Source organism: Canis aureus, chromosome 2 (genome assembly GCF_053574225.1).
Source record: "Canis aureus isolate CA01 chromosome 2, VMU_Caureus_v.1.0, whole genome shotgun sequence".
Lineage (NCBI taxonomy): Eukaryota > Metazoa > Chordata > Mammalia > Carnivora > Canidae > Canis > Canis aureus.
In genome coordinates this window covers 10,509,132-10,581,220 of record NC_135612.1, presented here as the reverse complement: position 1 = coordinate 10,581,220, position 72,089 = coordinate 10,509,132, and the positions used below count along the sequence as shown (strand labels likewise).

The 72,089-nt window shown below is 34.0% G+C and overlaps 1 pseudogene; it reads right to left on the bottom strand.

Annotated features, from left to right (window-relative positions):
• Positions 1 to 42,318: 42,318 nt before the first annotated feature.
• Positions 42,319 to 44,854, bottom strand: LOC144291620 (myotilin pseudogene; annotated as a pseudogene).
• Between the last annotated feature and the right edge of the window lie 27,235 nt (positions 44,855 to 72,089).

Genomic DNA, 72,089 nt, shown 5'->3' with positions numbered 1-72,089 from the left:
TATTCAAATTCTCAGTGGTAATTACTACACCTTTCTGCAATTTCTCTCCAGGCCCCTTATTGCCTTAGTTTTCCATCACACCTTTGCTCCTTTTGTCTCCTGTACTAGAGCCTCTCCTTTCCAGTTTCTAATTGTTGCTGCGCCTTTTTTCTCTGTTCTCAGTAACTTCTCTCTTTACATTTTCTCCTGGGTGATCTCATACATTCCTCTAAGTCTAAATACCAGCCATACCTTGGTAACTTTTTATTTTTATTCAGTTCTGATTGCTCTCCTGAAATCTTGAACCATATATCCAAGTACCTGCTAGACGCCTCCATCTAAATGCCTCATAAGTATCCAAAGAGTATGTGGACAGAGCTAAAATACACATTTCTACCTCCAAATCCGTGATTCCCTACATGACACCTCCACTTATCCAGATGCCTAACCAAAAAACTTTGTGGCATCCTTGAATGATCTTTGTCTCATATCAATGCATCAGTAGATTCTCTTGCTTTTCAGTCACAAGTTCTAGTCAATACCCTTTATACTGATATAACCAAATTACCTCCTTGTTCCCACTCAGTTTTCCTAGCTGTAATCTCCATCTTCACAGACTTTGAATGACTTCTTGGATATGTCAATCACTTTTGCGATGAACTTTTCCAAAAATTTTCTGTAGCACATAGGAAAATATATGACAATCTTATAATAGCTACCTCACCATATGAACTCGTACCCAAAGACACCCCCTGGATTCTTACTTTTATTTCCCTTATTCTTGTCATTTCAGTCAAGACTGCATTCCTTACAATTCTACAATTCTTTGCACCAAACAAATGCCTGTTTCAGAGTTTCGAGCTTGCTCTTTCTTCTACTCTTCTCTCAGACATTGGTATGGCACCAATTCACATTTTATTCAAATGTCTGCTAAAATGTCATCTCCCTGACCTAACTTATTTAAATATACCTGGCTCATATTTCATTCTATGTTCATTATTTGCTTTCTTTTACTTCCTATTGCCTATCACTGATATACTATATGATATATGATATGATATTCTTATTTGTTCATTGTCTTTGTACTCCTTCCAAAATGTAATCTTCGTCAGGGAAGAGACATTGCCAAAACTCACTACTTTTGTTGTACTTAGCATAAAGTGAGTCCTAAAAAAAAGATATTAAACAAAGGAATAATTACTTGATATGGTACCATGATGGAAGAGTGTTAGTTCCATAATATGAAAATGGTGCTAATATTTATCTTCAGGGTTTACAGTTGCAATATATTATAGTGTACCTGTTCCAAAGTAATTGAAGTTAAAAATATGTGTACATATGTATATCTACATAAATGATTATATATATTTGAATTTAGAAATATATATATAGTATAGGTATATATTAGACATATAGATGGAATTGTAATTATATTTTATGTAATATATAAATATTATTGTAATAATAAATATGATTTCCAGTTATATTTTATACAATATATTTTAACTTTATATTTTATATATAATTATTTTATATTATTCAATTAAACTAATATTCAAAATAGAAAATAGTTTTAAAATATGTCTTTAAAATATATTAAAATATTACTAATACTAAATATTTTGGAGAATAAAAAATGGCAGACCTGATATTTTTCTTATTTTAATCCTATCAAGAGTATACCACAAGTCACATTAAGATGTCAAAATAATGATAATCAAATCAGATATGACAAAAGTCAGCAAAAGTATTTTAAATCAAAGTAGTGACAATTTGAAATAATTATTTCAACCCACTATCATTAATAAATCATTTTATCCTAATAATATATTGTGCTTTGAGATATGTCCTAGTGGTTAGCAACTTGAATATGAAGCCAGATGTCTGACATTTATTTCAGTTTTACTGAAATTATTTCATTTATTTCAGTAATACTTGAAGAAATACAATTCCTATACAAATATTTTACAAATTTCCCTAAATTTAACAATATTTGAAAACTTCATACTTAAAAACTACATATTTGAAAACCCTTTGTCATTTATAACCTAGTAACCACATACCATTGAGCAAATATTTTCCATTCAAACTATACAAAAAGGGATAAAATGATATACAGAAACAATATGGGAATAAACTAAAGTGCATTACTCTCCTAGCAAATATTGAGACATAAAAGTGACAAACATCAGGAAAATGATGGAAATTTCTAGAGTCTATTTTAAAAGTAAAATAACTCCAAAACTATATTTTTTTAGGAATTGCTAGAAGAATAATAATTCCTAAAGGATATATAGTCAACGATACATTATTTAAAAAAAAAAGAATAATTGGCTGCTTCATGAAAAAACTAGAAAAATATAATCACTGATATACTAGTTGATTTGATTGGCATTATAATGACTCAGTGATAAATTTGTTGAATTTGTACTTCCAGTCATTCAGTAAATGATTCAGAAGTAAAATAATGCTTCTAAGACATTGTCAGTATTCTCAATATATTATACATTTTCATCAAGGTGATTCTATATACTCAGGCATTTAAAATGGAATACAGGGGCACCTGAGTGGCTCAGTGGGTTTAGTGTCTGACTCTTGTTTTAAGCTCAGGTCATGATCTCAGGGTCATGGGATCGAGCCCTACATCTGGCTCTGTGTTCAGCTTGGAGCCTCCTGGAAATTCTCTCACTCTCTCTCTCATTCTCTCTCCCCCTCCCCCTGTTCTCTCTCTGTAATGTAAATAAATGAAATCTTTTAAAAAATGGAATATAATTGTGAAAATACTTTCCGTGAAATGAGGACAGACCACAAAATAGTTGCACTGCACACCTGTCTGTTCAGTATTCCATTCAAAACAGTTATTTGAAATTGCTGACCTAGTTTGTGATGCAAAGTAACAGTCAGTAAATGGTGCCAGGCATCTACTTAAGGGGAAAAAATAATACACATATAATTAGTCTATACCATGAAATAAAAATCACTGTTCTAAAAATGAGTGGAATTATTTTGGATGAAAATTGTACCATGGTAAGAACATTTAAAAATGAGTAGTTGAAAGTATTTTCAGCATCATGTAATTATTACAAGACATAAGACCTTCCACATCCTTGGCAGTGCTGGGTATGGTCAGTCAGTCTTCAAATTTTACCTGCTCTAATATATACGTGGTAGTATCTCATTGTGGAATTAACTTACATGACCACAATGACTAATGATGGTGAACATCTCCACATGTGTTTACTTGCTATCTGTAATAGTGAAGTGACTGCTCAATTTCTTTGCTTTTTAAATTAAATTATTTCCTTATTGACTTTTGAGAATTATTTATAAACTCTGGCTATAATTCCTTTAACGGAAATAAGACTCGCAAAACAATTTATGGAGAATCAACATCTTAATGAGTTTTCTGACCCATGAACCAAAGTATGTATTTCCATTTATTTAGACATTATTTTATTCATTAATTTCTCCTAGCGGCGTATATAGTTTTTACTATTTGGGTTTTACATATATTTTGTCAGATTTATCTCTATTTCACATTTTGATGCTAATACAAGTGTTAAAATGTTGCCATTTACAAAAATCTCAAAACTGAAAACTAAAAAAGAAATCTAACAAAGGATATGGGACATCCTTATGGGAAACCATAAAACTTTTTAAAGAATTTCATAAAATAGGGTCATGGATCCAAAAAGGCTAGTAAAAAAAAAAAAAAAAAAAAAAAAAAAAAAAAAAAAAAAAGTCTACTAAAACCTCAAGTCAAAATTGTGAGGTCAGTGCTGTCCTGAGACTCAGAAAGGAGGTTATTAAGATCTTCTTGGGAAGCCCAGCCCTTGCTCTCCCATCTCAGTCTATGAATAGTACTGCTGCAGCAGCAGCTCTGTGGGAAGGCCTTGGACTTTGTTCCTGGTAGAAAGTCTCAGCAAGCAGAGGATTGGCCACGATGGGGAGCTGTTCTATCCTAAATTTGTGCAAGGGCACAAAGCATCACTGCTGGTTGTTGAGTGCAGCTGTGGCTCTAGATCCTTCTCCATGGTCCTTAGTTTTCAAAATCTGATGAATTCATTGTATTTTTCTCATTTCTTCCTTCAAAACAAATACTTTCAGAGATGTTTTGGCATAAACTTACACATTATCAGAATCCAGTCCAACTCAAAAAATTTTCATATAATAAAGAACGCCAAAAAATAAACATTCATGAAGTTCCAATACCTAAAGCCGTCATCTCTATCCAAACTAACCTACAGATTCAATGAAAACAAATAAAATATTAGCGAGTACTGGTGTAGGTCTGTGTGTGTGTGTGTGTGTGCGCGCACGCGCGCACGTAACTAAAACTTCAAAAACATAATCTAAAATGTTATGGAGAAATAAGATTAAGGAATAATCAAGGCATCAGAGAGAACAATATGTGAAAACAAGGCAATTTGTGTAAAATTAATATGAACTATAATAATTTAGAACGTACAATGTTAGAATAAGAATAGATTAAGGATCAATAGAACTTAATGGGAACTTTCTGGCACAACTAACATTGTGGTTTGATGGACAAAGTTTTGAATATTTAATGAATAACTCACAGACATTTAGGAAAAATTGGAAGCCAAACACATACACACACAAAAATCCTTTCCAGCATTACCCAACTTATATGAGGAAGACAAAAATGTAAAACTCTGAAAACATCTATTCTTTGAAGCACACAATCAAGCCAGTGGAATGGCAAGATGAAAATGAGGAAGGTCCTTGTAATACTCTCAATGGATTTGTATTCTTCAAAATAAGGATGGCCACAAACACTAATAGTAGTACGAAAATACATAAAGGATTCAATAGAAAAAAGTAAATGTCTTAAAAACTTGCTGCATAGAAGAGAAACTATAAGTGACTAAGTGAAAGAATATGCTCAGCCTGACAACCAGAAAAGTCACACATAAAAAAAAAAATCTTAAGATATCATTTCATACCCACCACTTGTTAGAAATTTAGAACATGATCATGTTAATTGTTGGTAAGGGTTTGGAATAAACTGGACCTATAGGTTGATATTACTGCATCACCAAAATAAGTCATCTTTTACTTTGTCATCCTCTGTTTATAAGAAGTAGATATTGTTAGTTTCCTGAATATAAGTTGCCTTTTACTCTGTTAGCTTTACAGAATTCTTTTTTCTTTTCTTTTCTTTCCTTTCTTTTTTTCTTTTCTTTTCTTTTCTTTTCTTTTTCTTTCTTTTCTTTTCTTTTTCTTTTCTCTTTTCTTTTTAAGGCATTTAAGCTGCATGAAAATGATGGGCCTAGGTAATGTATTTTTTTAACCCGCCTGAGGTACTCTGAATTTTATTATATTTTATATTTTTTGTCGGTTCATTATATTTGGAACAATTTATCCAATATTACTTCACATATTCCTCCCTTCTTGGTCTCTTTCTTCTTCTGGAACTCTACCTGCATGTGGTATTTTCTTCTTGTTGCTACATCTGTTTAGTTATGGTTATCACTCCCTTTGTTTCTATGCTTCAGTTTCTGACCTTTCCTTCCATTCAATGGCCAGGACACAAAAAATGCTGTGTCCTGTGTGCTGTTAAGTGTGCCTGATGAATTCTTCAACTCAGATATTGTCTTTTTCAAAGTTCTAGAATTTCCCTTTGGTTTGGTGAGTTTAGTCAATGTAGTCAGAAATTGAGCTATGTTTTGGTTCTGCTGTTACATTCACCCTCACTGCACCACAGGTTTCATATTTTTCTTACATCACCTTGAGCTTGGGACATGGGCTGGTCCTCTGGGAGAATTTTCCATGTCTGTCTCCGATCAACAAGACTTCCCTTTATACTTGTGCTTCAGAGAGGTCTCTCTCCATGCTCTTACCCCAACCCCAGAGAAATTACTGGGGTTGTTACTCAGTTATTGCCAGCCTGGCTGCAGTGGGCTAAGAGGCAGGGCATACTCTATTGTGGTTCATCTCAGGTGTGGAGAGGCACTGCATTCTTGGCTTTCAAAGGGGATGTTCTAGTCATCTGACTCTTCTCCAAGTAAGTAGGCATCTTTAATGACTGGGAATTACGACATTTTCCTTCTTTTCCCCCACGATAGACAGATAAGAGTAGTACTATTTCCAGCTTTATATATCCCTCTGTTGGTTACTATTTTATTTTCATCACAGGTTCACATTTTCTTATGTCATTACATACATTTTAATTTTTGATAGGCTCAACTTTTTTATAAATGTGAAATAAAAATTGAGCTGCTTAATATGTGTGTCTTACTCTGTTTTGGTTTTCCCATTTAAGCTTATCCTTCCTCATGCAGAGGGTTAGGACAAAGCTAATCACAAATTGAGCTGGATTAGGTTGAAGATTTATTTAATTTCAATTCAATTCTGAATTGAATTCCATCAGGGTCCTTGTGCCTAACTTCTGATAACTCCGCAATGGCTCTGTTTTCCACGCTATTCCCACAGATGCTTACTTCGCAAATTCTTATGGGTTATAACTGTCTGGTCAAGAAATTTAAGTTTATGCTTGGGCTCTTCCAGGTTCCAAACAGCCATACCAGCCCAAGCTTTCATTAAAATTTTTGCTTGCTTCTTCTCCTCTCAGAGAATTCTCTCCTATGGCATGCCTCCTCCTTTATCCTTGCTTAACTTGTAGCCCCCTTTCTCACTTATGAAAGACTCTCTTTTGAAATGTGTTCTTTAGACATTGTTACATTCAATATACTCAGATGGCTTTAAAGCAAAGTGTTTTGTTTATTTATCCACTGATTTCTAGTTGTATGGGGAGCACCATCTCACATCCTAGCTGGAACTGGATATATCAAACACCTGTCTTTAATTTTATAAAATAGACCTCAAAATTTTCTATTTTAATGGTCCCATTCTAACTAAGAGGGCTCCTGTCTATATGCAGAGTTGAGGTTTCCCCTTTATTGTCAAGGAAATAGATCTCCTATTATGCAAAAGTCAACACATTGATCAACCAACATGACTCTCTTGTCACATTAACATCATTTCCCATTAAGAATCACGAATGGTTGGTTGGTTGGTAGGAACACCTGTCATGGCAAAACACATAATGACTGCAACTTCTATGTTAGAAATTCCTTTATCTCCTGTTATGGAGGGCTTGTTTGTTTGTTTTTTTGAGTAAGGTACATTCTCCAGTGCTGATGGAATTCATATTTTGCTAAGTTAAGTCACTAAAATCACTTTCTAATTTAACATTTTCCAAAGGATTTTGGATAATTTAATATGAATATGTCAAAAGAAAATCAAGTTATTTTTGCTTTTGCATTCTTGTGGAACAGCAGTCATCCAATCATTTTCCAACTCTCTTTGTTAAATAAGATTTAATTCTTCAACTATGCCCATAAAATATAAAGATGACTTTGTATTTGACTGTCCGTTATAAAAGCATCAAATTAAAGACAACTGCTGTAACATCTGAGTAAAATTAGAGATCTGTGGATATTATGTTTAATCTTGGATTTTTGCCAAATTTCACTTGGTTCCCACCAGATCACTTCAATAACCTACATTAACAAAATACTGTTTTATAGTATGTGATTTGTTCTGATAAGAAGCATACTAAATTACTGATTTCTCTTTAAATATATTAATTTTCATAACAGAGAATATTTTAATACTTTTAACAAGTTAATTTTTAAATGTTTTCTAAATGGTTTTAAATTCATTATAAATATCCATTTTTATAAAAAATGGATGTTTTATCCATTTTAATTTCTGATTTTAATCAGCAACCCTGTAGGCTTTCATAACCCTTCAAAATATATTTGTACATATTTATTTTCCATTTTTAGTGAAAGAATCTTTAAAAGAAAGTACTTTGTTAGTCCATTAGTATAGACCAACCATCTTTAAATATCTGAGAAGATATATCATCAGTCAACTGAACATGTTGATATGAAACATAATTGTTTCTGCTTTAAAATATATGAATAAGCGATTAAAATGTTTAATAGTCATCTGAATGTTTGACATAATCATAGAAGATTATCTTACTCAGTCCCTATTAATATTTTAAATAGCCATGTAAATCTATACAAGCTGTAATCCTTCAGGTTAAGGCAAAAAAGAATATTGGTTATAAAACAAAAGTAATTTATACTTTTAAAAAAGTCCATATTATATCAATATTTTGCTGCCTTTCAAAATGTATTTGGCTCCTTCATTTTTTATACAGTTTCTAATAACTTAAAACTCCCCTATAAATAATACTAATTCTTTCCTTGTCCATATTAATAATTTTCTATGAAATGAAAGCTAAATACTTCAGGTTCAGAAGAAATAGCGGATAGTAAAAGATGATAGTAATGGGCAAAATGAAATTATTACAGTCACCTTTTGCTATAACATTCCAAACTTTAGAACCAGTCATGTATAAGGCTGTTTATATGAGAATTTCTTACAAATTTGTTTTTTTAATAGATGAAAGTTTAATTTCCTGCATTATATACCTATCAGTATTGTAATGATTCACCAACAATGGAAAAATAAAGAGAAACAGAGAGAGAGAGCTAAGATATATATATACATTCCACTAAACTAGAGAAACCTGCTCTAAGAGATAACTTAGACTCTGAATGATGAAGTCGTTAGGGGAAGGAGATGCTATCGTGTGCTAAAAACCAAAACCCACAACCAGTCTCTTGTTCAAATTAGGCTTGGGAGAGCGTCTTTGAGCTTGGTTTTCTGATGTTACCAGGAAGTCAGAAACTGCAAACTCTATTTTTCTACTGTCTTCAACCAGTTTCCAAGAAATCGCTTCTGTACTTTCTTCTTCTAAGGCTCTGGCCATTGTTATCTTTCAATTTCTCATACTCACCTGGAAAATGCATATTTTCATACTGTAGATTTCATTTAAAATAAGCCCAAAGAGTACTTCGCTACATATTTTCCTCTTTTTGTTATCTGCTATAAAAAATAATAGATTATACAGAAAGGACAAAATCAAAGCTTTATCATATTTAGTAATATACTGCAAATGTGAATGAATATATAAGTGGCTTAACAATGCTAGAGTGACACAATGCTGGGATTAGTTTACTATGTGAAGAGTTGAATATTCAAAGAAATGTGATTAGTTGTAAAACCCAAAGGGGAAAAAGATTACTGCTATAACTGATACACAAGTTCAGTAAAGTCTTAGGATATAAAATCATATATACAGAAATCTGCTGCATTTCTGTACACCAATAATAAAGTGGCAGAAAGAGAAATTAAGGAATCATTTCCATTTACAACAGCACCATTAACAGTGAGAGACCTAGCAATATAAGCCTAACCAAGGGTGCAAAAGACCTGTACTCTCAAAACTATAAAACACTAGTGAAAGAAACTGAAGATGACAAAAAAGAAAGGGAAAGAAATTTCATGCTCAGGGATTAGAAGATCAAACATTGTCAAAATGTCCAGACAACCCAAAGCAACTACACTTTAAATGTAATCCCTATAAAAATACCACCAGAAGTTTTCACAGAGCTAGAACAAACAATCCTCAAAAAAGCATGGAACCGCAAAAGATCCCGAGTAGCCAAGGCAACTTGGGGTGGGGGGAGGAGAAGTTGGAAGCATCACAAGTACAGACTTCACGTTATATTATAAAGCTGTAGTAATCAAAACAGTATGATACTGGCACAAAAAATAGATGCACAGAGCAATGTAACAGAATAGGAAAACCAGAAATAAACCCAAAACTGCATGGTCAATCAATCTTTGACAAAGCAGGAAAGAACATTCAATAGGAAAGAGACAGTCTCTTCAACAAATGGTGTTGAGAAAACTGGACAGCAACATGCCAAAAAATGAAACTGGACCACTTTCTTACACCACACACAAAAATAAATTCAAAATGGATTTAAGACCTAAGTGGAGACATAAAACCACTAAAATTCTAGAGGAGAACACAGGCAGTAACCTCTTTAACATCAGCTGTGCAAGTTCTTACTAGGTATGTCTCTTAAGGCAAAGGAAACAAACAAAAATAAACCGCTGGACGTCATCAACATGAAAAGCTTCTGCACAATGAAGGAAACAATCAACAAAACCAAAAGGCAATCTCTTGAATTGGAGGAGATATTTGCGAATGACATATCCAATAGAAGGTTAGTTTACAAAATCTATAGAGACCTTCTAAAACTCAACGTCCCCCCAAAAATGAAAATCAAATAAAAAATAGGCAGAAGACATGAATAGACATTCTTCCAAAGACATCCAGATGGCCAACAGATACACAAAAAGATGCTCAACATCACTCATCATCAGGAAACTACAAATCAAAACCACAATGAGATAACATCTCACACCTGTGACAATGGCTAAAATCAACAACACAAAAAACCACAGGTGTTGACAAAGATGTGGAGAAAGGGGGACGCTTCTGAAAATGCAAACTGGTGCAGTCACTCTGGAAAATAGTATGGAAGTTCCTCAAAAAAATTGAAAACTGAACTACCCTACAATCTAGCAATTGCACTCCTAGGTATTTACCTAAAGGATACAAAAATACTAATTCAAAGGATACATGCACCCGGATGTATACAGAAGAATCATCTATAATAGCCATACTATGGAAATGGCCCAAGTGTTCATTGATTGATGAATGGATAAAGAGTGGTATATATATATACAATGGAGTATTACTCAGCATAAAAATAAATGATATTTTACCATTTGTAATGATGTGGATGGAGCTAGAGAGTACTATGCTAAGTGAAATCAGTCAGAGAAAGTCAGATATCATATAATTTCACTCATATGTGGAATTTAAGAAACAAAACAAATGAGCATAGAAGGAAAGAAAAGAGAGAGAGACAAACCAAGAAACAGACTTAACTCTAGGGAACAAACCAATGATGGAGGGGGAGAGGAGGGATGGGTTAAATAGGTAATGGGGATTAAGACGACACTCCTGATGAGCACCAGGCATTGTATGGAAGTGTTGAATCACTAAATTGTACACCTGAAACTAATATTACACTGTATATTAACTAACTGGAATTTAAATAAAAACTTAAAAAATGGATCTACTCTATTACCCACCAACTTTTCATCTGGGTGTATTTACTCAGTAGAAATACATGTTTATAAAGATATAAGAATACTCATGTTATCATTATTCATAACAAAAAAATGAAAACAAAAGAAACAATAAGAGAATGGTTAAAAAATGATATAATCAAAGAATACTGGTCAATGAGAAATGAATTATTGATACAACAGTAAACTCAAAGAACATTACATTAAGAATATAAAAAACACTATATTAAGGAGAAAACAGTCAAATAGATAAGGAAGGTATACACTATAATCCATTTAAATGAAAGGCAAAAACAGACAAATCTAATCAATAATACTAAAAATCACTTAGAAGTTAGATCTTGGGAAGTAAGGTTGAGACAAAATTGCCTAGAAAGTGAAAAATTCTGGGGCAATAAACATATTCTCTTCCTCGAATTAGTGGTATTTACTGAGAAATATAAATTGTCATATTCCTAGTTGCTTATAAGCACATGTAGTATTTCCTAAGCATAAATAATCTCATCTAAGCTCTATTTAAATACTGTACTTAAAATTGTCAGTTTAGATAGTGTTTATTATATAATGCTTTAGCTTTGTGGATAAAATGTAATACATACATAATTATTATTATTATAAATACTACAGAAAATTTGCTGATTATACTTAAAATGTATCCCGCTGCAATCATTTCTTTTTGCAACAGAAGTACTGATGTGTGTTTTCAAGAGAATTTCCCACTTTAGAAAATTACAAAAATATCATGAAAGGAGGAAAAAAAATGTTATCTATTAAGAGGTTTTCTTCCAAAAGTGGTAAAAAGGGATTCTTTCTGTTAGGTAGGATGTGCATCGCTGGAATAGTCTCTGTAGTACAATTCTAACACATTCCAATCAGGAAGAAGATACACTCTGAGAAGGAATTGGCAGTGTATACCCTCTAGCACTTGGACGCTGAGGTTGTGAAAACTTTTCTGATGAGGACTGAAAAATTGATAAACTTTTTAAAAGAACCCTAGAATTTGGAGCACAGTTACCTTGGGAGATTCGATTAGAAAATTTGGAGAGCAACGAGTGATTCATTTACATACACAAGTGTTGGTGAATGTAGAACTCTCAAAACATCAAGTACTCAGTATCTATTCTATTTTTTTTTTCAAATAAGACAAGGAGTGACACTTAATGCTACTGAAGTTGTAGCCATAAGCAGAAAATAAATAAATAGGATGAGAAAAAGTAGTAGTTTCCTTGGGCCATATGTTTTTCTTTTGCTGAAACATAAATGTTGACTAACCCAGGATGACTTTGCAGAAAGTGCAATGCTAGTCTACCAGTTGAAACCCTCTCACATGAGGAATATTATCCTATCTTAATCATGAATGCTAAGATTTTCAAAAATTCAATTACTTCATTTTATATATGTTACACTTTAGGGTATGTTAAGCATTGTTTATGTTAAATATTAATGTGAAAGTTAAGCTCATGGTATTTGTTGGGGGTTTGTGTCTCCAAAAAAGAATTGAAGTCCTCAACTCTGGTACGTATGAATGTGATGTCATTTGGAAATAGAGTCCTTGTTGATCCAATAAAAGTAAGATGAAGTCATACTGGATTAGGATGGGTCCTCATGGCTGATGTCAAAACGACAGAAAATGTACAAGAAGGAGAGCTCTGTGAAGCCAGAAGCAGACCTTGGAGCGATGGTCCTATAATCCAAGGAACATCAATGATAGCCTACAACATCCCGAAGCTAGGATGAAGCAAAGAAAGATTCTTCCCTAGAACCATCAGAGGGAGCACTGGCCCTAATGACACCTTAATTTCAGACAGCCCCTGGGACAGTGAGAGAATAATTTCCATTGCTTTAAACCACCCAATTTGTGGTAATTTGTTTTGGAAGACCTAGGGGAAAAAAAATATAGTAAGCTTCTTTAAAAAAAAAAAAATATTATCTAAAGAAGTAAGCAGGAATGATCTATGTCTTTGCATGAAAAAATTCATTTCTTGAATTTTGTTTTTTTTTCTCAACTTTGCTTATCTTTAGCCATTTTGTGAAACGATTTCTAAAAATATATTAGTATCATTAAAATAAAATTTGAGTGAGTTTCAATTTTATTTATACTTTGAAAGTATAAAGAGGAAATTAATGATTTCTAACAATGTGATAAAATTTGCTATCACATCTGTGATTTAAAAGTATAATACTTGGATAAATGCTTCTGAGCAATAAAGTCTCATATGTCTATTTTCTGTCACATTTACTCTTCTCAGAGTAGTAATTTTTATGTCAAAGGTCAATAGCCATTTGTTGTAAGATAAAGTTTGTTCTGTGTTATTTTGGATGAATTGCACAAAATTTAGTTAGCTTCTCAGAATGTGGCTATAAAAATATTAATTTAATTGAATTAAAGGCCTTCATGAAGAGAGTGAAATAGTTAATTAGTTCTCTGTATACAAATTATCACCTATTCTTTATAAAAAATAACTGTTATTTTACTAAATACAATTATCTAGTTCCTTACAATATTAGTAGATTATCAAGAAGGGCAAATCAATCAAGATTATTTCTATAATGAAGGCCTTGAAAAAATTATGCCTAAATTCAGGAATAAATGCTTATTAACATGCTTTTTGGGCCCTGTATTTAACAGGGTTGAACAAAGTAAATTATTGTTGATGAGTTAATCCCAAAATGATCTAGTAAACTGCCACAAGAAGTGTAGCCACAGCTAGTGGCTCTGAGTCCGGCACACCATCTATGACCTCTAAACTGGGACTAATGGAAAATCAATGAGCAGAGGCAATGTCCACTAGCGTATCTTCTATACAAAGGACCCAAAACTTTCACAACTTGCATTGGCAGTGCTGAGATTTAATCTGAATAAAAATCAGAAATTGTGACAAGTTAATTAGTTCCTTGCAATTTATTTATTGAACTATTCTTCGTGTTTGTAGTGAAATGATAGTAATAGGATGATTTACTTTATTTTAACAAACCGCTTAGGCATATCAATATTTTCTCAACATCCTTATCCATGTGTTTTCCTATTTTACAAACTATTCTTGCACATGAATTACTAAACAGAAAACAATTTCTCAACCACTGACTACTAAAAATAAGAAACAGTAATTAAAATAGTTGACCTTAAAAAATAAATAAAATAAAATTGTTGACCTTATGAAATTCATCAAACATATTATACAACTATGTGACATTTTAATTATCATTCTCATATATTGAAATGATGTGTTTAAGTTCCTACGTGTTTATCTTTATTATTCATATTACTTTATAATTGCAAATATTAGGAAAACTTTAATTACCATAAAATGAAAATAACAAAGATTATCAAAATTACATGGCTTATAATAATTATGGTAAAAAATTATGGATCTTATACACATTGCAGAATTTGTGTTCTAGTTATACATAGTAATCAAAAATACAAAAACAATTCAGTTTTTATTCTAGGAATATATTATTTTGGTACCCATTCAGAATTCAATACTAAATAATTTCTAGTAGAATAATTAAAACATGGTCAGTAGCAGCCTTTCCAACTTCTCAGATTTAAAAATATATAGAAATATGATTTAAAAATAATCACATTTAAAACGTATCCAAAAAAATAAAAAAATAAAAAATAAAACGTATCCATAAAATGTCTGTAATTTAAATAGATGGATATGAGTTATATATGTATAACAGGCTGCCAATTAATACATTAAAAAGATAAATGGATATAATCAGACTACACATTTAATATAATTTGCTAATATATTTAAAAAGCCTATTTAAAATTGCAAAAAAATGTTAGAACTTCTTTAAAAGAAGATTCTGATTTTAAAGAAGTTCTTTCCTATTTAAAATACCTTAAAATATCCTCACAATCCACTTGAGCTTCTTTAAGAGACAGTTCTACATTTTAGATGTCAGTGTAAGAAGCTGATGAAATAATATTTTGCTCAACCTGACATGTGCAATTTGAATTAATCAATGGCTACACCTTATAAATTACTGTTGGTGAAGCACAGTGAAAAGAAAATTGGTCTACAAATATCTATTTAACTACTCAGGTAGTAAATACCTGCTGTCATCTATCTATTTCTCAAGTGTGCTGGCTGCAAGTATCTTGCCTGAGATTCAAGACAGCTCTGTAGCTCATTTCAGAAAGCAGTGAACCCAAAAATCCGCCTCAGAAAATTCTGAATATAGCCCAACTCGATTATAGAATATTCGGGTCTGTAAAACTTCATTCATTAACTCCTATGTTTCATCTAAAACATATTTTGATAGAATTAAATAAGCTAAAACAAACAAAAACAAACAAAACAACCAGTTATCTTCTCTTTTTGCACCAATTTGCCATATAACTTAATTTGATCTCCAGTGAGTCAGATAATATTCCTCTCTTAATCTTCCCTTAGCAATTACAATAACAGAGCTTGCCAATATCACCAAAGGAAGTGAACCAATAAATTGAATTGCTTCCACAATAGTTTACTCTTAAAGTAATATCTATTATGTTACTACTTGGAAACTGTTATCAAAAACAGCATAAGCTGCAGAAGTTTCATTTTTCAGATAAAGGACTGTACTTAAAAACCAGATGTCTTTAGCTTTTTGCTCATGAATCCTTATATCTACTCATTCCCACTAGGACCTTTGCAACTCCTAATTTCTCTGCCTGCAGTAATATTCTCTAAATGGTTTCAGGGCTGGATTTTCCTTGGTCTTCGTGTCTGAGCTCAGGTGTTATCTCCTCCCAGGTGTTTCCCTTGATTTAAACTAGTACAAAAATTATCTCCTTGTTGCATGTATTCACTTTCTCCTCCCCTCCCCCAACCCAACTCATATAAACTCTGTGGAAGCAGGAATTATTTTGAGATTTTTTTTTAGAGCAGTTTTAGGTTCACAATGAAATTGGGGAAAGGGCATAAAGATTCCCCATACATCTGACACCACACACGCATAGTCCACTCCACGAGGAACATCTCCATGAGAGTGGTACAATTATTAGGATCTATGACCTGCCTTCGCAAAAAAACAGAATCACCCAAAGCCCATAGTCTACACTACAGTTCCCTGTTGGTGTTGTACATTCTATGTCTGGATGAACATGCCATGACATGCATCCATTGTTATGGTAACATATAGAATACTTCCCTGCCCTAAAAACCCTCTGGATATCCACCACTCCCTTCTCACAATCTCTGGTGACCACTGATTGTTTAACTGACTCTACAAATTTTATCTTTTCCAGAATGTCATATAGTTGGAATCATAAAGCATGCAGCCTTTTCAGACTGGCTTAATTCACTTTGAAACATGTATTTAAGGCTCCTCTGTGTCTTTTCTTTACCTATGAACTGATTTTTTTTTTTTTTTCTGAATAATAGTCATGTGTACTTAACAGTTCTTCCATCATTTTCCATGGGTTGATAGCTCATTTCCTTCTGGTGAATAGTGTTTCATAGTCTGGATGTACTAGTTTGTTCATTTACCTACTGAAGGACATCTCGGTTGTTTCCAAGGTTTGGCAATTATGAATAAAGCTGAGATAAACATCTGCAGATTTTCCAGGTGACATAACTTTTCAACAGGGTTTTTTTTTAATTAATTCAAATCAATTTAATTCCAGTATAGTTAACATACAGAGTTGTATTAGTTTCAAGTGTACAAAATAGTGATTTACCTGGGTTTTGGATAAATGCCTAGGAGCAAGACTGTTGGATCTTTATGTTTAGTTTTGTATGAAATTGCCAAACTATCTTCCAAAGTGGTTGTACCATTTTGCATTCCCAAATGACAGTGAATGAGTTTCTGTTGCTCTACACCTTCGCTAGTATTTAGTGTAGTCAGTATCTTGCAATTTTGCCATTCTAATAGGAATGTAGTGGTATCTCATTGTTTTAACTTACCTTTATCTAATAACATGTAATATTGAACATCTTCTCAGACGTTTATATACTACCCATGTATATTCTTTGGTGAGGAGTCTTTACTTTTTTAAGTGGGTTGTTCATTTTCTTATTGTCGAGTTTTAAGAGATTTTTTTATACTTGGAATAATAGTCTTTTGTCAGAATTGTTTTTTGCAATATCTTCTTCTAGTCTATGACTTTTCATTCTCTTGAAGGTGTCTTTCATACAACGAAAGTTCTGAATTTTAATGAAGTCCAATTTATCCATTACTTCATCACGGATCTTGTGTTTACAATTATATCTGATCCTAATCCACTCTCTCCTAAATGGATTCCTTTATCTCCTATCTATCTGTCACTTCTGAAACCTAATAAACCTTTTATTAAAGTTTTTATTTCTTCTTTCCTTTTTCCTTTATTTTCTTCTTACCAAGTTTTTCTTCAAAGGTCTTTATTTAAATTCTAGTTAGTTAACATACAGTGTGATGTTACTTTCAGGTGTGCAAATAGTGATTCAACATTTCCATACAACACCTGGTGCTAGTCACTAGTGCTCTCCTTAATCCCAATCACCTATTTAACCTATCCCCTCACCCACCTCCATTGTAGTAACCATCAGTTTGTTCCCAAGGACCAGGTAAAGGATGAGTTACTGAAAAACTTCAGAACAATTTTAGAGTTTCCCATTATACAAGCAATAGTTACATGTTGTGTTAAATGTATCTATTTTATCAGCTTTATTGAGGTCTACATTTACACAAAACATGCATTTTAAGTGTATACAATTTGTTAGGTGTGAACACGTGCATACACCCCAAATCCATAACCACAATCACGGTAATAGACTTACCCATCACCGCCAAAAATTTCCTCTTGCCCTTTTGTGCTTGTTTTTTTGTTTGCCTGCTTGTTTTGTGGTGAGAACACTTGACTTGAGACCTATCCTCGTAACAAAAATTTTAAAGGTACAATACAGTATTATTAACTACAGATGCCAAGAGATAACTGCACTCCCATGTATACTGCAGCATTATTCACAATAATCAAGTTGTGGAAACAACTTAAACGTCCATTGCGAATGAATGGATAAAGAAAATGTCATATATACATTCAATAAGGTATCATTCAGTCTTAAAAAAAAGAGGAGATCTTGCCTTACATAACAACATGGATAAGCCTGAAGAACATTATGCTATGTGAAATAAGCCAACTAACAGGACAAATATTGCATGAACCCACTTAGATGAGGCATCTAAAGTAGTCAAACTCATAGAAGCACAGAATAGAATGATAGTTGCCAGAGATTAAGGGTAGGGGAAATGAATTTTTCAAAGGGTGTAATATTTTAGTTATGCAAGATATCTATTCAAAATGTACATATTTGAGGCGGCCTTAGAAATTAGTTTGTTAACAATTTATCCTTTCTCTAACAAAGCAACTATGTGACTTCTTTTATTCTTGGTTCACAAAATCCCTGGGTACAATCCATTTGAGGATACATTCTTTAATCACAGTTATTATTTAATGTTTACAGAATTACATAGGGCAGTAGAAATGGAGACATGCTTTGTGGATGGACAAGCATAAAATGTACTAAAGGAACTTAATCACTTTATTTTATTTCTTTTTGAACTATATTCCTTAGTAATAATAAAAGGTGAGTCTGCACAAACAGGTAGGAAAATTGATTACAAAACTTCAAGGACTTCTGTTTTATAAAAACATGTTTCATATGGTGTTCTATCCCTCCCCTAAGAGTCCTTTAAGCCTGGAGGCATGAGCAATGCCCTAAATAAAATGGAATGATTTGTAATAAGGAAACTGGAGGAGATTTACAAATTTTTGGCTAGCAGACCCTAAAACCTGAGACAACTGTATATGGTTGTATGACATTAAGGTGCCTAAAACCTGAGACAACTGTATATGGTAGTATGACATTATGGTGGGAGGTGAGGGAGAGTAAGTTCTTAAAGGTAGAATTCTAAGCTGTTAATTAAATGATTTCTGCAGGATTTTTACTTTGTTATGGATGTGAGTCACAGTTCAATGTAATGGGAAGATGCATCCTCTAACATCAAATCAATTAAATCCATACTAAACAATCCTACACTGAAGTTCTTCCAAAATTCTTGTGCAGTCCTCCATAATTCCTATCTTCTTTATCTCTGGGTATAACATTTACTTCTAATAATTGCATTCCTTATCTTTGAAATGAGGCAACTTTGGGGGATAAGGTTATAGTGTAAAACATATTAATAACCCTCCTAGGATCCAGAAGCATTTTAGTGCATATCAAGCCTTGAAAATGTCCTAGGATATAATTATACCATTATGTTCACATTTTGAGTTATATTCCATTGCTTAATAATTATTTGTTTTTTTAAATGGCCTTTTCATATCACAGGTTGTTCACTACTTTGCATTATAGCCCCTATTTATAAAATGCAATGAAAGTAGAAGAGTTACTAATTAACTTACAGACAGATGTTAATTGACCTTAGTTATTTAACTTGTAACCTCTACACATATTTGCCTTGTGAACCTACCCAATCAGGTATTTCCACAGCTTCTTGAATAACTGACACTTTGAAACAGATCAGTAATGCAACATGATGAGGGTTACATACATACCATGGCTCCACTGTTTGTTTCCCCACATTTATATCTTAAACCCTTGAAGAAAAGCTCTAACTTGATGGAACAAAATTTTTCTGTGCTTCCACAGCATAAATCACTTTTAATTTTCTTCCTCATTCAAGAATTGATGAAATTTCAATTATTTTTCCTGCTTTATTGTTTTCAGATAGAATGATAGTTCTCGAAACCGAAATTTTATTTACACTTTTATCCTTATTGTTACTTAAGGAGTGTCAGCTCTCCATCCCGGTATGAGGATGAAAATGCTCCCGGACATGTGCAATTTCTTGGAAGCCAATTTAGAATACAAGAGAAGAGGCTGACATATGTTCATGAGAAGCTGCTTTGAGTTAACAAACCAGATGGCATTCCTAAGAGGCAATATCTTCGGAAATAACTCCTCCAAGAACTCAGGTAGACCATCTAGAGACATACACACCAATCCAAAGTGGTTGGGAAAGCAGGGTCTGTGGGTATGAAACCAAAGAGATAAAAACTAAACATTGATTTCAAACAAAATATCCAAAGAAGGATTAATAAAAGGGTCTGGACCTCAAAGAGGTCAAAATGGTCTGGGCTATCTCCTTCCATTCTTCCTTCCTCCTTTCCTTACTTTCTGCACTTCTCGTTTGAAGTCTATCAAATAGCATTATCTGTATTGTGATCTATTTAATGTTTATATAATGACATGCAAACCTAAGCACACATGCAGAATTGGGCCTCACTCAGAGATACTGTCAAAAGTCTGACCCGTAGGATCTGTTAGATTGAGAAGCTAGGCAGCCCAAAATGACCCCCTAGAATTCCCCTGTGATCAGCACTAGTGGATGCTAGTAGTCAGTCCCTGGAGACACTTCATTTTAGGTTTGCAGCTATTCTCTAGAGGATAGCTCTACTTTGAGGTGTGTTGGGAAAACTCAATATGTAAGGTAGATATATTGAATTCTGACAAAAATTATTTTTATTGTGCGTGTAAAAACATTCATGCTTTATCATAAGCATAAATCCACATGAATCTACAGTATACATAAACATGAATTTTTGAAAAAAATATTATTTCCATGGATATGCTTTTGCATGAAAATCAAAAGAGTAGTTGTTAATTATATTCCAAAAATAATTCTAGAAGTGCTGATAATCAGAGACCAGCATGTAGGCGGGTAAACACGGCCTTTTTACAATGTGGATATGGGTCTTTGAAATAGAGGAATTATATTGGGTGATACTCCTGGGAACCATGGTCATGGAAATTTTAGAGGCATTGTTGACAGCCTATTAATTAGCAAAAGTTTATAACAGGACAGCCAGAGAAGAGCTAGCCCTCTCTGAGAAAAATCCATAAACTTTCCTTCCCTAGTAAGTATTAAGGCATAGCTAACAGTTTCTACAAATGTTCTCTTTTTACAGGTGTTATAAATAGTATGTTTTCATTTACAAAGTATTTTTCAACTACAGTATAAATGGCTTTTGCACTAGAACTAGGTTTTATATTCTCTTCATTTATTTTCTCTCCTTTTCTAGGGGTTGTAAATTCTTTGGTTTTCTCGATTAAGTGCATTTTCTCTTTTTAAAAAAACAAAGCCAAATCAATATTCACATGAATAAAAGCTGATTTATTAGAATAATGGATTTGAAACCAAAACAAATGGAATGCTGCTGCTGTAAAAGGGTTTTCCCTTAACAATCAAAATAAGAAAATTGAATATTTAAGCTTTCATTTCTACAGTCAGTTTGAATGTTAATTGCTTGAAGAGCTACAAATTTGCTCTTTATAAACCTTACCCCATTGCTGAAAATCACATTGCCAACCATTATGTATTTTTTTTTCTTGTTAGGGAAAAAAAAAGTTTTCCCTCTACAGTCAAAGATGCATCAAGTAATTTCTAATTGGAAATCACCTGCCATGATGATTGTGAATGAGGGTTCATTAGAGACCAGGTCGTGTTCATAGGAAGCCATTATACAATCATACTGTTATGACCAGTGCAGGGCTTTTAATATTTATTTCTAGAGTTGTGATTCAGAGATAATTTGGAAAATTAAATGAACTATAAGAGTACAGTTAGGAAAAGAAACAATGCCAAAATTACTGAAACCTAGATAGTGTGTCTAATAGTGTAAGCCCTGATTTAGGCATCACTGCTCAGAAAAAAAAAAAATATCATGAGCCTTTTTTTAAAGAAGAACAATTAAGTGCTGAATTTATCATCCAGAGGTCTCTTTGCTAATTAATAAGTTGTTACTATTTCATATATCTTGCTACCATCAGCTGAGCAGGCTAGTAAAATTATGATGATAAAAGCATTTTAACAACCAAAGGCATAAGAATTACGTTAGTCTGAAATCATGAAGACAGGTAGCACAACTTAAAGGCAAGGTGCAGCAAAATTATTTCTTTCTATTTCTTTGGGTCGCACTGGTTAAAGATGAAAATGGCAGAAGTCTTATTTGGTACACTTAAATGGTTGGACAAAATTATCGTAATTGTATAACCACAGGCATAATCTATAATTACTTTAATAATCTACTCCTTAAACACCAGTTTTATAGGTTGCCAATCAATGGTCTCTGACCTAGATACTCTCTGAGTCTTATTTTGCTTAAACTCCTGGGTGGCTTTTTAAACAGATAACTTATAATTAAAGAAATATTTTTAAAATTTCAATTTTTAAATTTTTCTCGACAAATTAAAGTCAACACCCAAATCTCCGTGTGTGAGAAGATTAATAAGTGTTTCATCCTTTAGACAGGACACTTGCTCTTCTGGTTTCTACAGTCTACATCTATCAGTTCCTACTGTTCATTGGCATGTATCATTTTTCTTGTGCTAATTTTTTTTTGAGGTTTTTTAAAATATATGTAACAGAAGAGCATAGATGTTGTATTAGTTTCCAAGGGCTGCTATAACAAAGTACAACAAATTGGGTAGCTTAACAGAGAAATGCATTGCTTCACAATTCTGAAAGCTAGAAGTCTAAATCAAGGTATTGGAGGGGCCATGTTCCTCTAACACCTATGAAGGAATCTCTCCTTGCTTCTGGTGGGTGGCGATTTTTGACATTCCTCAGTTTGTAGCTACATAACTCCAACCTTTGTTATATAATGTTCTCCCTATGTGACTCTCCTTACACGGCCATCATCTTACAAGGACACTAGCCATATTGGATTAGGGCCCCATCCTACTCCCATATGAACTAATCTTAACTAATTATATCTGCAACTGTCTTATTTCAAAATAAGGGCATATTCTGAGGTATTCTGGGTTTGGACTTCTCCAATCTTTTTTGGGGGAGGCACACAATTCAAGAGACTGCCCTTTGGCCTCCCAAAATTCATATCTTCTCCACGTGCAAAATATATTCACCCAATCCCAACATTCCCAAAAGTCCTAACCCAAACCGACATCAGCTCTAAAGTTTTATCTAAATATCATCTAAATCAGGTATGGGTGAGATGTATTGTATGCTCCTATGCTTCATCCCAGGGCAAAATCCCATTCCATCTGTGAACATGTGAAACCAGAAAACAAGTTATCTCCATATAATAGACATTTCCATTCCAAAAGGGAGAAATTAGAAGGAAAAGGGGTGGGGTACAGATCACTGGTCTAAAGCAAGTTGGCAACAGGGCAGGGTCTATTCTATTAGGTTGTAAGGCTGAAGAATAATTATCTGTGGCTGGATTCTCCCTTCTTTGGGCCTTCAGGGGTGGCCTTGCCCCTTGCCCTGGGCAGCAGCTCATCTTTTAGAACCAAGAAGGATCTATCAACCCAGGCCTCTGTGTAGGTGACTCTGCCTTGGGTTTTATTCCTCCTGCATTTCATCCCATCTCTGTTCTTTCAGTCCAGGCTGGCAGTGTTTCTGCTGGCACAAAATTCTAAAGATTTTTTGTCAACATCCTGCAGAATTTATGGGATTCCAAGCCATCTGACAAGAGAGACTTCCACAGGTCTTTCCTAGATAACCACAGCTCTATCACTGGCTCCTGCTGAAATGGTTGATTGGATCCATACATCACGTACCTAATCCCTTTAGGACACTGCTGCTTAGCCACACTCTGCACTATTTCCAGAGCACATTATCTGGAAAGGCTGAGAATTTCCCAAATTATCAAAGGCTGGTTTATTTTTGCTTAGCAGTTCCTTCTTCAATATCTCTTTCTTCTTGCATTTTATCTCTTGAGGCAAGAAAAATCCAGGTTGTGTCTTCAAAATTTTGCCTGGAAAGTCCCCAGCTAAATATCCAAGTCCACTTCTTACAGATTTTCTGCCACTTTATAAAACAAGGAATCACTTTTCCTCCAGTTTCCAAGAACACCTTCTTCATTTTTATATAATCCTTCAGCAGAATCACCCGTAACATCTATATTTCTACCAACAGTCTCTTCAAGGTAATGTAGGCTTCTTTCTATCACATAACTAAAAATTATTCTAGCCTCTGCCTGTGGCCCAATCACAAACCACTTCCACATTTTTATGTATTTCTTACAGCAGCACTACTCTTGTTGATACCATAATCTCTATTATTTGTTTTGTTTTGTTTTTGTTTTAGGTATACTGTAACAAAATACCACAAGCTGGGTGGCTTAAAACAACAGAAATGTATTGTTACATGGTTCTGGAAGCTAGAAGTCCAAAATCAAGGTGTTGGATTAGGGATCTACTCTACTCCAGTATGACCACATCTCAACTAATTACACCTTCAATGATTCTATATCCAAATAAAGGTATTCTAAGGTATGAGGTGTTTGGGACATTCCTCTGAGTGGAGAGCACAATTCAACGGATAAGTTTCTTACCCATACCTTTATTAAAAGTGAAAAAATAGACTGAGAGGGCTGCTTGATTTTTCTAGAATCCTGACCACTTCTCACATATAAATTTCTTGCTGGTACCTTTAAGAATTTGGTACAGTGGCTTGCAACCATTTTATTACAGAATACAGATAGAGATAGATATTAATCTCCAACCTTGCATATGGACATATTAATTTATATTCCAAAAGTAATTTGCATAATTAAATAATAATGCAAATGTTATATTCACTATACAATATAAGATTGGCTAAGATGCTCCAAAGAATGCAATGAGTTTGAGAAAAATTTATGAGTTTGAGAAACTTATCTCCATATAATAGTTTGAGATGGTCAAAGCAGTGAAAGCAGTGTATGTAGTAGGACAAACTTGCAAACTGAAGCATCATGTTCAGAAACCATATCAATATTTAAATTTCAATCTTTTCCCAACTTAAGTATTTCCCTGTAGCCCATTTGACTTCCATTCTGGGACAGTTTGAGAAAAATTTATGATCTTCAGATAAAATAAGACTTTCTTCAATTAATAAAAACTGAGTGTAAGAATATGTGATAATAAGGAAAATAAACCCATCCATCCATATATAAATAAATAAATCAGTATAAACCCACACATTAAAATGCTATTTAAAATTCTTAGTGCTATTTATTAGAAGATTAAGTTTCTTTGGGGCACCTGAGTGGCTCAGTAGATTAAGTGGCCACCTCTTGATTTTGGCTCAGGTCATGATCTCAGGGTTATGAGATCTAGCCCCATGTCTAGCTCAGCAGGGAGTCTGCTTCAGATTCTCTCTCCCTCTGCCCCTCCCCTCACTCACTTGTTCTCTCTCACTAAAATAAATATTTCTTTAAAAACAAAAAACAAAACCTGATGGTTCTCTTTAAAATTAATATAAAATATCTAAATTACCAAAGCATAAATACCTAAATAACCATTTAATAGATATGGAGATGATTTGTACATGAAATGAAGCATGATATAAATGGTACTTGCTTTTAAATTTAATATATGGTAAAAATTGAGGATAACTATTTGCCACCATGGTACCAGGGACAGTGAAAACAATAAATTCTATTCTATAAACAATTTAACTTGTGGAAGTTTAATCTTCTTTAAATATAATTATAATGAGCTTTCTCAGAATCATTTAATTTTCTCCCCAGTCTTCTTTCTCTTGCTGTGATTATTATTACTATATTACAAAAGTTGTGTTAGTTTTCCTCATGATCCAACAGAATGATGGTCAATAAATGTCCAGAATGATATTCCTTTTGAGCCCCTTGTTATTATACCTAGCACTGTCCAAGAATGGAAGTAAAATGGGCTACAGGGAAATATTTAAGTTGGGAAAAGATTGAAATTTAAAGATTGATATGGTTTCTGAACATGATGCTTCTGTTTGCAAGTTTGTCCTACTATACACCCTGCTTTCACTGCTTTGACCATCACAGACTGCTTTTTTGTTTGTTTGTTTTTACATGAACTTCTGGGAAGTCCTCATTTATCCACATTGAAATCGGGCTTGTTTTCTCACAATTTACAAAGGGATCGTTATATGCAATATTATCGTATCCAATGCCAGCACTCAACCATTATATAGACCCAAGTAATAAATAATTTAATATACATGTGGGGTTTTTTCCCCCATCTTCCCAGGCTGTCCCTATTATGGACTCTTAATCCTTCATCCTAGATGTGGAGACCAGCTTTCATGACTCATTTTATACACCAGCCTCAGGTTGCTGTGCTATACGGTCCTCAGTACTTAACATCCTCTTGCAATCCTGCCATGATGTGTTATTCTTCAGAACCATTTTCATTGATCCTAAAAGCATCTCTGCTCTCTGAACAGCTTCATCAGATTAAAATGTTAACATTATGTCCTACTGAAATGTCAGAAACCCCCTCCATTTTTTTTATAAGCTGCCTGTTTCTCTAATGAAACATATTTATGAAGTGCTGCCTGACATACTAAGACCGACAATTTTAGAGGAAAAATCAGAAGCATATCTCGGTTTTGAAACTTAGAAAGTTTGATGTGTCCTCTGCAAGAAAATGAAAGCATAATTACAACTCTTAAATTAAATCTCAAAATGACTATATAAATCACAACAAATAGCACACTGCAGAAAATTACAAACATTGCTAGATTACAAAAATCCAGAAAACTATATTTTTACCAAATAACTGTCTTATTACTTCTATAATATTTCTTTTTTTACATTTTGATTTATTATTACTGATCATCTCGTCAAATGAAAACAATCTTGTAAGATCATTGTCAATGTAGAAAGAAAAAATAAATTCCAGTCTTTCTTCTTCTAACATAGTTGATAGACTTTTTAAAATTATTATTTAGAAAAGCTTATATTGGTTTCAAACTCATTATTGGAAATATCATATAAATTCTAAGTTTGTTCCAATTTTGTCAAAATCTCTGTTGAGCTTCTCTCATGTATAAACTAAGATTTCAGGACATTTTTTTTTGCTTTTGGTTTTTTAAACAATGCCTAGTCTTAAATATCTTTTGAAGTAACCACTACTTGTTGGTTAAATCCTTGTTTTTAATTTTTTGGTTTGTTTTATAGTTATAATTTTTAATATTTTGTTATTCAGCTAGAAATTCAAATGAATCTGTAAACTTGTAATTGAGTGAGTCATTTTAGGCAGAAGCAAGAATATAATAAAGGCACAGTCAAGCAGAGGCAAAGAATGAGGTGGAGTAGAGGGCATGGATGGGACTTAAGTGGGCAAGAGTGGAAAATATAGGTAGAGACAGATAAGGAGATGGGTCAGAATGACAAATTTTAGAAGTGACTAGGGATCAACCAGAATGCCCTAAAATAAGACCTGAGGCAGATGATATTATATATCATTAAGGTCGTTATCATTTATATCAGTTTAAGATTTAATCTTAGTGCTGTCCTTGTTAGCTTATGAAAACTTAGCAATGACTGAAGTAACCACAGAAGTACTTGCAATCTCTCCCTCCCTCTCTATCTCTGTTTCTGTCTCTCTCTCATACATACACACCAAACCTAGCTTGTATCCCCAATTTAATATTTCTTTAATTGGGTTCCCAAGACTATAGTTACTCAAAGGAATCTGTCAAAACAAAAATTGCACCAGGAAAAGCTAAACAGGATAGGAAGATTTTATTCAAGGCTATTGCAATAAATGAGAGAGAATAAAATGCAATTTGAATTCAGTGCTATTGAAACAAAAGGTGGAGGAGCTTTTAAGAGTTGAGATGGGAAGACTCATACGCCATCTGTGCTTGGTAACTGGTCATATTCAAAGACAAAGTGATTTTTTTTTCATATCTTCATGACAAGAGGTAGTTTTACAACTTACAGCAAGATGCCCATCAAAATTAGGCTCCTACCTATAAAATTGGGCTCCAATTCTACAAAGATCAGGGGATAGGTGTGCTATCTTCCTTGATGATCTCATTTTATAAAGAACTGGACCCCATGCCCTTGAGAAAAAATATTCCTGGGTTTTAAATTTTATTTATTTATTTATGATAGTCACAGAGAGAGAAAGAGAGGCAGAGACACAGGCAGAAGGAGAAGCAGGCTCCATGCACCGGGAGCCCGACGTGGGATTCGATCCCGGGTCTCCAGGATCGCGCCCTGGGCCAAAGGCTATTCCTGGGTTTTAAAACTGGCAAGAGGCGTTTAAAGAGATTTGCTTTAAAAAAAAAAAAAAAAGGAAGAGAAAAAATTTACAATTACAGATGTTATGAAGCATACCCATAGGGAAAGGGAGTTCAATGCCTCGAGCCAGGAAGAAGCCTGTCTGTTTAGTCAAGCTCAGGAGAAGTTTGAGGCCATCTTGGTCACACCCAACATTAGGAGAATTGGGAGAGAGGAGTCCGAGCAGAATAAGAGTGGACTGAACCATAGTTAAAATATTTTTGTAGAAGCATTGCCATGAGAACACACTGCTGGGGCCACCTGAGTGCATTTGAAGGGACCTGATAACTGAAGGGCACTGATGTTCATGTTTCTTTCACACCCAATATATCTACCTCTGTGAAAGTACATAGGGCACTGAATTAGGCAGAGCCAAGTACAAATCACAGCTCTGTCATTTCTAAAATATTCTCTTGAACAAATTGCTTGTTCTCTTTATCAATCATGCTTTACAATACACCAAGAGCAATTTGTGAAAATTTGGCTTCCTAAATGGTTCTTAATTATTCTCTTTTATATTTGCAGCCACCATGCTGGTCCAGAACATCACGATCTTTCATTTACAACAACATTGATACCACTGAGTCACTGTGCTTCTGCTGCCCTCACAGGGTCCCCTCATCACAACTATAGTGACCTTTAAAAGACTTAAAGTCTGTCACTTGCCTGTTTCTACTTCAAAGAAATTCCCATTTCACTTCTAAATAAATCCACACTCTATCCCATAACCTACAACGGCCTAAAAGACTTGTCTCCTTTCTTTAGTATATTTCAGAAATTCTGACCTGTTTTCATGCCTTGAGCATGTTAAATATTGTCTAGTCTGGGCATGTTCACAGAATGATTGGCTGTAAAAACAGCATTTTCTTCATTTTTAGTCATTATCAGTATGATGGAGAGAAATACTTAAACTTACATTATTAATGACATTAAATAACTTGATCATCTTGAATTCTTCTTAACATGCATTTTTCAACTACATTTTGTTTATTATTTCAACTGTGCACAATGATCTTACAAGGCTTTTGTATAAGTTTATGTAATATTTTTATATATATTGCAAATGTATTTCCCAAGTTTTCATTTTGTTTTTATTCATTATTTAAAATATTCCCCCCCCCCATTTTAAAAGTTCTATGTTGTTAATGCCATCAAGTTTTCCTATAGAGTTTCCAGCACATTCTTTTTTAACCATCATTGCATTTAGGTGGGTAGAAATAGTGAGACTTATGTTCTCTGATAGTTGTCCTATTTTTCTTAGTGAAATAATAAGCAAAGTTATTAGCTGAAAGTTAGGGTGGAAACAATCAGTGTTTTGAGGAAAAATGATAAGGCTAGGGGAAGAGATAATGGAAACACCAGGTTTCCATTCCATTTCTCTTACCCAAGGGTTTGAGGGATGTGGGGAAACCAAGCAGTAACAAAAACAGTTGACATAAGGAGGCCAGGAAAAAAACAAACAAACAAACAAACAAGCAAACAAAAACCAATGTCTATGTTTAGGGAAGAGTCAAAACTCTTATGAGTTTTAGTTATCTATAAAAGTTCATGACATCCAGAAGGCACAGGGTTATTAAGTTTGCCAAAGGACAATTTGACACTTAGGCATTTATATAACAAATATTTATTGTGTTCCTTCTAGATTCTAATGCTCCTCTAGGCTCTTATGATATAACAGCAAACAAAAGAGATTTCTGGTCTTAGGGAACTTAGATTAATGATCATGAATTTTAAATGAGACAACTGTGATTTTCACCAGCCATGTTCTGTTGGGCAGTTTCATTCACTAAGTAGAGGGAAGAGAAGGTAACTAGAGTTGAGATTTTGCAGATATTGATATGAGATGAAACAAAGGTAAGGACATTGATGTTAAACTGAAAAAAAATGTTTTAAATCATGAGCCTTGGAGTTTTAGTTGGTATGGAATGCAGTGAAGACATCAGATTTGTGAAGGACAATAAAAATTGGCAGTATTAATGAAAGGTAGATCTTGATGGAAGTCAAAAGATTGCTTAAATCAGAGCAGTAGAGGAACTAGGCTAGAATAAAGAGGTTGGAGAATAGGATTCTTGAATATGAACTTACTGGAGTAGCAATAATTGATCATGATAATGTGAATAACAGTAATTCTTGATTCTTTTGTAAACTGTAACAAATTAAAGCAGATCCCAAAACTCCAGTGTGAGTCCTGAGCTTCTGTACTTTTTAAGTGATACCAGATAATTCAATTTTACATCAAGAGTAGAAAACCTGCCCTGTGGGAATGGATGGCTAAAGTAACATGGAAGTTGAAAACATTTCAGGAAGGGAGAAACCAGAGAAAGAATCAGATACATACATACCAGGACTTTAAAATCATCAAGACTCACAACATGACTAGTGTTGAAGAGAGCAACAGTGATCTAGCTCGAAAGAAGGGTAAGTGATCCTGAAGTGCATGGTAAATTTATAACTAATGACATGCGATTCAAAGTTGGATGGCTTTGGTATGTTTTCAAGAGAGGAGAGATAGAGTATGGCTTTGAGCCATCATGAAAAATTAAGAGGTCTCTTACCCAAGGGTTTGAGGGATGTGGGGGAAACAAAGCAGTAACAAAAACAGTTGACATAAGGAGGCCAGAAGGAAAAACAAAACAAAACAAAACAAAACTATGTTTAGGGAAGAGCCAAAACTCTTACGAGTTTTAGTTATCTACAAAGGTTCATGACATCCAGAAGGCACAGGGTTATTAAGTTCTAGAAGTTCGACATCACACGGGTCAGGATTTGAAAACAAGTAGAAAGCCAGATGTGGGGCTTGATCCTGAGATCCTGACCTGAGCTGAAATCAAAAGTCAGATGTGTTTATTGGGCACCTGAGTGACTCAGTCAACTGAGCGTCTGCCTTTTGGCTCAGGTCATGATCCTGTTGTCCCAAGTTCAAGCCCCACAGAGGGCTCCTAGCTCAGCAGGGAGTCTGCTTCTCCTTCTGACCCTCCCCCTTCTCATGCTCTCTCTCTCTCACTCACTCTATGTCTCTCAAATAAATAAATAAAATCTTAAAAGAAAAAGAGTTGGATGCATTTAACCAACTGAGCCACTCTGGGGCCCTGATTTTATTTTGTTTCTAAATAATACACACTCTACCAAAAGATCTGATTATTATATTAAAGCTTAAAAAATTAAATTTAATTTAAAAGTGATTACTACAAACAAATTACATGGAGATTTAGGTAGCCATTGCCCCAATTTTATATTTTTAAACTTTTTCCCTGAGCCGTAACCTTTCAGGCAAGGAATCTAAAGGTCTCCGTGCTTGCCTTCAGCCCTGATAGAGACTTCAGTCTCCCCAAAAGGGATATTCTTTCCAACTCCTCTGTGAGGAATGCAGCCTTTGTTCTCAGCATTAAACAATAACTCTTAACATATTAAGCTCTCCTCTGTACTGTACACTGTCCTGCTCAGTCATGAAGGGATGTGAGCTTTAGAATCTTGAAGACTTGGCTTTAAATCCTGCCTCCGTTGCTGTCTAGCACTGACCATAGGCAAAGACTATGATCTCAGATCTTCAGTTTCTTTGTGTATAAAAGTGGGTTACTGTGGTCCTTACCAAATGTGGGGGTTACGAAAAGGGGAGAAGCCACATGGTATTATCTATTGATTAGAATTTCTACTCTTCTCAGCTGTCTCTGCCCATGCACTCTTGTAATGTAGATGTTTATTATCATCCCAGAGATTAGATAATATCTTAATATAGAATTAGCAGATAGTAATCATTTCATATTATCTGTTATTAGTTGTTGTAGGAGTAATAAGATGACATAAATATTGTCGTTTAAAATACTCTTCATGGGGCACCTGGGTGGCTCAGTTGGTTAAGCATCCGACTCTTGATATGGGCTAGGTCATTATCTCAGGGTCATGGGATCAAGTCCCCATGTCTGGCTCCATGCTCAGATGGGATTCTGTTCCAAATTCTCTTTCTCCCTCTCCCCCTGTCCTTCCCTCCCCCTCTAAAAAATAAATAAATCTTCAAAAAACTAAAATAGTCTTCACAGTTTATGACTATAGGTAGAGAAAGACAGATTCCCCCAAAACCTCAGCACAAAAGGATTCCAGATCTCCCTCTCAGAGGTCTGAAACTTGCGGGATTCACCCCCATTCATCTCCAGGTCTGCATTTGCAATGTAATGCTCCTTCTGTCATTTGTAGCACTGCCACTTTGGTGTTTCTTTGTCCTATATCCATCATTTTTTTTTAAGATTTTTATTTATTTATTCATGAGAGACAGAGAGAGACAGAGAGAGACAGAGAGAGAGAGGCAGAGACACAGGCAGAGGGAGAAGCAGGCTCCATGCAGGGAGCCCGATGTGGGACTCTATCCTGGGTCTCCAGGATCATGACCTGGGCCGAAGGCAGGAGCTAAACCGCTGAGCCACCCAAGGATCCCCTATATCCATCACTCTTAATAAAGAAGAAATTAGAAAACAAATGCCACATGAGAAAATGATAGCTGCATTTTATTGTAGAGAATGCAGTCAATGAAAGCCAAATCCAGAGCATTTCTAGTTTACCCAAAGTAAGATAGAAGGTGTGGCCTACATTGAGGTCCCATTAAGTGCATACAAATTAGTCAGTGGGAGGGAGTGTCCACACTGTCTTGGCCTTGGGACTGGGCATTGTATATTTGTTATACATTTTAATCCCAGAGGAAGACTCTGGTGTCCTTTAAACAAATAATAGAGATAATGAGATTCATACAGGTCAAGACTTTGGAGGACAAAGAATGCACAACAGCAGCACCCTAACCAGTCTTCCCTGACTCCACTGATGAAATTCTTCTGTACCAATCTGCAAATTCTCTGAAAATGGTAACTGACAGTTTTCTTTAGATGGAAGAACTTTCCATTCAAAAGTTGGAAACTTTCAGGGCAAAGGAGGGTATGCAATATATTTCCCATTGCAATGCATGAAGTATATATTACACTTTATAAAAAATGGTAAAAGAAATCACTTTTAAGTCATAATTATGAGGGTTTTATTTTAATGGGAAATACCAAATTTATTATTTTCCTTAAATATAAATGTTTGTATTTACTTTCAATGAAGTAAATGTGCCATTTTTGTAAGTCAAAAGTTATCAAATACTGGCAGGTGTATACCATTCAATCAAAAATAGGTGTGAGAAAAAATTTTAAACTTGTTCATTTGACAGATTTTACTTCTTTATTTTTGTTTTGGGGTTTTTTATGATGGACATTTTAAAATATTTTCAAAATAAATAATATTCTGGATTCATCACTTGCCAATACCTGTCATGTGATATACTTGAAAATGTGAATATATTCCTTTAGGAAATAGAAAATGAGATATGATTTTTCATAAAGTTTAATTAAAACATTACCTTTTCTATCCTAAAGGATTTTGTCTTTATATGTACATGCATGTGCCTTTGCTATGTCAGTGCAGGATTTAAGGGAAATTAGCAGAAGTGAAATAATATTTAGGAAAAAGAATCAGGAATGTTCAAATACGGCTTGTTAGTACTTACAGAAGATGAGATGGAAAGTGTTTATGAGTGCTTGTTGATAAAAAACATTATTTTAACTCCATTAAGATAGTCTTTTTTCCTCAAGCTGCTTCAATGTCTTAAAATACATCCCATATTAGAAGAAAAAAATGGAGAAAGTTATCAGTATTATTCTAAAAATTAAAACATATAATAGATATGATTGCTAAAATTTAGGATGTGAATAAAAATGGCTGCACTTGCAAGTTTATCAAGCAAAATGTCATAAGCCAAAAATATGATTCTGCCATAAAGGCGATGAAACACGTAAGGGCTCTACAGTATAATTAAATTATTTTTGTTAGTAGTGGTATTATCAATATTACTGTTATATTCCAGGCAGTAGTGCACGAGGGATAATGATACCAATGTTTATTTTTAATTAAAAGACAGTGTAGAAAATTCTGCCCCAATTTATTGTGTCTCTTACATCTGGGAAAATCTCAAGTGAGGAACATACTCTGTGGCACTTTATCCCTTCAATTGATCATGTCGTCTGGCAGCAGAAAATGTTTAATTATCCTCAAACTTGATCTCCCGTACCTGCTGGAGAGAACACTGTGCTCAGAGCTGGGGAAGAAGTCAGACATGTAAACAATCTATTTGCATTAGCTCTTCTTCATCTAATGTGTAATTTAAGGCTTGCAGCTTCTCTCTTAAAATACTATTGACTTTCTTCAGGGGCTGGAGATGGCAGCGCCATCTTCCCCCACAGTCTCCACTTAACTATGGATTTTCAAATGTAGCAAGGCAGAAACTAGGTGAATTCATTCACAGCTTCAGAATATCCAAACAACAATATTCAGATATTTGACCTAGATATTTGAAGAGGTTAGATACAAAAAAAAAAAAAAAAAAAAAAATCCCACTGATTTGTAAATATAGTGTTTTTTTTTGTTGTTTTTTTTTTTTTTTAATTTGAGGGCACAATTCAGCTTTAGGATCAATCAGAATCATTTTACTTATTACTTACAGTAAGTGGATAAAATTAAGTCTTAAGAATTAAAATGTATTTCTTAAATTTTATATTCACAAGAAGGTAAGTTGTTCATCCAGCAGCTTTTCATTCTGGAGCTCTACACACAGCAGACCGTGTAGACACTTTTGCTTCTTTGGAGCCTCCCCTCCAGTATCTCAGGGACCCTCACTGACAGTAAATTACAAAAGCACATTTCACAAGAGCCATTAATAAAAATGAATAGTGACATGTTAAATTTGAGCCAGCAACTTAATGATGCTATAAGTGGGATATAAAATGGAGGAGGGGAGGTCATTTATACACTTTAGAACAAGTAAGATAAACCCTGGTGTTTATCTGAAGGGTTTATTATGAGAATTGCTAGAAAATTCTTTTAAAATGGAAATTAATATGATGATGTTAGTATGAGATTTCCATTCATCTTTAACTGATAGTCATGAGACCCACCTAATCAATAGAAGCAGTTTCAAAAAAGGCTCATATAATTATAAACATAGGAGCCAAAGTTGAATCATAATTTGGTTGAATAATAAAATATTTCAGGATTGATTCAACTAAAGCATGTTACACTCCAGAAGTAGAATATAAATAATCTACAAATCTCTACTCCACAAATGTAGAGAATATTTTTTAGATTTTATATGGATGAATACAAGTATAATCATCAGCTAAATGAATAACTCATTGTACTAAATGGTAAATAAAAAAACATTGTGCAAAGGAAGATAACCCATCCATCCTCCCATTGTTGTATATTTCAAATTTTCAAATCTTTATTATAGAATATAGTCATTCGAGTACTCAAAAGCAATGTATTATCTACTCTGCACTCTATACACACGCACGCACACACACACACACACACACGTATATGTATATATATGTATATATACACTCCAGGAGCTCACTGTCCCTAAGGGTGATAGATAAGCAAGCCAAATATTATGATATTTCAAGATAAGTAGCTTAGCTATATTATGCTATCAAACCACAGAGACTGATCATCAAACTCAGCCTGGGAGAAGAATGATTTTAGGAGTTTATACTAAAACTGAGCCAGGTCAGAAAAATAAGAGTAAGCTCTAAAATTGAAAGAAAAGAATCTCTTAAAAGAGAGCAGCATACATATTACACTTGGTCAAATTTTATATCTTCTTTAATAGGCAACTAAAATCAGGAATTTTTTTTCTATTCCAGTTTTGCATCTCTGATTTTGTGAAATATTTTCACATAGTTGGTGTTCAATCAAATTATTAAATTAATAAAATAAAATAAATAAATCCATCTGATCAGTCACTGAATATGTATATATATATACACACACACACACACACACACACACACAAACCTGAAGATATATACTTAATAAGAAATATTCCAAATGAAAATCAGAAAGGTCAGAAGAGATTGAAGACAAAAAATAAAGGAAAGGGAAAGTAATATGCTAAATAAAACTGACTTATGATAAGACATGTTGACACCTCAAAAACAGCAGTTTGGAGATACGTTGAAGATCACTGGAGTTGAAATAAGAGGAGAGAGAAAGAGAAATAAAATCACAATAAAGGACTAAGCTGGAAGGACTATGTGCTATATTTCTGCTATTGATGAAAATCCTGTGATAGCATTACATCAATGTTGGGCAATTTGAACAGATACAGAAAGATATGGTGAGTCTCAGATGCAAGTTAGACTATTTTAATTAGCATACAAGAAAACTAACTGTGGGGGTGCCTGGGTGGCTCAGGTTCATTAAGCATCAGACTCTTGATTTTGACTCAGGCCATGATTTCAGGGTCCTGAAATAGAGCCCCACAAATGACATTGCACTCAGCACAGAATCTGCTTGGGATTTCTCTCCCTTTTCGTCAGCCCCTCCCCCTGCTCTAAATAAATAAATCTTGAAAAAAAGAGAGAAAATTAACTGTTAACCTGAAATGTGCCATGAGCTACCCATCTAAAAAGCAGAAACATAAAGAATTCATCTGACTGCAGGTTGGGATCAATGCTATAACAGAAGAAAATGACAGAGAAAATATATGGACTCCTCAGCTCTCTTTCATTTCTGAGCATTCTGTCCAAAGAATAGCTGCAAAGGAGATAACAAGTGGCATTTGGTGGAGCTTGTGTGTTAAAGAAGAACAGATGCTCTTCAGAAAAAAAAAGACACATGGATTTAAATACTTTGGCTTGAGTTAGGGCGCCTGGGAGGCTCAGTCGGTTATGTGTCTGCTTTTGGTTCAGGTCATGGTCTCAGGGTCCTAGGATCAAGCTTCACTTCAAGCCCAGGTCGAACACAGCCCCACTTCAAGCCCCAGGGTCCACCCTGGTCCAGGCTGCCTGGTCATCAAGGAGTCTGCCTCTCCCCCTCCCCTTGCCCTTCCCCCCACTTGTGCATTCTCTCTCTCTAATAAATAAATGAAACATTTTAAAAAATACTTTGATTTGAGCAAATTATATTTTCACATTAATATGATGAAGAGATAAGATGCCTGAACTTATGGCAGTGAACAAACAGGACAACAGAGAATGAGAGCAAAAAAAAGAAGACTGGAAATGAAGACGATCCTGATTAAAACAAATTGTGTTCTCCAAAATACAAATTTTGAGATTCCCATTATCCTTGAGAATTCTGTAATGGATAATTTAAAATAGTCCTCTGTTTTAAGAGGGTTGCAAATATGAAGGAAAGCCAACTTTGTTTTATCTGGAGGTGGTCATACTAAACTAATTTATTTTTTTCTTTTTTTTTAATTTTTATTTATTTATGATAGTCACAGAGAGAGAGAGAGAGGCAGAGACATAGGCAGAGGGAGAAGCAGGCTCCATGCACTGGGAGCCCGACGTGGGATTCGATCCCGGGTCTCCAGGATTGCACCCAGGGCCAAAGGCAGGCGCCAAACCGCTGCGCCACCCAGGGATCCCTAATTTATTTAATTCCTTTGCCCATTCATTTCCCTGCTTGGCAATGTTTACTGAAAGCTTTCTATATGCTGGCAGGAGTAAGGATTAAGAATTCTCAAAAAAAAAAAAAATGATTCATGGGAAGCATCACATTTGTGTTCAATCAATCAACCATAAGCATAAACACTTTCTAGTCTTAGGGGTGGAGGGGAATTTTAAAAAATGTTGACTACATATATTGTTCAAAAAAGGCCACTCTTTATTTAAAAAATTCAAAGTACTCTTCATTTTAGAGATAGTTGAGGTAGTTGTTTGAAATTAGCCTGGAGAACAGAAAGAAATCTTCAGAGGAAGCATGACAACCCTACACAGGTGGTGGTGGGTTGTCACGTGCAGAAGAGAGTAAAAGCAAGATCTAGGAACCAAGTGGCGAAAAGTTTATTTGATTCATTTAGAATGAGAACAGTACATAATCCTCTATTAAACAATCCATGCACAAGCTAGAGACTACTTATTGATGATTTCTTAGTGAGAGCATAATGGTCAATTTTAAATGACACTTCATGTTATTTTTAAACCTAGAATTATAATATTCTGTTAAAGTTTTATAGTCCTTTCATAGTCTCGTGTTTAAAAAGTTGTTTGGAGTGAACACTGGCAATAAGTAGACTCATTTAAAAGTCTTTTTATAGAAAATTAATTCAGATTTATATAATTTTGAAAAGATATAATCAAGACACCATATAATTGTCTATGATTTTCAAAATGGTTTATTCTTAGAACAAAGACTGGTTGTTCATATTTCCTATAGGACAATGGGTTCACATAATATGAAGAATATTCTGCTGGAACAGACAGACTAATAGACTCCTATTATTTTTAAGTGTTGGCTAGGCTTCAGACAGAGGCTGTGAAACTCTCATCACAGGAGACCTTTTATGATAGCACAGTATCTCTTGGAAGTTTTAGAGATTCACCTCATCATCCTTGTTTCAGATGGTGTATAATATGATACCGGCATGGGTTCTTCCCTTAGTTGTCCACAATTTCCTCTTGTGTGTTATAATAGTTTCAGTCTCCTACTGCTGTTGGAATAGCTTCTCCATTGGTAAGTAACATGTCGCACAATTTAATTTTATCATAGTGATTAGTGCTTTATTGGTCTTTTTTGTAAACAAATAAAGTCACTAACTTTTATCCTTTTGAAGTTAGTTCTAAATGCTGGATTATTTCAAGAAATTAAATATCTATATATTTATTTTAAGTATTTTCTGATACACATCCTATGCTACTTTCAAGTGCTATTATTGAATATTATGAGTAGTGTTCTCAAGAATATAAGAGATAATCCCTTCTTATTGTCAAATATAAACATATAATGAAACATTTCTCTCTAATTAACACTATCTTTAGCAAATCAAGCTGAAATCATTTAGAACTATGTTTTTTTTGAAAACCATAAAATATATTTTGCTATTTCTCATTCTATTAAATGCACTATTGACTACAACATTTTTTTTTCAGGTTGCCTTTTATGAAGTAGAAACATGTTTTAATCCAGTTGGAAGTATTGAGATCAGTCCAGGAGGGATATGGCAGCTTTATAATACAAACTTTTATCTTGCTACTCAAGTATCCTTAACTACAAGAACTGCAAACCCAAACCAGCTGATTTTATCTTCTTTAAAATGATTTCTTGACCTCTAACAACTCCAGCTTACATCCTATTAGCAATGATGCATCATGGGCCACCTCTAGTTGTAAGAAGAGTTGGGAGGTCAGGAAGCTGATCTAGACACATTGCTGCCCCCACCAGTAAATGGGTTAATGTTAACAAAAAAGAAGAAAATAAACATCATAAATGCAAAAAATTGGCAAAAATAGAGGGACTCAAAACTCCAAGGAAAACAAGAGTAGGTGAGTTGGTGTCTTGAGAGATAGGCTAGGAGAAAGTGCACCCTTAGAGAAAAGCTGTCTCCTATTAAATGCTCGTAGCCATTGTAGCAATGGCTCTCTAATTCATACCATGCTTCTCTAAGGCACGGTAGTTCAAATACTAGTTGAGCTATTATTATGGTTCAAAAACCTTTGGGAAATTTCCTTGAAGAATGTTCATTGCTTCGGGTACTGTCCAGCTCGTAAAGGAAAGAAATACATGGAAAAAGAATAATGACAAAATACCTGTGCCCTTAACAAGTTAAGCCTGAAACAAGTGATGAAAAAACATACACAAATAATGACAGCATAGCGATAGAAGTACAAATAGAAGTATCTATAATATTCTATTGTGATAAACACAGTTTGTTCTCACTGGAATGTGGAAAGCTCACATAAAATAAGGTCATATAGGATCAAAGAGTGTAAAACAAATTTTAAAGGGTCAAGGTTTTGCAGAATGTAATTGGCAGAAGCCATTCATTTTTCTAACAGATGTATGTAGACATGGTTTTATGAACTTTTTAAAAGAAACTTCAAGAGGGTAATTTCAAAAAATAGATTATATGTTCAGTGTTCACTGATCCATTAAATTGCATAGTATCCTATGTGCCACAACTAGTTTGTCATAATTATAATTTGAAGATATTTCTGAAAAAGCATATAATAATACCACAGTCCTAAAAATGACAACCCCATGGAGAAGATTATAGCAGAAGGCTAGCAGATGATTCAGGGGTTGTGAACTTGGTTAATCGAGTAAGTCAACTTTCATATTGAAAACCATATAACACTGAATGATATCAGATGGGCATATGAACTCTCTGGCTTCCTTTTCACCTTTTCACTATTCCACCATTGTATGCCCTACATCCCAAATTGACATCCCTGAAATCAAATCCCATCATTAATGCATTCAAGTATTAATACACAGAAAGCAACAGAACAAAATTCTTCACAGTGTTGTGTGATTGGAATCAACTTCAACTATTACTTTGTCAGTTTTATTACCGAAAGACTTTTTAGGTATTGCCATCCGCATAGTAAGTTAAACAGAAATTAGTGACTACAATTACCATTCCAGAACTATCCTTACATTTGTTTATCCATCTCAAATACAAAAAAAGGAGAGTAAAAGAAAGGTTTTGAAAGGAATCAAAAATAATAAATTAACATACCTAATATTTTCCCTAACGTGACATAAAAGCCAATTATCACATGATTTTTAACCACATGTACTGGATTTCTTTTTCTCAAATAATGCTCTTAGAGACCAACTACATAAGGAAGTAATAGCTATAGTGAGCAAAAAATAAAGTAACATTGGTTAAGCTTTTATTTTACCACATCCTTTGAAAGACTTGAGAAAAATTGAGCTAACCACCAATACATTTGAAATGTATATACAACAAAATGTTTAGTTAAAATAAGGAAATAGGATTTCTGAGAATGGTGAATGTATTTTCACTTTAGTAGTAATAACTTATTAGTAAATTGATTTATTCAGAACTATAATAGTAATAACTTATTAGTAAATTGATTTATTAAGAGCTTTTATTCACAATTTTTACAACTATGGTGCACTTGAAAATAAAATGGTGCAAATATTGTATTGAGGTGAAATCCTATTGTCATCTGCATTAGATACTCCCATTTTCTTAGATATTTTTGAGAGTTCATAAGACTTAAGAAGAGCTATGCATTTTTAAGCCCCATTTTATGTTATAAAATGGAGGAGAAACTCAACAACAACAACAACAAAAAAGATGCCTAGATCACAACCTGAGCCAAAGGCAGACACTCAACCACTGAGCCACCCAGGTGCCCCAGCAAGGTTTTTTGGATAGAATCAAATAAGATAATAAACATAAATCATTATAATGCCTGATCTATTAAATATTAAAATGTTATTCACCTCTTCTGGCAGCTGAAATCTAAGTAGGTATGTTTGTTATGCATCATTTTGAATTAGTAATTAGAAATTAAGTAAAAGCATATACATTGATTTCAACAAATCAAGTATATATCATCCTTTGCAAAAAGGAAAAAGCTAGAATCTTAATATGAATACTCTAAAAAAATCAGCAAATCTAAGACTCAGATGATGCCTTGATGACTGTGTAATTACACCTTTTCTATTCCTAGGCTTCACTCTTAATTTTCTGAACTTGAAGGTTACCACAATTAATACAGTTCTCTAAAAAAAAAAATCTTGTTAAAAAATAAATCTAATGGAAAATAAAGTAGTAGGAAAATTAGGAATTTGAAAGGAGTCAAAAGATTGAGAGGAAAGAAAAATTAATCATAATTACCTTCTGGTTGCTTTTCCTTAAAAAATCACTTAAATAATACCTATTTTGGCATGAGAAAAAATGTGTTTTAAATATTCAAAATTTTATTCTTTTGACATAAAACTATGGAACACTGATAATTTCTACTATTTTAGTAAGTATAAGAGAAAACAGGTTAAGCAGTATTTAGAAAGCAGTACCAATAAACCTTATTGCAAGCATTAGATGTGTTTAAAAAGTTTGTATTAACTCATAACCTGCAATTGTCAGATGTATATTACTTAAAGCTTAAAATTCAACATTTTAGATAGTATTCTCTATTATAAACTCAGATTTTCTGTAGGCTTCACATACTGTATAAGCAGCTAGAATATTTAAGAGTTAAGGGATAAATAATATACATCTATATCTATACATATATATTATATGCATGTGTATAACATATAAGTATAAACTACATATATATTATCAGTTATATTACCTAATAAAGCCATATTCTGTTAATAGAGATATGGATTTATTTCAAAAATTTAATCAAATATATTTAATAGTATGGCTGTTGTGTTTTCAATATTGATAGTTATTCAAGCTTTTCATTTTCACATAGTCCAGACTGACCTTCCAGATGCTAAAAGTCTCCATCTGGGTTAAAGGTTTGTATCTAAATTTTTCCTGTTGAACGCTAAATATTTACTGAAAATTGGTTGAACACGTAACAGTTTAGGAATTGGAAGAGTTTGGTTTGGATTAGATGTAACATCTAATCTGTTACGTGTGGTGACTCATTAACTTAGCTTTATTAACTACAAACACCAGAACCTTTCTTGTTGACATCTTTCATCAGTAAAAGAATTAGTCTATAGTTATCATGCTATAAGCTTCTTTAATCGGTATTGAATTGCACCATTTTATTATTTCTTTTCTAGAAAAGCTTTGGTGGAGGTACTACTGAGATCTGATATTCTAGTTTCACCAAGTCTCCCTCAAAGTTTTTGTTTTGTTGTCTAAAGATAAACACTGGCACTCTTTTCTTTTTACAAGGATGCTCAGCAGCACAGTGCACGTAGCTTCTGTTTTGCTCATGGCAACACATGCAAAAACCCTGCATCTGAAGCTGTCTCCACTTCAAAGATGAATGAGTGAAAATTTGTCAGATATCATCATTTTGTGAAAGTTGTCTAATTAACTGGGCTTCTACTTACACAGCATGACATATAAAGGGCTGGTTATCGCTCACTATGAAGTTTATACTGCAGAATCTGTCTTCCAGTTCAATCAACATTTTCTCTGTCACTTGAATGGGATGTGGTGTGACCATTCACATCTCCCTTTGAAAATGATCTACTTCATACTTGTAATGTCGGAACGTACAGTGGGGCATGTTCAGAACTGTGCATTGGTAAATATTGTACCTCTCTGTAATTTTGAGCTCGAAACACAGCCTCTACATTTTGCAATCCTAGCAATCTGCAACCCATCTTCTCCTCAGATGTTAGCCATTGATTTCCATTATGATGAAGGCTGTCCTCACCTTTCAGCTCTCTTTCCAGTGCTTGACATTAAGCTTCTTTTTGGATACTTGTATTTCATGGTTGGGACTCCCTAATATGCAGTTTGATGTGCAATTTACAGTTTGGGATGGTTTAACATTTATAAGTTGGCCACCTTAGGGTTGACAATAATTGGAGTCCACAGTGGAAGGGATTTACTGCTGCTGTAATCAGACTGTGATAGCAATATGGAGCCTAGGGAGCTTGCTGAGGACTGGTTATAGGTGGTTATAACCCTTTGGCTCTGGTTGGAAACCAAAAGTTGCTGGAGAGAAGCAGGAAAAGCAGAAGGGGACATGGTAATGTGAGAATTCACTGTTGAAGGGTCAGAGCATCTTTGCTCTGTGCATGAGTTAGACTGGATCATGGAAGACTGGTCTGGCTAAAAGAGCTGGAGGTTTCAACAAAACATTTTTTTTTAATTTTTATTTATTTATGATAGTCACAGAGAGAGAGAGAGAGAGAGAGAGAGAGGCAGAGACACAGGCAGAGGGATAAGCAGGCTCCATGCACCAGGAGCCCGATGTGGGATTCGATCCCGGGTCGCCGGGATCCGCCAAACCGCTGCGCCACCCAGGGATCCCCCAAAACATGTTTTTATATGCATTACATTTCCTGCAAAATCCAATATCAATTTTTAAAAAATTAAAGCAAAATTAGTAAAAAGAAGAACAATGATCTTTCAGATAAGGCTTGGACTCGAGTGCTTACCGGGCTTATTGTTAAAGTGTAATTTAAAAGGGGCGGGGGGGGGGGGCAGCCTGGGTGGCTCAGCGGTTTAGCGCCACCTTCATGTTCCCACGTGGGGCTCCCTGTGTGGAGCCTGCTTCTCCCCCTGCCTGTGTCTCTGCCTCTCTCTGTGTGTGTCTTTCATGAATAAATAAAATTTTAAAAAATGTAATTTAAAATAATGACTTGAGTATGTAGAAATGCCCCATAAAATCTCATAGATTCTTTGCTTTGCAAATGGGCTATAATTTGGAGGTTATAGTAGTTTCCAATTTATTTGAGTTTGTAAATATCATGATGGACGTTTTAATTTATAAGTGCTTAAGGCCTCCTTGAAATATGTTTATTTTAAAACCATTCCGATTATTTATTTTGTCATATGCTGATAGGTGAAAGCAGATCAATGATAGGAGGTAGAGAGCAGTAGTCAGAAGAAGTTAATTTAAACCAAAAGTTTTGTTTTTAAGTCTCTTGTTTCAAAAAAGTTTTAGTTGCGGTGTGTGTGTGTGTGTGTGTGTGTGTGTGTGAGAGAGAGAGAGATGAATGAAAGAGTAATGTAGTGAGGAAAAAATATAACGAGTTTTGGAATCAGAAGACCTAATTAGACCAAACTGGAACACCTAATTGAATGCCTTTAGGCATGTTAAGCTTTGTAGACTTTGATTTCATTTTTTAAATGCTAGAATGCATACCTATTAGTGTTATTATTCATATGTATGGTTTGGGCCAATTATACCATGTTGTGACTCTCATGATCCTTGTGTCACAACAGATATTTACAGCGCATGCCACAGACTTTTCACAGTCATCTGGATTTTCAGAGTCATCAACATGCATCCTGCTAACACAGTCTATCACTACAATTTGGTCTCAAGATTTTTTGAAAAGAAAGCTAACTTTTATTGAATGTCATTTACTAGAAATCATTCTAAGTGCATGTATGCATATTACTTTATTCATGTATATGTATAATACCATGAAGTATTTATTTTTAATTCCCATTTTTAACAAGCAAAGAAAATCTAAGAATAACAAACATACTGGTCATTAGGAAAGTTAAAGGACTTCATCTGATATTTGTATCATCATCTTGAACTGAATACGAGCGCCTCACCAGTTTTATAATGCAGATATTTTTTTCATTTAATGATAACCCAAAAGACAGGTGTGATTCTTACCCATATTTCACAGATGAGAAAATTGGGCATTAAGGGGCTTTTAAGTAACTTATTACTAAAAATATTTCAATAGCAGAACAGAGATTTAACCCCAGGATCACGGGACACAAGAGTTTCAGCTCCTAATGAGTCTATTAGTATATCTCAAGGTGGCAAAGGTTACAGCTCAAGTGTGATGAGAGACATCCAACTACAAGTCATCAAAATAAAAATGGGGTACCTCTCCAATCTTAAGTGAATATCTCTGATATCTGAAGGAACTTAGAATTTTGGCTCCTATTGCCTTCAAGTATAATAAAACCATGACTATTATAATACTTATATACTATTGTTATATAGATGCAGAATTATCCAAAGACATTTTTCTAGAAAAACCTAAGAGGATATGACTTTAATTCTCATTTTCATTTAGGTACTGAGGATCAAAAAAAAATAAAAATAAAAAACCTTAAAGCAGCACACTGATGTTCATGAGTCTTACTTCTTTTGTTTCATATTTCTTTGTGCTTTATTAATTCCTTATTCAGACTGTACAGTTTATTTTCATTCTTGTCAAAAATAACCTTTTACTTAAGTTTTTATTTTAATTCCAGAAAGTTAACATACAGTGTTATATTAGTTTCATGTATACAATATAGTGATTCAACACTTCCATACATCATGCAGTGCTCATCTCAACAAGCACATTCCTTAAACCTCATCACCTATTTCACCCATCCCCCACAGCCCTCCCCTCTGGTAATCATCACATCGTCCTCTACAATTAAGAGTTAAAAATAATGTTTAATTGAAGTAAGTCAATTGGAGAAGGACAAACATTGTATGTTCTCATTCATTTGGAAATATAAATAATAGTGAAAGGGAATATAAGGGAAGGGAGAAGAAATGTGTGGGAAATATCAGAAAGGGAGACAGAACATAAAGACTCTTAACTCTGGGAAACGAACTAGGGGTGATGGAAGGGGAGGAGGGCGGGGGGTGGGGTGAATGGGTGACAGGCATTGAGGGAGGCACTTGACGGGATGAGCACTGGGTGTTATTCTGTATATTGGTAAATTGAACACCAATAAAGAATAAATTTATTATTAAAAAATAATAATGTTTAAAATATCTCTATGGGCACTATTATACACATACGTGTAGATGATTATTATTAATCAGGAACATATCAAAGTGTGAAAAAAAGAAAATGTCTTATCTGTGTCCATGTATATATTGAAATTTTAATATGTTGCTATTACATCTGACATTCAAATGAGTAATTTAAGTGTCAATAACTATTTTATCACTTATCTATTTATGTATCCATCTATCTATACTCATTTATACACACATGCATAGATATATCTGTGTATGCATATATATCTGCATATGTATATGTGTGTATAATAGAGAGATGACAGATTATAATTTAGCACTAATAATAATTAATACCTAGAAGTGTAGATTGAGTAAATTCTACAAAGGAGACAAAATTATCCTTGCCTACAAGGTATTATAATGGAAATAGATAACAAAAGCATTCCTATCAACAAATACTTAAAACATATGAGATACAATTTTTAAATGAACTCAAATGAAGGTAAAAATTATGTGTAAAAACACATTTTCAAGGCAATGAGTCTTATGCAAGGAAGACCTAGGCTGTAGAGAACACACCTAAAAGTGTGAAGTAAATTTGAGAATAGTGATACAGATGTAAGAAACTACATGAAAACAAAATAATCTGAGTTTTTTAAGAGATTCTCTGGGTATCAATTTTTGGGGGCCAGAAAGGACATATTTAGAAATGTTGAAGATTTGGATGTTAAAATAAGTTAAACTGGTGTAAGTGTAGAACTGCTGGAGAGCAGTCTGAGGTACTTGGAATGAATCTCACTTAGGAGTCACAGAAGATTATTTATGCTGAACCAGAGGTGACATTAAAAAAATTATGGGAAGACTGAAAGAACTATATCTATCTATCGATCGATCGATAGATAGATATATCTCCATCCCTCCTGTGAAGCCTACTTTTGTTTGTAGGTTTCATTATCATGCAATTAATTATCAAGAGAACTCTGTCACCAATAAAATATATTTCCCTATGTGGTACAGTAGATTGAAAAACTGGCCACAACTTTTCAGTCCTCCTTATGTTCACATCCTTTCAATGTAGCTTAGAATCTCTTTCCATTTAAAAGTGGAATTTTGCTTTCCAGGTCTTGAATATGGGCTGGCTGAAGGACTTGGTTAGCCAATATAATGTAGCATAAGTGACATCATGCCAATTCTCCAGAGCTCAGGAATCCAGAGTCACTTCTACTCTCTTGGAATCCTGCCCAGTTGTCATGTAACCAAGTTTCAGCTGGCCTACTGAAGTGTGAGAGACCATGGGGAGAGGAGACATTCTTCCAGCTGCAGTCATTCCACATTAACACTTCCAAGCTGACCATACTGTTGAGCTCAGACATAAAACTGAGACCCTGAAACAAGAATTACCCAAATAAGGCCAACCCACTGCCAAATCACAGAATTCATGAATTAAATAACTGTTCAACATTTTAAATCTTTAATGTTTGAAGTGGTTTGTTATACAGCAAAAGCTAACTGATACATGGTCAATCCTTCTGGTAGGGGAATAGGGTTACATTTTATCATGCAGGGAATCTATATGCATTCCTGCATTCTAAACCTATAGGAAATAGGTTTCATTGACACTCTACCCAACTACAAGTTAAACTTTCTCACTAAATTGAATTAGACAAATCAGAGGTGTCAGTCTCATTTCTTAAAGTTCTAACTTAAAATGAATATGCATTGCAATTTTACTCTCTAGTGAGTTCTAGCTTTCTGTTCCTGCCATATGAATGGCAGGTGGCTTTGTTGATTGTCTATTCCGCTTCTGGAATAATCACTACAAAACTGACTTCTCGTTTTAAGTCATGTTACATTAGGATGCCACACAACTGTCTAAAATATCAAAGAGAAGAAAGGATTTCTAATACATAAAACATTTTCTACATTTTAGTTAGGCTTTAGTGTAACTCCAGATTGAGAAGCTTCGTAGCATTTCACGTAGTTGCCTTTCAGTGCACAGATTCTGTGTATATGTGTGTATGTGTGCATCAAAGAATGAATGGTAATATAAAGCAAATTGCCTTTCTTATGGTCCAATGTTAATTAAAACCAAATGTCCCTTCCACAGTGTAGCTAATGTACTTTAATTATTCTGTCTTGTGCAGTTGTGACAAAAGGGAACATGCCATTATTAAAGAGAAAAAAGTACACATTGTACCAATAATTGTCCACACCATGAAATACTATTGCTTTACCCCTGTGAGTAGCTTGAGTTGTTGCCAAATAATCCTCTCTACACCATTTAAGTAATGTAAATTGTTCTTTCACAATAATTTACCTTTTTATTGAGTTTAACTGAAAGATGTTTATTTGTTTACCTTCCTTCCACAGTTTTAAACAATGCAAAGTCAATAACAAAATAATGTTTTTAATGTTTTCTACTGCATAAATTTTGAACGTAAAAAATGACTGTCATTTTACATAAGAAAGAGGATTGTTAGCAATCCTAATTACCTTTTAATGTTAACATTTTCTTTTTAAGCATGGGAAAAATCTATTCCCCTGAGATTAATTTTCTTCTTCTGTTAAATTAAGGATGCCTACCAAGATGGTAGATGAAAAGTGGTTGAAAGATTAATAGATAGCATGTATAAAGTGGCCAGACCACAAAATAATCTTTCTTATGATGCTCAATCATTAGGAAACTGAAATAAAATCTATCAACATAAATTAAGATTTTCAGATCTTTGAATTGTTTCTGTCTTCCACTCTCTTAAATTATCTTTCTCTGGTTTTTAAATTATTTACCTACAAAAGAACACTTTCTCTCCTTCTAAAAGAGATTGTATGATAAACATCTGAGGACCTCACTCAAATGCTGATATATCAGAAAAGAAACTCGCTTTAAAATAAAACATAAAGGTGTCTAGAAGGACAACCACCGGAGACTCTTGTTCTCTCCCAAAGCTGGAAGTTGATTTTCCCCAAAACAATGATAAAAATGATAACTGAAAGGAGGAAATGAATTGGAGACCAATTTCAGTCCAATTTTGGTGGTAGTTTTTATACAGCTCTGTTCTAAGCCTATTTTCCAAAGTATTCTGATAGTGAGGTGTCAGCTCTGGTAGGGGCTTTCTGATTGACATTAGCTCCAGTGTTGGCTTCAGAGGAAGTGGCCACCCTAGTGAATCAATTCTTCATTGCTGTGGGAATTGTTCTTGGACCCTGAGTGAGAATCCAGTTTTCGTCTTCAGCATTTCCACCAGTTTTTTAGTCACTTAATTTCCTGTATTGAATTTCTTTCTTGTTAAAGTACCTACAGAGCTTTCTATCTCTTGTTTTATATTCTGATTGATACAGTTTCAAATAGTTTTCATAAGGTGAAGAATTTGTCCAATAGAGTAGTATTTTAGAAGATAATAACTGAGAGAGAGATTAGAATCAACTTATATGGATTCTTTAATACCTCGGTAAGAATATGGAATCGATTCTAAAAGTCATACATAATCGATTCTTAAAGCCATGAGGGGGATTTGAGCAGAGAAGTAGCATGATCAATATGTATTTTATAAAAATAATTCTGGACTCCATGCATGGAGTAAATGGAAGCACGTTAGAAGCAAATGGTTTGATGGAATGGAAACAGTTGGAGCTAGCATCATTTATGGCATAAAATAATTGATAATTCTCTGAGATAATACCCCTTGCATAAGCAAAATAGGTATAAAATATTTTCAGTACTGTTAGAAAAATAACCAAGAAGAACCCATTTTAGTTTTTTTTTTTTTTTTTTTTTTTTAATTACAACCAACAGTTTTCCTTTTGTTTAACACTGTAAGTGCACCATTGCAAGAAGTTTCTCAGCTATTCCCTGGGCATGGTGGTATGTAAATGAATGGATACGGGGTGCATATATCAAGGATCCTTTCTCTGACTCCAAGTTCCTGGCAAATACATCAGTTCTTACAGCGTAAATATGCCAGTTATTTTAATTAACATGATGGAGCATTGGCAGGATCAAAAGCAACTTGAAGTTGTCCCAGTAATAAAACCAAGTGCCCAGCCTTGCGTATGTACTCAGTACACATCGGTCCTCTTACTCCCCACTATACCTAACACTGAAAACACCCTGATATTCTAAACAAAGTTAGGCATGTTCTGAGGCTAAAAGGTTCCCTTTGGTTTGAATACTTTTGTTTATGAAATACCCAAGCAACTGTATAATCACAGAAGGAACTGCCTTAAGCATCAATGGAGAAGCTAAATGTCCCTGGGTGCTTCAGGAAAAGTAAAGTACAAATCCAATTATGGGATGAGAGAGAGAGAGAAAAAAAAAACTTTCTCAGTGTTCAAGATGAGCAGTGAAACAAAAATGGAAGTGTGGAATATATGGAAATAGTATGAAGAAAGGTAATAGCCAGCATGGGGAAAAAAAAAAATATATATATATAAGAAGGTAAGTGAAGTTGGATCTACATTGTGGAAGAAAGGAAGTGGCCTGCTGAGAAGTCAGTATTTAATTGATGGACTGTAGAAGAGCTTTAAAGGATTTTTAAGTGGAAAATTAATAAATAAATAATTTATAAAAACACTCCAGTGTCTACATATCATTTCCAGATGGAATTCCTCAGAAAGATAAGCTTAATTTTGCCTGGGTAGGTTTGGCCTATGTAAAAGTCTGACAAAAAAAAAAAAAAATGCCAACATTTACAAAGTTGGGTATATCACAATTATCAAGCTCAGACTTCTGTTTTTTTTAATTTTTTAAATCAAAAGATATGTAAATAGATAGCATGAATTCCTACCCAGCAAGCATAGTAGATTTAGAGATGAAGCCTTACTTGATATTATATTTGGAGGCGATGAAATTACCAACTGTGGCTCCCTTGGCCCTGTGTTTAATACTTTCCACCAGAATATTTTACTTATCCATGGCCTCAGTATCTCTGAGAGGCATGAAATCTGATTTATGGAACTTCTTGTATCTCCATTCCTAAAATATATCCCACCCCATACAAATCTACGAGATACCCTAAACAGCCCAGTCTATTTGGCCACCATAGACTTTTCAGTACTATTATCCATATGAGTTAATAAAGTTTATTTCAGGTCCATTTTCCTGGGCATTTGCTCTGGTTTACAATAAGTGGGAACAAATGTGGATAAAAGAGATATAAGTATAGAAGCCAAACTTTACATTTGATTATGTTTTCATACTTATGACTTGAAAGAAAGTTTAAATTTTTTCCTGTATAACCAAAGTAGAGGGGGGAAAAAAACTCTAATTTAAAAATCGCATACTCACAGAATGCTAATTTATTACATTCATCAGTTATAATAAAATGTGTCTGTGTTTAATTTTGCTATTTCATATTTAAATATTGCATGAATATTTATTTTATCACCATAGTGAAAAGTTTTACATTAAAATGATTACTTTTTTATTACAACACATAATAATTTAGCTAAATGAGTGTCTCTGTATGAAGGCACTTGATTAGGCTTACATGGGTCCTTGATCACAAGAAAAGTCAGGAGGTTTGGGAAGTTCGGAGATGCCTAGCTGAGACATTTAGAATACTACAATTTCGACACTGTTGGGGTTTTGTGATTGCTTTCTGACTAACTAGAAGGTAAAGTCAGAGGAAAGGCAAAAACGAAAAAGGACACAGCTGGGCACGATGCTCCTGCTGACTGCAAAATCAATTCCTAGCACCTGAAGGAAGTAAAGCAGGATAAGGGATTTCCATATCTTAGAGATGTGCTGTGTCAACCAGAAGCTCAAGCAAACATGGGTAAAATAAAGGTAAATGTTTCTGGATTTTGTGACTTTCAAGTTCCAATTCAGTATGTTTGCACCACTTGTTTACAAAGCCACTGAGGCCCACAAATTTAAGATTACTTATTTGCTCACCAAAAGAATTTCATAAAATAAACCAAGTCTTTAGCCCATTAAACAAAAAATATATATATACACTGTTCAAATAATGCTGCTGCTAAGTGTGCACGTATAGAGTGGATAATTATGTTTTTCTGGTAGTAGCTTTATGTAATTTTAACCCACTCTACCCACCAGGAAGATTTCACTAGATGCCTCTCATGGCCCTTACTTGAACAAGCATGAACACACACACACACCCTGGAGAGAATATATGAAAGAAATGGTATCCAAAGGAAAATTCCAGATTATTAGCATACAAGCCAAACCCACACTGTGACATAGGGTCTGGTAAAGGCTGTGCTATACCTCACAGTGTAAAGGAAATCTTTACTTCCCCTATTTCTTAACTACTGGCTTTATCTTCTCTATCTGCCTCCTAATAAGAATCAAAGCGAAAGGGCAAGTGACATCATTAGATACGTACAGCCAACTTCAGCATTGACCACACCACATGGAAGTGGATGGCACACAAAGGAAGTGGAAAATAAAGAGGAATGGAAAAAGCACAATGGCTCCAGCACAGTTTGAGCTCACCTTTTAAAAAGTGTAACTCTATCAATGCCTTGGATGGAGGCAATTTGATCAGCAGCTTCTCTTCTCCACAGGAAGCACCAGTAGGGAAAGCAGGTTCAAAGCAGAAACAGTAGTCAATGCCTCACTTTTGACCCTCTCCCCTCCTACAGCATGTTCCTACTCATTTTATTACAGACTCTGTTTAGGTCTTCATTGATAAAAGCAACTTCCTAGAATAATCAGCACACAGACTATTTGTATCCAGGTTTAGAGATTTAAGACTTCAAAATCTTAAACTCCTCTGACAGTATACTGTTTCTAAAGGAAAAAGAAAAAAAAATACATTTCAGAAAAAGACCATAGTGTGGAGATACAGAATTTTAGCATTTGCCATCTTATTTTGAGATGCAGTTCTGGACTTTCGGAATTTCAAATTATTCCTGTGATTCGCAGACAAAGCAAAGTTCAGTGAGGCAGTATTCTTCATTAAGAAACATTTAACTCAGTAATGGTCTGGGCCAACTGGAGAATGAAGAAAAGCAATTTAAAAGAGCACAGGATCTGTTTTAAGAATAATCACTTGTTCACCATATAAAATGAATAATTTAGATGGCCGTTAGCCACAATTATTATAGGTGGGCAAAGGCAAATAGAAAATTGTATAATTTCATGGATGTTAATTGCATTTTGGTTGAGGAAGAGAAATTCATGCACTTGCTCAACTATAATATTAAAATGAAACAACTATTTGGTTGCTTGTGAACTCATCAGAGTTTTAAATTGCATATTGATCTTTTTTCTAATTTTTAATATATTATTATAAAAATGTATAAATATACCAAGCATCAAGCTTCGATTATTAATAAGTTGTGGCCAATACTGTTTTACCTAAACGCCCACACAAATCCTCCAACCACCCGACCCAGATTACTTTAATAAATATTTGCATATCCTATCATTTGATCTGTAAATTTTTAAATTGATTCATTTTATGCTATTATGCCAATTTGGAGTTCTTCTCATTGTTTTCTGAAATGACTGAAGCAAAGGAAATGAGGCAAATCTACCAACATTTATTACCATCTGCCTTTCTTTTGTGAGCACAGTTTTGTGGCTGTTACAGCGTCTGACTGCTGAGATAAAGGTATTTCAGGTTTCCTTGTCCTTATTTAATTATTATTTCCATATATTACTTACTAAAGGTCTCAATAAGTATTTGTTGAATGAGTTCAGGGAATCTATGTTTTACGGCCAATTACACTCATCAATTCATGTCAATATTACATGTAAGTAAACACTCATAATACAAAAACTGTAACAGTACCTACCTCATATTGTCAGAACAAATGTGAGAGTGCATGAAGAGCACTTAGCACAAGCCCTGGTCTGTGATATACTATTAAATAGTTGAACTTAATATTTATGTTGTTTATTATTGAAAGTGATTTTGTAATAATAGACATAAAGGAATGAGGATCTGCAAACCTCTCTGGGGCAGACATGCCTTCCTGATCATTCATAGAAAGAGAACTCTTCACAATCTTAAAAACACTTTGGAGCTTGGATATATTTCTTCTGTACTCAACTGCCATCAAAAACAGCTTTTTGGTTGTGCGTCTGCCTTCAGCTCAGGTTGTGATCCCGGGGTCCTGGGATTGAGTCCCACATGGGGCTCCCGCAGGGAAGCCTGCTCCTCCCTCTATGTCTCTGCCTCTCTCTGTGTCTCTCGTGATTAAATAAATAAAATCTTAAAAAAAATAGATTCTTATCAATTATACTTAAATCACAGTGATGGAATCATAGTTTTGTTTTCTCAGCGCAGGACCTCCAAATACTCTGGGTATCTACAATACAGACATCCTGAGTCATGATCAATAGGTATGGCTCTCTTCCCCCTGATTCTGCCTAGAATTGCACTAATTACCTTAGTAGTACGTTCTTGCTCTCTAGAGCTCTAATCTTTACATGTAAGTGTCAAATGGGAGAGAAAGTAGATAGGGGAATGGGAGGGTGAATATAATTCATTATTAAGAAGAGTGTGAATATAATTCATTATTAAGAAGAGTGTATCAGTAAGTCAAGAAGCATTATTAAGAGAAAATAGAGCTAAAACTTCCATTAGAGATTTCAGTGGCATAAACCATTTTCTCTCTTGCAAGACACCAACTAGTCTCTCCTGTAACATACATGAAGCAATTCTACAGCAATGTAACACCACGTATTTTAGTTCCAAAAAATAAATGTTGTATTACATTCCACAATTAAAACTTAACTATACAGATAATATATATGAGAACAGTTCCACAAAATAATTAGTATTCTTTAATGAAAGTATGATTGGAATTCATCCTCAGAGGCTATCATTAAGTAACTCTGACCTAGATCCTCAAGAATTCATGCTTTTAAAAAGCTCTAAAGGCAGTTCTGATGTACACTCCTTGTTGAGGGGCACTGAGAGAAAGACTCTGATGTGAGCTGCATATGTACAATAAAGAATGCAGTGTGTATGCCTAAATGATGTCCTGCATGGATAGGGTATCACCTTACGTCTCCATGGTTCCCCAACTGTTTCCCCAAATTATATAATTGACTAGTACATAACAAGGACTCAATTGATATTACATGAAATTTACAACATGGAAACTCAAGGTAGGGCCAGAAAAGATACGTAAATGTTTTCCATATATGTATGTATTATTTTAAGAGATCTTTCTGGAAGTATTATTAAAAAATTAATCTAAACTTAGCTTTTTCTAATGCATTAGTACCTTAAGATTTGTTTCAAACTATTATGAAAGTTATATTAATCATTTTAAATATTCCAACATATGTCAGAGTAAAAAATTAATATCTTAACCAACTACAAAACTTATCATAATGTGAACAGGTATTCTCCTGGTATATTGTTCAGATATATCCTGTTTGTTTGTCATTTTAAATTAAATTACTGCAATAAATTTCAAAAATATCTAAATGCATGACCTGCTACCTATAACTGGAATATACTTATCATACAATATTTTCACCTAATAGCCAATGCACTTAAAATTTCTGAAATTATAACTATATTGGATAGCTTAAGTTTTCCAGCAATATTAGCATCTGTATTGTTTGCAGTACCAAATTTTGGTGTGCCCTAAGAATTCAACTTTACACTGAAATGGAAACACCACAGAAAATCTGTCCTATAATAGTGGAAAATGTGCCAATGACTGTATGTGTAGTTTTTGCCCAATATTGTATCTGAGGGACAACATCTACCTCTTGGTCTATGACCTCTTTCAAATATGGAGATTTAAGCAAGATCAATAAAATATCAGGCAAATATTTGATCATATTCTGAACCATGTTAATAACTTAAATTGATTTCATTCCATTCTTTTGTTGAATTGCCTGCATGGCTTTGTAAACTTGGTCATAGTAAAGGTTAGGGCTGATTTTTTTCTTTTTAGAAATGTATGTAATGATGTTTATTTTCTGTGTAAACAGATGATAGCCAGTGGCAACCCTGAACAGACTTCATAATTTAAGTGGAGCTGGTTTTGTGGTATCTTCTAACTAATGGATTAGTGAGGAAAACTCAATAAATGCTCAGAGTTCATCAATGTTTTTTTTCAGATATCTGTTTCTAATGCCTCAGGCAATAAACCAAATCACATTTAAATAAAACTTTAAAAAAGGCTTTCCAGATATTGCTCTGTCCTGACATGCTTTTTTGTTTCAAAAATGCTCCAGGTGTTCATATCCTGAGAATTTTGTAAGCTGGCCTTTGATAGAAAGTTTCATCTTAGGGAGAAAATAGCATAGGAGAGAAGTGGCAATTCCTTTCTGTCAAGGTCTCAGTGAACAGTAAAAATCACTAAAATTTATGAAAACGAATGGGTCATCTACAAAGATTTTTTTTTTCCTGAGGTGTATATATTAACAAGATAGCAAGGACATTGTTTACTGTTGTTTTAAAGATGATCATTGTACATATTTAAGTTAAACAGGCACTGATCAAACATCTGCTAGGGATGAAGCCTTGGGCTCAGTACATTGTACCTGCCCCCCAAAAGATTATATTCTAGTGAGAAAACAGAGAAACATGTCAGCATTGAAGAGGGACTATTGATTCTTAGCATACTTGGAAAATTTCAGGATTATTTTAAATTACCTTTTAAATGACCTTTAAATTACTATTTTAAATGACCTTTCTCATCAATAAAACCTATCCCGAGTATTCAAATATATAATTACATGCATAAATTTACTATTTCTAGATTGGAAGGTGCACGAGGACAGAAAAAAGTCTTAACAGCTTTATTACTAGAGTCCAGCATAGTATTTAGCCCACAGGAAGCACTCTACTGAATAAATAGCAGGTCATAGGACATCTAAGTTGTGATCAAAAGATAAGTTAAATTAGCCGAATAAAACGTCTCCTGGGAAGGCAAGGTTTAAGTGAAAGAAAGATGAGGTAGGATACTTGGGTTATGTCATGCTGAGTGAAGATCAGAAGCCAAGCTGAGAAGCAGGGTGGGCGGGGAGTGCTGCAGGTGGTAGAGTTCAGGACAGGGCATCCTGGAGATGAAGCTGGGAGGCCACACAGGCCCACATCACAACATGGTAGGCCCCAGGGTCCCTTGGGAAGGCGCTAAAATCCACGCCTGAAGGAAGATGGCACACACATTTGTATTCAGACTAGCACTGCCTTCTCCAACAAACCAAACAGCCGTAACTATCTTGTCACTGATTTGAGCACACTTTCACAACGAGCCACGACGGTCTCTAAGCAAACAATGGATTGAACCCAAGAGTTGAAACCTTTTGACCGTGCCTGTTCAGGACAAGATGACGCTTCTACAAGTTTTCCACTAGGGAAGTAGTAACATCAAATCTGTGTTTTAGCTTATTTTTGTTGTAGAAGGTTGACTGAATGCATATATTGCATGTAATAATTTATGTGAAATATGAATATTCTATATTAAGGAAAAATGTCATCAGTGTTATTTTGTAACTTAATGTATTTATTTGGTATTTGTTTTAGACTTAATTCTTCAACATTTTATTTATGTGCTTAGTTTACATTCCTTCTCATTTTTATTCTCTTCTAGTAGGACTTGCAATTTATTTTCATTCCACAGTTTTGTTTTGTTTTCTTTTTACACACTCAGTAGGATGTCTAGGCATTGGACTTCCCTTCTGGAAACTGGGTTACGTATTTTAATATCCATGGTCTCTTATATATGGCATACTCCTTCAAGTCTTCTGACATACTGCTCTAGATTTCCTCTGTCCTAGATTAAAACAGAGTTTATTTTGGGCTTAACTCATTGTATGTATTTTTTATAAAGACAAAATATATCCATTTTAACAAATTCCCTATAATCATTTTCATCTTACTTCTCTGGAGATAATAAGTTCATTAATATTAGCTACATTTTCAGTTTTCCTTTCTTTCTTGCATATACAGTTATCTGTTTGTATTCTAAAGAAATGTTTACTATGTGTTTTAACTCTCAGATATGCTTAAATTTTATTACAATGCATTTATCTTTCAGATAGTTTAGATGAAAAGGAGGATAATTGCCTATAAGCATTGATTTTTTTAATTAAAATGTTTAAAAAGCTAAGGTAAGAGAAAGATATTGTCATACAAAAATAAATTGCATGGAAAACTAAAACAAAATACACAAAGACTGTCCAAAAAAGGAGAGTAAAGCAGAGGGTAAACAACGGATTTCACAATTTCCTTGCATTTATCACCTCACAAATGTATCAAAAACACGTTAACCTAAGAAAATCTATGGTCAGACATCCAATATTTATATTTTTCCACCCTCTGACATCTGAGAGTGACTGATCTTTCTTGTCTAACTCCATGCACACAAAGGTATCTATCTTTAGGTCGATAGCAGAGAGTTTCCATTTTTCTACTTAAAGAATTTCAAATATACATCCCTAATTACACTAGTATGGTATTATATCATTGAAAATTTTTCACCATGATCATGTTAACAATGCAGTCTACTTAAATGTAAACCTTGTTGATTCTTTCCTCAACAAATTTTTCTCTGTCCTTGAATATAATAAGATTTAAACAAACTTTATTTATTTATTTTTTTAATTTTTATTTATTTATGATAGTCACAGACAGAGAGAGGCAGAGACACAGGCAGAGGGAGAAGCAGGCTCCATGCACCGGGAGCCCGACGTGGGATTCGATCCCGGGTCTCCAGGATCCCGCCCTGGGCCAAAGGCAGGCGCTAAACCGCTGCGCCACCCAGGGATCCCTTAAATAAACTTTCTTTTCATACTTTCTCACACTAATTTTAGCATTACTGATAAATCTTGGCTGCAATATTGATTTCTCTTTAGGTGCTTGCCTAATGATGGTTGTTCTTTTCCCCTATCCCTTCCACATTCTGTTTAAAGAAAGACCTGCTCTTCTCCGTTTATTTAATTTTTAATTATTCATTTCTAAAAGAAAGAGTGTGAATATTCAAATTAGCCCACAGCTTATCCAGAATTTACATATCCATAATTTTTCATAAATTATCCATAAATTAACATTATCATTTATTTTGTTGCTCAAATTGTCTCAGGTTTGGCTGCTGCTTCATGTTGGTGCTTGTGTCTTTTCTTTAATGACTACATATTTTTGACCATTTCATTAATTAGCATCATCAGCTGTTCTAGGCTCATCTTTCACTTTCCCTAACTTCACTCTGAAATGAACATTTTTTCCAAGGAGCCTAAAATTGTTTCTTTAATTGGCAAATAGTATTTAGAGACCAAGGTTTATTTTTTTAGATCTTATTTATTTATTTGTGAGAGACACAGAGGAGAGGCAGAGACACAGGGAAAGGGAGAAGCAGGCTCCCTGCTGGGAGCCCGATGTGGGACTTGATCCCAGGACCAGAGGATCATGACCTGATCCAAAGGCAGACGCTCAACCACTGAGCCTAGATGCCCAGAAACCAAGGTTTAGACAGTATGTCTGCTCACTGGTGCTAGATACTAAGTCCTTTATACCAATATACATACTTTATATACTCCTAGCTATCCATTTCTGTGTGTGTGTATGTGTGTGTAATTGATAGCTCTAATCACAATCAATCACCACAGGGATCATTTTACCCTTCCTCCTTTCCTTATTTGTAATTCTCTTCTGATATTGTAAAACTCGGTTATCATTAAGCACAATATACTTACTTATTGCAATAATATGCATAAACAAACATGTACACACATGAAGGTGTTTCAGAATCACACATTCCCCTGTAGAAAACAAATGCGTTAACAAGAGTAAATTATCTGGTTATATTTTTTTAATCTTAAACATTAAAGTATACAAAGTACTGTTTTCCAAAATTACATAGGTTAATTCTTCCCAACTCTCTTCACTAATTTTGTCATTCACTTGTAGTACAATTAAGTTCCTTTGTTACTGTTTGTGTTCAATTCTGGATCAATCCTTTTCCTCAACCTTGCTGATTTTAATTATTTATACATGGAGGGTAGGAGGATATGGGAAACATGAGCATGGCTCTAACAATAATTATTACGCAAGCAGGATTTATGTAAGCTGCATATGTAGTTCCTATAAGTACAAAATAATATATTAATATATAATATTAAGTAATATATATATTTTGTTTAGTAATACCTAATTTATTAAGTAATATATATGCTTTGTTTAGTAATATTAAGTTTCCCTCCAGAGGAGCTGTATTAAATCACATTCCTACCAGCAATCTATGAGTATTCTTGTTTCCCTACAATCTCATAAATGTCACAGTTTTGAATTTTTACCAACCTGATAGGTGAGACAGTTGAGATTTTTCCTTTTAAGGAACATTTCTGCATCTTTTTATGTGTATATATGAATTTCCTGCTTCATGTCTTTTTTTCCCATTTTCCTTTTTTTGGATTTTTGTCCCCATGCCTATGAGTTTTTAAGATTTTATTATATAGTAGAGGTATGAGACTTCCAGTTAATATTCTATTTTCCTCCATTTTTCAGTTTTTAATTTTGTTTTTGGCATTATTTGCAGTGCAATTTATTTAAAGTAGTAAAATATATCAATCTTTTATTGTCCTTGAATATTGAGTAAGAGCTCAAAATCCATTACCTACACTAATGTTAAGACATAAGAAACTACCCATGATTGTTGGACCTGCATGGTTTAATTTTTTTACTTTAGGTCTGTAATCCATTTGCAGTTTATCCATAGTGTGGCATGAGATATGGATCACAAATAATTCATTGAACAATATGTTTTTTGCTCTAACGATATGAGATTTCACCTATATGATATCCAAAATCTCCATATATTTTACTCTATTTGTAGGCTTTTTACTTAAATCTAATAACTTATTTCCTTTCTTTATATCACTACTTAATTTTCAATTGTAGAGACTTTGTAGCATGTTTTAATATCTTATAGATCTAGTTCTTTCTTGTTTTTCTTAGTGCTTCCTATTCTTTCATGCTTGTTCTCTTATATGAAATTTAATATCAACTTGTTCAACCCCATAAAAAATTAGGTACATTTTTGAGGATTATATTTAATTTAAAAGTTAATATAGAGAGAATCTTACAATGTTGACTTATCCTATGAACAAGTAATGTCTTTCCATTTTCTCAGTCTATGTTCTATATCTTTCAGGAGTATTTTAGAAATTCCCCATAAATGTTTGAATATTTCTTCTTAAGTTTATTCATCTTCATTGCCATTGTTAATGGAGATCGTTTCAGTATAATGACCTCTAACTTCTTATTAGTTTTGTATATGAGAGCTATTGCTTATTGTATTAGTTTGCTGTATCTGCTTTAGAGTACACAAACTGAATGGCTTAAGCAAAATAAGTTATCTCAGACACTAGATGTTCAAGATCAACGTGTTTTCAGGGTTGGCCCCTCCTGAGGCTGCTGAGGGAAAATATGTTGTATGCATCTCCCTTATTGTGAAAAATTTATTATTTTATGTTTAAAATTAGAGGGAGCATTTTTAGGATTTTTAACAAAGGTAGTGAAATAAGAATTGCTTTTTAGAGAGTTGAAAAGAAGGATTAAATTGTGTAGGCAGAGGGAACAGTTAGGAGATTATAGCTTCCAAGTGAAATATAATGAGTATTTGTAAGGTAATATACTTTAGGTTCTTAGGGGAAAAAAATAAAAGAAACCTTAATTTGCAGATTGGATGGGAGAAGAAATCTGAAGTAAGCGCTGGATAACAACTTGGGTGCTCTAAGAAAAATTCAGGGCAGCTTACCATGTAAATTAGTCTGGGGGTAAATAGTAATGAGTCTAGTTTGTCCATTAGTTCAATATTTAGTAGAAGGATGTATATGGCATTTCAAAAAGGTGGCATAAAATAAAAAGAAATTAAAAGAAAGCTGAGAGAAGAGGTCTTGGAAGCAGACACTGCTGTTTAAGACTCAAGGAGTAAACCAGGAAATGACACAGATAAAAGGAAAAAAATGTGATTTCAAAACAAGTTCCACAGTAATGGCCAGCAATAATGAACAAATGAAAGACACAAAGTTCCACTGGACTCTATGACAGATTACAAAATATTTAAATTGAAATTGTGAAAAATTGTTATAACTGGGGATATAAAAGTTATAAGATGACTAATGAGGAAAGATAAGGTGAAAAAGTAGAGACACTGTCTGCCTTTTAACGAAACTGCCTTTGAAGGAAGGAAAGTGTTAGTCAGAGGGACTCAACTAGTAAGAAAGGAGTGATATTTTACAACCAAAAGAAAACTGAAGAATTTAATCAAATGAGTAAAAGGATCTAAGTTGAAGGTTTCTTTTTGATTGGTTGATGGTGATCGAAAAGGGTATCTGGCATGCCCTTTGCAATTTATTACAGTGAAATTCTGCAGGGAAGTGCACTATAGTCAAAACAATAGAAAAATATAATCTTCACTAAACAAACGCATAACATTTTTGGAATAATTTAAATATGCAAATAAATAATTGCTATCGGTTATGATTTTTTAATAAAATTTCATGAGATTAGTATGGAGGAAGACCATAGTCAAACCACTGACAGAATGAATTAGTACTGTCACAAAATATTTCAATTATGCTTTTAAAATTAATGACTCCTAATAGTTTATTTTTAATTTAAATAAATATGCGAAGCAAAAGCTTTTGCACGTGTGATATTTACACATTCTGCTCCCACGTCTTTAAGAATTTAGCTGAAAAAAAAACAGAAGATTAAAGAAACAAGAGGTAGAGATGGCCAAGGTCACCCTAAAAGAGCCACAGTAGATCACTGCAGGACTGGACATAAAATTTTTAAGAATAATCTTTGGTTAAAAAAAAAATAGTCTTTGGTTTTCATGAGCATGTTTTTTATTACTCTTTCTCCTTCCATCCCTCCCACTCTGTTTCCTCTTATCTCACATTAAAAAAAAAAAAAAAAGTCATTCATTCTGAAAATACACTGGGCACCAGCCTGATGTTAGAAAAAGATCCCTTGTCATGTGTTTGTTGGCCATCAGTATGTTATCCTTGGAAAATATTTCTTCAGGTTCTCTACCCATTTTTTTTAAATAAGATTGTTTGTTCTTTTGTGTATTTTATATATTTTGATACTAACCTATTAACACATATATCATTAGCAAACATCTCCTGTTCAGTAGGTTGCCTTTTTGTTTTATGAATGTTTTTCTTCACTCTATAAGTTTTTTATTTTGTTGAAGCCCCAATAGTGTATTTTTGCTTCGATTTCCCTTGCTTAAAGAGACATATCTAGAAAGATGCTGCTACAGCCAATGTCAGAGAAATTACTGCCTGCATTCTTTTTCGCATTTTGATGGTTTCAGGTCTCACATTTAGGTCCTTAATTCATTTTGAGCTGCTTATGGTGTATGGTGAAAGAGAGTGGTCAAGTTTCATTCTTTTGCATGTTGCTATCCAGTTTTCCCATTATTTATTGAAAAGACTGTCTTTCCCTTATCATATATCCTTGCCTGCTTTGTCACAGATTAATTGACCATATAAGTATGGGTTTATTTCTCACAATTCTGGAGGCTGAAAGTTCGATATCAGAGCACCAGCATGGTCCAGTGAGGGCCCTTTTTCAGATTTCACACTTATGTCCTCAGATGGCAGAGAGGGAAATGGAGATTTCTTTGGCCTTTTTTATAAGGGCAATAATCACATCCTTGAGGGAAGAGCCACCTAATCACCTCCCAAGGACCCAACTTTCGGGGGATCATGTTTTCAACACATGAACTTTGTGAGGGTACATTCAAACCTTGGCATAATTTTTCTTATTATTATGGTGAGAGAGATTCCATCAGTTATAATTACCTTAATGAGGGAGTAAATTAATTTTAAAAAATGTCATTATGTTGATTGGCCAATTAAGGGCTGTATAATTTGGAGTATAAAGCATTTCAGAGAAAAACCACTGTGATATAAAACTATTCTCAACTTTACCTGGAAAAATAAAAGTTGAATGATGAGACGTAAGAATATAACATCAGAACTGAAAGCCACATTCTGATTGGTCTCACATTCTAAAAGTATATTGTTTATTGTTTCATTTTGGCTTGGTTTCATTTTACTTATGTAGGAAAGTTGTTCAAACTTATCCAACAAAAAATTTACTTGTTCTATGTATATTGTTTTCTTTTCAATTTTCTTCATAACCTTCATCAATATGCAGAATGTTCATTTGTTCTTTGTTTCAAATATCCATTAAATATCTATTAGATGACAAGCAGTTTTATAGATTCTGGAGTTATATTGGTGTGCATTCTAGATGAGATCCCTGTGACAGAGAGCTGACATTCTAGTAAGGGCTGGAGTGGAGGAATGGCAGAAAATAAGCATTTTAATCACTGAGGTAGATTTACTTGAGATAATATTATGAAGAAAGTGAAACTGCATAATGTGTGAGAGAATGACAGGATGACACAGGGACTGGTGACTTTAACAAGGTTGCCAGGGAAGGTAGTCCTATGGAAATTACATGTTAGTTGAACTTGAATGGCTTATCTGTTATATTTTTTTATATACGGGCACTATACTTGTCTGTAATCACAAAGAATGTAAAAAATAAATTAGTTAGGAATTGAATTATTTTCATTAGCAAGGAAATATTTGAAAGGATTTATTACATTCTACAGCACAGGCTCAGATCAATGGCTTGAGTGAAAATAATAGGGAACATATAATGAGGGTACAGCTTTTAATTTCAAACAATAAAAAGATAATATCAACTTCCACAGAAATTAAACTGAAATTCTGGCCCCTGTACCTTTAAGATCTTTGAGCCCAAACTTCTCAGGCCTATGAAGAAACAAGACAAGATAGGTCAAGGGCCTGGGGACACTAATTACTGACCTCTACGGTCTTATCTAGGACAAGTACCCAGGTTCAGTGTTCTTTCATCACACTGAATAGGATATAGTCAACTGAGACAATAAGCCACAAGAAAACTGATGACTGTTCAATTAAAAACAAAACAGAACAGAAGGGGAATTCATGAACATTTTTTCAATATTAACTATTTGTCTTAGACACAGCTTCCATTTTTTTGTGCGTGAATATTGTTAATGTTTCAAAAATATATAAAACTCATAGGATGAGAAATGAGTGTATTGGCTCTACTCTTTACTCAGTTGGGAGATTCTTTTAAGTCATTCTGTTTATTGAAAAACTTACATTAAATATTCACTATGTCCTGGGGCAACTGGGGGCTCAGATGGTTAAGCATCTGACTTTCTTGGTTTCAGCTCTGGTCATGATCTCAAGGTTGGGTTGTTAAGATCAAGCCCAGTGTTGGGCTCCTTTTCCAAAATGGAGTCTGCTCAAGATTTCTTCTTTTCTTTTCTTTTCTTTTCTTTTCTTTTCTTTTCTTTTCTTTTCTTTTCTTTTCTTTTCTTTCCTTTTTCTTTTCTTTTCTTTTCTTTCTTTTCTTTCCTTCCTCCTTCCTTCCCTTCCCTCCTCCTCTGCCCCTCCCACTACTTGGACACACACTCCTTCTCTCTCTAAAATAAATATATAAATAAAATTTTAAAAAAACAATCTACAATGTCCCAAGCTGAGAATAAAGGAATGAAGAAGGCATGGTTTTTGCTTTCAAGCAGTCTTCAGTATCTTCCTGAGATGGTTATGAGCAAGTGAGCAAATATATTTTGCAAAAGTGCTTCATAAACTGTAATGATAATTAAATGTTTCTTGTCATTAAAGAAACATGTGAGTCAAAGATATAAGCACCCAGAGAAGCTGCTTGATACAGATTAGTTTCCAACTTCAATTTTATGGTTTTCTTTTTCTTTGTTTTTAAAGATTTTTATTTATTTATTCATAGAGATGCAGAGAGAGAGAGAAAGAGAGAGAGAGAGAGGCAGAGACACAGGCAGAGGGAGAAGCAGGCTCCATGCAGGGAGCCCGACGTGGGACTCTATCCAGGGTCTCCAGGATCATGCCCTGGGCTGCAGGCAGCGGTAAACCGCTGCACCACCAGGGCTGCCCTTTTTTTTAAAGATTTTTATTTAATTTTATGGTTTTCTAAACGTAATTAAATATTTATTAAGAGATAAAACAAATATTTGTTGAACTCAGACTAAATACCGTATAACATTCTAGGAAGAGGGCAAGAGGGATCAACTAGGTCTCTTGGATTCTGAGTTCAGCTAATAGGTGGTTGATGGTTCATGCTACCTGACTGAGGAAGAAGGGGACAGAAATACATTGCCTTATTATGATGCTTGAGACACCTGCTTGACAACAAAGTAAAAAACCTAATGCCTTCAGCTCAGGGAGTGATCCTGGGGTCTTGGGATCAAGTCCTTCATTGGGCTCCCCGCAGGGAGCCTGCTTCTCCCTCTGCCTATGTCTCTGCCTCTGTCTCTGTGTCTCTCATGAATAAATAAATTAAAAATCTTTTTTTTTTTGAAAAAGCTAAGATGTTAATGGGCATTTCGTTACGTATTTGAGCACACTATAAAAATCACTGCTAGAAACATAAATAAGTGTATATGCAGGAATATGCTATGTGTGATGGGAGAGTCTGAAAGCATGAACTCATACATATATGAAGCTCTGCTATTATGGAAAAGCAAAGAAATGGAAGAATATCTGGATATTTAATTGATGTCAAGGGGAGATTTAAATTTTTTGGACATAAAAAAGTTTTCCAAATGCCTTTCAGAGGACTTCCTAAGCATCTGTTTACTGTTGTCAGTGTTGTTTTTATTAATATAGTTGAAGCAATGCATACAAGGCTTATTAGCAAATGCTCATAAATAATGTAAAGTATTTGACTACAAATATTGTATGGTTCAATCAATACTCCAGCTGAAACAAATTATCCTAGATTAGCATCTGATTGTTTTGGTTTTTCCTAAATTGCTACCTTAAATTTTAATGGACTCTGGAAATGAAATGGGAGTTTAGAAATAAACAGAGACAAGTAAATTTAAACTGTACATTTGTCCTTATTACTTCTCTCTTCCTTTAGTATCTGTGACCACCATCTGCTCAGCTTCATATCACATTTATCTGTTTTCCCTTTTAATCTGACTCAAAATTCAATTATGATCTCACCTTAATTAAAATAGCAAGAACTTCATGAACATTATCATTAATGCTAAATGGTGATTTCCTGGCACATATATATTTTATTTAAAAATGACCACAGATACTCCAATAGTAGTTGCTCTATACAGAAATACATTCATAAAGAAAGAATATACTTAATCCTATCTAAGAATCTAAACTAATTTACTATTGATTGAATTTAAAATGTACTTATATGGCAGATGCAGAAAGTATAGGAGTTGTTCATCTCTTTTGTATATACTTTTTCTTTTGCTGTGTGATACATTTAGAATAGCCAACCATCCAGGTTTTCTGAGGACTGCGGTTTGAACACTAGAAGCCTGATCCAAGAAATCTCTGTTTTAGGCAAACTGTGGCAGCTGGTCATCACACATTGTACAAAGCACTTTTACTTTAAAGAGAAAATACAAACGGCTAACAAATATTTTAAGTACTCTATTTAAACATTAGTAATCTATTCAGTATATTACAGTTATGCACATTTTGAGAAAAACAGTCTATGACATCTCTGTAAAGAGTTGCTTCAAACTTGTTTTTAAAAGTGCATTGGCTCAAAGAAAGTACTGCTTTATAAGAAAGATGCACGATACAGTCGTTATTTCTCAATTTGTTTTCAATTTCAGGGATTTTGCAACTAATGCAACACAAGAGAGCAAACCAAAAAGAAACAAACTTCTAAAGTTTTAAAATTCGGAATGTTTAGAGAAGGGGTACATGCTATTGACAGCACTCTGAAGACACAAGAAAGTGTTTTCACATCGCAAAAGAAACAGGAATTTCCATAGTGGTCGCTGAAACGTTAGTTACATCTTTCCTCAACAGCACCTATCATCTCTGATGCAATTATAAATATCCAAGAATTTGCCAATATACAATGTCACATTCTTGATTCTCACTTCTGACAAAGATCACCTTTCACAATATAGTGAATTTCAATAAAACCCCAGGATGTGTCTTGGGAGAGTTTCAATTCAATAAAAAGGGAAAAAGTGATGAAAAGCCAAAATCTTAACTGAGACTTTTTTAGAAGAAATTTTGGAGACAGGCAATAGCGCAAAGATAATTAATGTGTTTTTGGATATACTGCCAGACTGAAAATTATTAAAGAAAGTACTTGGACAGATACTACAGAGAAAGTGGTAAATTAAAGGAAGATCTCATTCACAAGCTAACTTCAAGGAACCCAGAATCTTCTCAAATTGTGTCCTTAAACTCCTCACAGAAAAGTCTTAAAAGACTTTCAGTTTTCCGTAGAATAAACAGACTTTTGAGATAATAAATATCTATGTCTGTATACACATGGTGTGAGTATACAGAATTAGAAAAAAATGATGAGTAGAATTTGAGTTAGAAAAACAATACGTTGATGAACAGATATGCAGACAGATGACAGACAAAAAAACAACTGAGTGCTTCTAAAAAGTGGCAGTGATTATGAAATCACACAGGCCAAACTGGTCACAGGAAAATGAGAAATAAGGAAAAGAAGGAAAGAAGCAAGGGAGGGAAGGAGGAAGGGAGGGAGGAAAAAACCTATAAAGGAGAGGGAGAAAAAGTTACGGTATGCATATAGGAAGCCCCCAAAATTCACCACTATTAAAAATATGCTTTGGGTATTGATTCCTTTTACCGTCTAACCTGGACTAATATTTAACTGATTTAAGTTGTTTTTATTCAGTAAGGCAATCAGTTGAGTATAAAACTTATGTGTAAAAAAAAAAAACTTATGTGTAATATACTTTCTTATATGAAAGGAAGAGCCAACAGAAGAGTGTGTGTTTCTTTGAGTTCTATCTTCTCGCTAATCCTCTATTTCCAAAGCAGCTTATATTTTGTTAATCTATTTCCAAAGCAGCTTATATTTTGTTAATATTTATAGTACAGTTATCTGTGCAGTTTCTGTCAAGTTTCTGTTACTGTCACAATTTCACACTTGCAATGAAGTACATGGAATTCCAAGTCTTAAATATTTTATGACTTTTTGTTGTTTTGTATACATGTCCAATAATCTCTATTTTCTCAAATTTATTTCCTTTTTGCACATGTGGCCAGATAATATGAACATTATTTTTCTTCAGTTGGCTAGGGCTTCATTTGCTCTTTTAGTATGCACAGTTTCAGATTATTCCATATCAGCTCTTCTTAACAGATTTTCATACACACCTCTTTGTCATTTTCATTCTCCTGTGTGCTTGTCCCTTGTCCCAGCACAGTCTTTGTACTTTATATTCTTTCCCTATATTGGCTAGTTTTTCTTCGAGGACATTTATTTCCTAACTATAAAATCCATCTATCCTAAAGCAATTTCTAATTCCCTACAAAACTGAAATCCATTCCATCTTTGCCCTAAGCTAAAGTTTTTAGTTTTATGTTCCTCCACGCCTCAGTCTAAATGAGGTACAAGTAGCATAACGAACTCTGACCAAGTTTCAAGGATGGCTTTTGTGGCAAAGCAAACAGATTGTGCATCCATTTCACAAGGTGACAGCAGCCAGGAGACTCTTCACTAATACAATATAAAGCAAGTGGTGAAAGAGTCATTGGTATCGAGGCAGCGCTCGTAAAACCTAAAGAGAACTATGCTTGAGATCATTTCTTCTCTCTTGACAATTACCCTGATTACAAAGCATCACAAACAAATATTAAAGCCTATTATCAGAGACACAGGCCCCAAAACCACCTCTCAAAGGGGAATAGCAATGTGGTTATCACAGCTTTCTTCCTTTTATTTTTTCTTTTTGTTTTCAATTTCATAAATTGCATTTTAATCTTGCTTCCTGTATCTTCCTAAGATCTCTGTGATACAGGAAGCAAGATCAGAAACACAATTACACACATAGTAATAAGAATTACTCTTTCTGGCATTCTCCATGAAACATACCTACAAATAAAAACTATTGGAGAGGCATATAAATAGTGAAACTCTGCCACATTCTGACTCTTTAAAGATTGATAATGGTACATTTATGAGGATTACTAGGTAGTTAATTTTGTTAGAGTGAAAATTATGTAAAAATAAAGTTATTACAGATTTAAGGTGTCACTATCATAGTATGTTAAAAGCTTATCACTTAGTATTAACTATGCAAAAAATTAATACAAATTCACAAATTATTCTAGGTACTTGTTCCTGTACCCACAAGAAATGCATACTATTTTATACTTACTATTATGTTAAGCAGTTTGAGACAGCAAAAGTTTTAAAGAATTCACTATAAATTGTAGGCAAGATAAAAGGTCTCTCAAAGCTTTGGTGTACTTTAATTACTTTTAACACATATTCCCACAGCTTTATACGAGAATCATCTAGATCATCAACCTACCACTTTGTAACGCATTGCACAGTGAGGGAAACTAAAATTTGTAATAAAGGACATTCTACAGCCACAGTCAGAGATAATCCATCGCACATGATACAGGAAGTATGAGTAGCTCCTTTGTCAGGTTTCTATATCATTATTCTCATTCAGGATTAGTTTTTTGCTTCTGGTTCCAAGTAATATTTACATACCTTGTCATGGTAGCTTCCATGTATGCTGCAGTGTAATGGCCTACACTCTTCAGAAAGATTCACAAGGCGTTAAAAGAGAATTGTCCATGTCATAGTTTTAGGACTGAAAAACTTCTCTATGGCAAGCCTAATCACTGCCTGCCTAAAGTTCTGGTTGGCAAAAGACATGCTTTGTCATATCATTAAAGAACCAGGAAGACATATAAAATAATCTTACCTTTATAATACTGGCCATTTCTGGCTTCGTTAATAGTGGCATTGACTTCAAAAAGATCATTCTGAGTATTTGTTGGTAAAAGTTTTTGCTAACATAGGTAAGATATAGCTTGAAAACTATAACTCATGCTGTTAAGAGCCTCATAATTTCAAAAATCTACTTAAATATTTCTGGCTTAGCTTTAAGTTTGGATGAAGAAATAGTAAAGCATGCATTAGAAAGTGCTTTATTTTTTTTTTAATTTAAATTCAATAAAGGTAGAATTTAGTGATTCTTAGTTGCATATAACACCCAGTGCTCATTTCTTCAAGTGCCTGCCTTATAATGCCCATTACCCATTTACTCCATCCCCCTACCTACCTCCCTCTAGCAAGCCTCAGTTTGTTTCACAGTTTTAGAGTCTCTTATGGTTTGCTTCCTTCTCTGTTTTCATTTTATTTTTCCTTCCTTTCTTCTATTTTCATGTTTTGCTTCTTAAATATAAGGGAAATCATATATTTGTCTTTCTCTGACTGACTTATTTCACTTAACATAATACTTTCTAATTCTATCCATGTGTTGCAAATGGCAAGATTTCATTCTTTTTGATGGCTGAGTAATATTCCATCATATATATGTATATAAAGAAGATGTGAGATATATATGTCACATCTTTTTTATTCATTGAAAGTGCTTTAAACACACCTGAAACAGTAAGAAAGAACAGAGGAGGTGATTAAGCATATAAATTTTTCTCTTACCCCACTTTTCCTAAGTGTAGCTAATGGGAAAGGGAAATATTAGCCCCACCGAGAAATTTAAGAGGTGTTTATGAGAAAGTTATGAAGGAATATGCTTTGTTGCCTGAAATCTCTGTATCTACTTCCTTATACTAAGGAGGCTTATTGCCTCTTACTCCAATTAATGTACTTGGAGAGATAGTCACCATAAATGTCAAAATTATCAGAGGAACCACCTTCCTGTTATCAGAGGAAGATGAATGAAAGTTTTGCTTGTCTATCAAATCCTGAAGCCTCCAGTTGAGCTGAAGAGTAGGCTCTTTAAAGTCATTCTTCCTCAACCCACCTAACGAG